General features: G+C 40.6%; 1 protein-coding gene and 1 non-coding gene across 4 annotated transcripts; one reads left to right on the top strand and one right to left on the bottom strand.

Annotated features, from left to right (window-relative positions):
- SFT2D2 (SFT2 domain containing 2) lies at positions 44685–65820 on the bottom strand. Of its 3 annotated transcripts, none has more exons than XM_018046467.1 (8): positions 65675–65820; positions 59615–59701; positions 59279–59364; positions 56498–56584; positions 54227–54262; positions 54081–54139; positions 52150–52179; positions 44685–50342 (listed from the first exon to the last, which is right to left on the bottom strand). In XM_018046467.1, the coding sequence occupies exons 1-6, from the start codon at positions 65735–65737 to the stop codon at positions 54085–54087; spliced, it is 414 nt and encodes a 137-aa protein (XP_017901956.1). In that variant the 5' UTR covers positions 65738–65820; the 3' UTR covers positions 44685–50342; positions 52150–52179; positions 54081–54084. The 3 variants fall into 3 exon arrangements, with proteins under 3 accessions (XP_017901956.1, XP_005677130.2, XP_017901955.1); XM_005677073.3 differs by having other exon boundaries at positions 56503–56584; positions 65675–65804; XM_018046466.1 differs by lacking the exon at positions 54227–54262 and having other exon boundaries at positions 56503–56584; positions 65675–65819.
- TRNAW-CCA lies at positions 54447–54518 on the top strand. The gene has a single exon. It is a non-coding gene; the product is annotated as a tRNA-Trp (tRNA).

The raw sequence follows: 66508 nt of genomic DNA, 5'->3' as shown, positions 1-66508 counted from the left end.
TGCCCATGCCCTAACCCCCAGGACCTGTGAATATGGTACCTCACATATGATAAAAAAGAACTTTGTTGCTCAACATTGTATGTCATCACAGAAAAGCAGGTTAAACCAATAACAAGTTACCATTATGTGCCCATTAGCATGAACAAAACACTGACAACATCAAAGGCTAATGAGGTGGCTGAGTAATAGGAGTTCTCATTCATTGCTAGTGGGCATGCGAAATGATACAGCCACTTCGGAAGACAGTTTGATGGTTGCTTACAAAACTGGACATACTCTTACCACATGATCTAAGAAGCCATGGTACTACTCAAATAAGTTGAAAACTTATGTCCACAAAAAAACTTGCACACAGATGTTAACAGCAGCTTTGTTTATAATTGACAAAACTTGGAAGTAACCAAGAAGTTGTTCTATAGTTGAAAGGGTTAATAAATGGTACACCCAACAGTGATTATTCAGTGCTAAAAAGAAATGAGCTATCAAGCCATGAAAATACATGGAGGAAATTTAAATGTATATTGTTAAGTAAAAAAAGCCAATCCCAAAAGGCTACATATTGTGTAATTTCAACTATATGACATTCTGAAAAACACAAAACTATGGAGACAATAAAAAGAACAGTTGTTGCCAGGGACTGGGAGAAAGAGGGATGAACAGGTAGAACATAGAGGATTTTTTTTAAAGTTCTTTTTTTTTTTAACTTTACAATATCGTATTGATTTTGCCATACATTGACATGAATCCTCCACGGGTGTACATGTGTTCCCCATCCTAAACCCCCCTCCCACCTCCCTCCCCATCCCATCCCTCTGGGTCATCCCAGTGCACCAGCCCTGAGCATCCTGTATCATGCATCAAATCTGAACTGGTGATTCATTTCACATATGATAATATACATGTTTCAATTCCATTCTTCCAAATCATCCCACCCTCACCCTCTCCCACAGAGTCCAAAAGACTGTTCTATACATCTGTGTCTCTTTTGCTGTCTCGCCTACAGGGTTATTGTTACCATCTCATAGAAGAATTTTAAAGCAGTGAAAACACTCTGTATGATTTCATAGTAATGAACACCTGTCATGATAAACTTGCTTTGGGTGATAACGATTTGTCAGCATAGGTTCATCAGTGTGACTCTGGCCCAGAATGTTGACATTTGGAAGGCTATGCATGTATAAAGTTAGGAAATATATGGGAAATCTCAGTATTTTCTGCTGAGTATTCCTATAAGCCTAAAACTCTTCTAAAAACTAAAACTAATTGGTGGGGGGAGGAGGCTTTGCAGATATGACTCAGTTAAAAATTTGAGATGGGGAGATTATCCTGGATTATCTAGGTAGGTTCAAGGTAATCACAAGGGTCTTCATAAGAAGGAGACAAAAGGATCATAGTCAGAGAAAAAAGATGTAGGCACAGAAGCAGAGGCCAGAGAGAAGGGTATCTTACTGCACAGCTGGCTTTGAAAATGGAGGAAGTGGTCACAAGCCAAGCAAGTTGTAAAAAGATAAGGAAATGGATTTTCCCCAACAGCCTCCAGAAAGAACTCTCACCAATACCTGGATTTTAGTCTAGTGAAGCTGATTTAAGACTCTTGACCTCCAGAACTGTAAGATAATAAATTTGTGTTGCTTTAAGTCATTAAGTATATGGTAACTGTTATAGCAGCAATAAGAAACTAGTTCAAAGACGACGAGACTTCTAAGCAAAGATTTCAAGAAGAAACTACTTAAAACTATGGCACAAGTGTGGCTCTCATCTTCCTAGCAGGCAGTACAAGCAGGGGGAAATACAATCTGACATACATTTACACTGTGTTCCTAAAATAAAAAACAGGTCATTTGCCCAAGGGAAACTTCTCCTATGAGTCTTTAGAGGAAAACACTGTGTGATAGGCTGAATAACGTTTCCTCAAATGGTCCATAAATACCAGTAGGATGAGGATCCCTACCGTTAAAGCATGTAACAATCTAAAAGAGAGAAAAAGGCATGTTGTTGCTCTGTCACCCCATCGTGTCCAGCTCTTTTTGACCCCAGGACTGCAGCATACGGTTTTCCCTGTCCTTCACCATCTCCTGGAGCTTGCCCAAACTCACGTGCACTGAGTCAGTGATGTCATCCAACCATCTCATCCTCTGTTGTCCCCTTCTCCTCCTGCCTTCAATCTTTTCCAACATCAGGGTCTTTTCAAATGAGTCAGCTCTTCGCATCGGGTGGCCAGCGTATTGGACTTTCAGCTTCAACATCAGTCCTTCCAATGAACACCCAGGACTGATCTCCTCTAGGATGGACTGGTTGGATCTCCTTGCCGTCCAAGGGACCCTCAAGAGTCTTCTCCAACACCACAGTTCGAAAGTATCAGTTCTTTGATGCTCGGTCTTCTTTATGATCCCACTCTCACATCCATACATGATTACTGGAAAAAACCATAGCTTTGACTATTACAGACCTTTGTTGGCAAAGTAATGTGTCTCTGCTTTTTAATATGCTGTCTAGGTTGGTCATAGCTTTTCTTCCAAGGAGCAAACGTCTTTTAATTTCAGGACTGCAGTCATATGCCCTGGGAATTACAATACAGAGATGTGTGAAGTGTACCCACAAAAAAGAAAAGAAATAAATAGTGTTATTTTTCTTATCCATTACATCCAAATCAGTGTGCTCCTAAAAACTAGGTTAACACACAAATATCTTCAACCAGTATGCCCAGTAAAGAATGATCCTTGGAAAACAGTACATGCAGTGGTTATGGGGTGAAACTAGCAATGAAAAATGGTTTACACTCTCTTGACTTTGAGTCTAGCCTACCTAGATAATGACTCCATTTTCCAGACTATCACCTCTAAGGTCGGTGTTATATTAGATAGTTTAGATTGAACCACATGAAAGTGCTGCTATTCAACCTTTGTTTTATTTGAAAAAAAAAAGCAATTTAATATAGTTCAACTAATTATTGGATTTGAAACTAATATAAAATGCTTTCACTGAAACAGCTATATATTGGGCTGTCCAAAAAGTTTGTCTGGGTTTTCCCATGCCATCTTATAGAAAAATCCAAATGAATTTTTTGGCCAACCCAATAATATCATTTTACTTGATTGATCTTTCTCTAGTTACTAAGTATCTTGCTATAGATAATTTTTAAAAATTAAGTAAAGAAAAACTATCTATAATTGCAGCTCCAAGAGATGACCTCTGCTAACAAGTTTGATGAAGACATTTTTATTTATAATACATGCATACTTCTTTTAAAATAGAATTTTTAAAGCCTCTTGATTAAGCATGGCAGATTAAACACATTCTTTTATATATGCTCCTCAAACAGCTCTAAAATGGCACTAAGGTAACATGAAATGTAAACCCACAAAGCTGAGGAGTGCAGCAGAGCAAACAACAGCAGAAAAGAGATGTCACCAAGATTTTGGGAACTGCCAAAACAAATGGCTGAGTTACTGATGAGGCAGATCAGAGAAAGTTGAAATATAAGCTTCAGGGGAAGAGACCAATAAGAAGCAAGCCAATTGTACCACAGAACCCTGAAATGCCTCAGGGATTTGATGCACTATACTCCTCTGAAAGGAAGTTGTTCAGTTGTTCGGTCATGTCCAAACTTTTGTGATCCCATGGACCACAGCAAGCCAGGCTTCCCTGTCCTTCACTATCTCCCAGAGTTTGCTCAAGCTCATGTCCATTGAGTCAGTGATGCCATCCAACCAACTCATCCTCTATCAATCTTTCCCAGCATCTTTTCCAGTGTGTCAGCTCTTCACATCAGGTGGCCAAGTATTAGAGCTTCAGCTTTAGCATCAGTCCTTCCAATGAATATTCAGGGTTGATTTCCTCTAGGATTGACTGATTTAATCTCCTTGCACTCCAAGGGACTCTCAAGAGTCTTCTCCAGCACCACAGTTCAAAAGCATCAAGGCACTCAGCCTTGTTTATGGCCCAACTCTGTTTCTGGCTAGGATCAAATAGGAAAATATCTTGAAATTTTATTTAGAAAAACCATTAACTTTTTTTTTAGCTTTCTCAAACTGAAGTTTTATTTCTAGATCGTTATTGTTTTTCAGCTGTTCTTTGAGTACACAATTTGCTCAACAATCCCAAGTTTGATGAAGAAATGACCAACACAAAAGGCAGCAAAGGGCCTGTGAGAAGTAAGTTGATGTGAAATCTGTGGTAAAAAAAAACCATTAACTTTTGAGATCTTCACTTCTCAGCCAGGCAATTGTACCTCCCCATTGCAGGAGAAAACAAGAGAATGACTTTCAGAAGAGAGGAGATTTGGGAAGATTTGTACTCAGAGACAACAATTGCTGGTAGAGGCAGGGGTGAGGAACATTCTGAAAACCGAGTGTTATGACACACTCCTTAGGTAATAGACCTGGTGATTCCTCAGTGAAATGACTCATCCTCAATTATCACTAACCTCAATCAAATGGGAAAGCCAAACTTTGTAAAACTGCCCATGAACATAGGAATTGCACCAACATTGACAGGCATACTTCAGTGGTTCCGTTCTAAACCCCCCAAACAAAATGAATATTGTGATAAAATGAGTCATGTAAATGTTTTTTGTTTCTCAGAGCATATGAAAATTATCGTTATGCTATAGTACAGCCTATTAAGTGTGCAACAGCATTGTGTCTAGAAACATAATGTACATACCTTAATTAACTTCTATGCAGAGTACATCATGAGAAAAGCTGGACTGGAGGAAGCACAAACTGGAATCAAGATTGCTGGGAGAAATATCAATAACTTGAGATATGCAGATGACACCACCCTTATGGCAGAAAGGGAAGAACTAAAGAGCCTCTTATGAAAGTGAAAGAAGAGATTGAAAAAGTTGACTTAAAGCTTAACATTCAGAAAACAAAGATCATGGCAGCTGGTCCCATCACTTCATGGCAAATTGATGGGGAAACAGTGGCTGACTTTATTTTTCTGGGCTCCAGAATCACTGCAGATGGTGACTGCAGCCATGAAATTAAAAGACGCTTACTCCTTGGAAAGAAAGTTATGACCAACCTAGATAGCATATTAAAACACAGAGACATTACTTTGCCAACAAAGGTCTGTCTAGTCAAGGCTATGGTTTTTCCAGTGGTCATGTATGGATGTGAGAGTTGGACTGTGAAGAAAGCTGAGTGCCGAAGAATTGATGCTTTTGAACTGTGGTGTTGGAGAAGACTCTTGAGAATCCCTTGAACTGCAAGGAGATCCAACCAGTCCATCCTATAGGAGATCAGTCCTGGATGTTCATTGGAAGGACTGATGTTGAAGCTGAAACTCCAATACTTTGCCCACCTGATATGAAGAGCTGACTCATTGGAAAAGACCCTGATGCTGGGAAAGATTGAGGACAGGAGGAGAAGGGGACGACAGAGGATGAGATGGTTGGATGGCATCACCGACTCGATGGACATGGGTTTGGGTGGACTCCGGGAGTTGGTGATGGACAGGGAGGCCTGGCATGCTGCAGTTCATGGGGTCACAAAGAGTCGGACATGACTGAGCGACTGAACTGAACTGAACTGAAAGACATTTTATTGCTGAAAATGCTAACCATCATCTGGACCTTCAGAAAGTTATAATTTTTTACAATAGTTACAGCATCAAAGATCACTGATCAGAGATCACCATAAAAATATAATAATTATGTAAAAGCTTGAAATATTGTGAGAATGACCAAAATGTAATTCAAAGACATGAAGTGAGCAAATGCTGTTGGAAAAATTGCACTGATAGTGTTCCTCAATGCTGATTTGCCACAAACCTTCAATTTGTAGAAAACACTATATCTGTGATGCACAATAAAATTAAGTGCCTGTATGTGCCTCAAAATAAGAGATTATCAGACATCAAACATGGAAGTCAGAGACCAAAACAAAAACTAAATTTAAAAAGGAATTCTGAGTAAACAGAGACCATGTAGGGAGCAAAATATAACAAAAGAAAACTATTTTCCACCTAAACATAAGAGAAAATATTGCATTCATAAAATAAGACAAGGAAATGGAAGGAAGGAAGGAAGGAAGAAAAGAAGGAGATAGGAAGCACAATAAGAGAGGAGGGGAGGAGGAAACAAAGGAATCAAGAGAAAGGGGATGCAGAAAGGAAGAGAAGGAAGAACTGGAGGACAAAATAGAGCTCTTGGAAATTAAAGACATCAAAATGTATATTTAAAATTCAATAAAAGCTTTGAAGTCAGAGTTTGTGAAATTTCTAAGAAAGTAAAAGAGTGACAACGAATTCCAAAAAGAAAGAACAGTGAAGATAAAAGTGCAGAAATTCTTCAAGAAATTATACAGGAGATGTTCTCAGAATTGAAGAACATAAGTTTCAGTATTGAAAAGTCCATGAAGGGCACAGAATAATGCATAAAAAAATATTTATCTGCTCCAAGACACATACATCATCATGAAATATTTTAGAGAAAGAGCAATTTGTTATAATAAATCATAAATTATAATGCTATCAACCTTCTCAATAACAACCTGAAAGCTACAAGAAAATTAAACAATGCTCTCAGAACTGTGATGGAAAATTACTATTCATTCAGAATTCTATACCCATTCAAAATAAATACATGGTTTGAGACTAAAGACATTTTCAGACCTACAAGGTATTTAAAAATTTACCTACCATGCATTTTTGCTCAGAAGTTGCTAGAGAATCTCCTTAAGTGAAATAGAAGAGTAAAATAAGAAAAGAAAGCAAAATACGAGACCTGGGAAACAGGAGACCCAACACAAGAAAAAAAAACAAAGGAAAGCCCCTGGAATGATAAGCATACAGACAAATGACACTGTAGAGACAAATGTCAGTGGTAGGCTAGGCTTTATGAAGAGATCAGAAACTGAGAACATTTGGGTAGATCAAAGTTTGTTTGCCTAACAGTTATGGAAGGCAGTGAGCACACAGAGCAGAGAGGTCAGCAACATTCCCCAGAGTATACAGAATGCAAATTTCTTATGTAGCAATTATTGTAGAAATTATATTGTCACCCTGCTACTTATGTTCTTATGTAATTCGGTATCAAATCTTCAATAGTTCAAAATAGAGTTTCATATCTACATTTTAGGATTAAATTACTAAATTGTTTTGCCTCCAGTATCATGTCCTTACCCCCTTTATCCATAAAGTTAGTAGCCAGCACATAGTAGATCCTCTATACTTACTGTTTGATTTATTGCTTAAGGTCAGGATGCAATAAGGTAAAAATTCATATTTATTAAGAAAAATCATTCTGTTTATTTAATAACAAACTTTAAGGGGAATCACAATATATTTTTATTAAAGTATCAGTTCAATTCAGTCACTCAGTCGTATCCGACTCTTTGCGACCCCATGGACTGCAGCACGCCAGGCCTCCCTGTCCATCACCAATTCCTGGAGTTTACCCAAACCCACGTCCACTGAGTCAGTGATGCCATCCAGCCATCTCATCCTCTATCATCCTCTTCTCTTCCCACCTTCAACTTTTCCCAGCCTCGGGATCTTTTCAAATGAGTCAGCTCTTCACATGAGGTAGCCAAATTATTGGAGTTTCAGCTTCAACATCAGTCCTTCCAATGAACACTCAGAACTGACTTGCTCTAGGATGGACTGGTTGGATCTCCTTGCAGTCCAAGGGACTCTCAAGAGTCTTCTCCAACACCACAGTTCAAAAGCATCAATTCTTTGGCACTCAGCTTTCTTTATAGTCCAACTCTCACATCCATACATGACCACTGGAAAAACCATAGCTTTGACTAGACGGACCTTTGTTGACAAAGAAATGTCTCTGCTTTTTAACATGCTGTCTAAGTTGGTCATAACTTTCTTTCCAAGGAGTAAGTGTCTTTTAATTTCATGGCTGCAATCGCCATCCGCAGTGATTCTGGAGCCCAAGAAAATAAAGTCTGACATTGTTTACACTGTTTCCCCATCTATTTGCCATGAATTGGTGGGACCGGATGCCATGATCTTTGTTTTCTGAATGTTGAGCTTTAAGCCAACTTTTTCACTCTCCTCTTTCACTTTCATCAAGAGGCTCTTTAGTTCGTCTTCCCTTTCTGCCATAAAAGTGGTGTCATCTGCATATCTGAGGTTATTGCTACTTTTCCCAGCAATCTTGATTCCAGCTTGTGCTTCATCCAGCCCAGCATTTCTCATGATGTACTCTGCATAGAAGTTAAATAAGCAGGGAGACAATATAAGCAAGATGACGTACTCCTTTTCCTATCTGGAACTAGTCTGTTGTTCCATGTCAAGTTCTAACTGTTGCTTCCTGACCTGCATACAGGTTTCTCAAGAGGCAGGTCAGGTGGTCTGGTATTCCCATTTCTTTCATAATTTTCCAGTTTATTGTGATCCACACAGTCAAAAGCTTTGGCATAGTCAATAAAGCAGAAATAGATGTTTTATTAAAATATAGTTGATTTTAAATATTTTATTAATTTCAAGTGAACAGCATAGTGATTCAGTACTGTACTCCATTAAGAGTTATTGAAAGATAATAGCTATACTTCCCAATTTTATGCAATATATCTTTGTGGTGCTAGTGGTAAATAATCTGCCTGCTAATTCAAGAGACATAAGAGATACAGGTTTGATCCCTGCATCAAGGAGATCTTCTGGAGGAGGACACGGCAACCCACTCCAGTATCCTTGCCTAGAGAATTCCATGGGCAGAAGAGCCTGGCGGGGTACAGTCCAAAGGGTCACAAAAAGCCGGACATGACTGAAGCAACTTAGCACAGCACACGCAGCACAGTCTGTATTTCTTAATCCCATCCCCATAACATGCCTCTCCCCCTCCCCCACCCCAATAGAAACCACCTGTTTGTTTTTTTAATTTATCTATTTTTAAATTGAAAGATAATTGCTTTACAGTATTGTGTTGGTTCCCACAAAACATCGACTTGAATCAGTCATATGTTTACCTATGTCTCCCCCTACTTAAACCTCCCTCCCATCACCTGCCCCATCCCACCCCTCTAAGTTGTTACAGAGCCACTTTGTGTTCCTGAGTCATACAGCAAATTCCCATCGGTTGGCAATTTTACATATGGTAATGTAAGTTTCCATGTTACTCTCTCCATGCATTTCACCCTCTCCTTCCTCCCGCCATCCCATGTCCATAAGTCTGTCTATGTCTCCACTGCTGCCCTGCAAATAATCTCATTAGTACCATCTTTCTAGGTTCCATATATGTGCATTAGCATATGATATTTATCTTTCTCTTTCTGGCTTACTTCACGTGATATAACAGGCTCTAGGTTCATCCACCTCATTAGAACTGACTCAAATGCATTCCTTTTTATGGCTGAGTAATATTTCATGTAAATATGTACCACAGCCTCTCATCTGTCAATGGACATCTAGATTTCTTCCATGTTCTAGCTATTGTAAATAATGCTGCAATGAACATTGGGGTACATGTGTCTCTTTCAGTTTTGGTTTCCTCAGGGTATATGTCTAGTGGGATTGCCGGGTCAAATGGAGTCTTTATTCCTAGTTTTTAAGGAAACTCCATACCATCTTCCATAGTGGCCATATAAATTTATCTTCCCACCAACAGTGCAAGAGTGTTCCCTTTTCTCCACACCCTCTCCAGCATTTGTTTGTAGACTTTTTTATGATGGCCATTCTGTCTGGTGTGAGGGGTTATCTCATAGTTTTGATTTGCATTTCTCTAGTAATAAACAATGTTGAGTTTCTTTTCATATGTTTGTTAGCCATCTGTATGTCTTCTTTGGAAAAACGGCTGTATAGGTCTTTTCCCCATTTTTTTATTGTATTGTTCATTTTTCTGGTATTGATTTGCAGGAGCTGCTTGAATATTTTGGAATTTAATCCTTTGTCAGTTGTTTCATTTGCTATTATGAGGGTTGTCTTTTCACCTTGTTTATAGTTTCCTTTGATGTGCGAAAGCTTTTAAGTTTAATTAGGTCCCACTTGTTTATTTTTGTTTTTATTTCCATAACCCTAGGAGGTGGGTCATAGAGGATCTTGATTTAATTTATCCCATCAAGTGTTCTGCCTATGTTTGCCTCTAAAGTTTTATAGTTCCGGGTCTTACATTTAGGTCTTTAATCAATTTTGAGTTTATCATTGTGTGTGGTTTTAGAAAGTGTTCCAATTTCATTCTTTTACGTGTAGCTGTCCAGTTTTCCTAGCAAAACTTATACTGAAGAGGCTATTTTTACCCCAATGTATATTCTTGCCTCCTTTGTCAAAAATAAGTTACCCATAGCTGTGTGGGTTTATCTCTGGGCTTCCTATCTTGTTCTAATGGTCTATATTTCTGTTTTTGTGCCAGTTCCATGCTGTCTTGATGACTGTAGCTCTGTAGTATAGTTTGAAGTCAAGAAGATTGATTCTTCCAGCTTCATTCTTTTTTTCTCAAGATTCCTTTGGTTACTTGGGGTCTTTTGTGTTTCCATATGAACTGCGAAATTTTCATTCTAGTCCTGTTGAAAAATGCCACTGGTAGTTTGATAGGGATCACATTGAACCTGTAGATTGCATTTGGTAGTATAGTCATTTTCACAATATTGATTCTTTCAACCCAGGAACATAGAATATTTCTCCATCTGTTTGTGTCATCTTTAATTTCTTTCATCAGTGTCATAATTTTCTGCATACGGTTCTTTTGTCTCCTTAGATAGGTTTATTCCTAGATATTTTATTCTCTTTGTTGCAATGGTGAATGGGATTGATTCCTTAATTTCTCTTTCTCATTTTTCATTGTTAGTATATAGGAATGCAGACTTCTGTGTATTGATTTTGTATTCTGCAACTTAGCTTAATTCAATGATTAGCTCTAGTAATTTTCTGATAGTATCTTTAGGGTTTTCTATGTATAGTATCCACAACTGGGTATTGTTTTTGCTTTGGCTCCATCCCTTCATTCTTTCTGGAATTATCTCTCCACTGATCTCCACTAGCATATTGGGCACCTACTGACCTGGGGAGTTCCTCTTTCAGTATCCTATCATTTTGCCTTTTCATACTGTCCATGGGGTTCTCAAGGCAAGAATACTGAAGTGGTTTGCCACTCCCTTCTCCAATGGACCACATTCTGTCAGACCTTTCCACCATGACCCACCCATCTTGGGTGGTCCCACGGGCATGGCTTAGATTCATTGAGTTAGACAAGGCTGTGGTCCTAGTGTGATTAGATTGACTAGTTTTCTGTGATTATGGTTTCAGTGTGTCTGCCCTCTGATGCCCTCTTGCAATACCTACTGTCTTTCTTGGGTTTCTCTTACCTTGGACATGGGGTATCTCTTCATGGCTGGAGAAAGTGGAGAGTGAAAAAGTTGGCTTTCTGAAGAAAACAAACATCGTGGCATCTGGTCCCATCACTTCGTGGGAAGTGGATGGGGAAACAGTGGAAAGTGTCAGACTTTGGTTTTTTTGGGGGGGGGCCCTCCAAAATTGCTGTGGATGGTGACTGCAGCCATGAAATTAAAAGACGCTTACTCCTTGGAAGAAAAGTTATGACCAACCTAGATAGTATATTGAAAAGCAGAGACATTACTTTGCCAACAAAGGCCCATCTAGTCAAGGCTATGGTTTTTCCAGTAGTCATGTATGGATGTGAGAGTTGGACTATGAAGAAAGCTGAGCACCGAAGAATTGATGCTTTTGAACTGTGGTGTTGGAGAGGACTCTTGAGAGTCCCTTGAACTGCAAGGAGATCCAACCAGTCCATTCTGAAGGAGATCAGTCCTGGGATTTCTTTGGAAGGAATGATGCTGAAGCTGAAACTCCAGTACTTTGGCCACCTCATGCGAAGAGTTGACTCATTGGAAAAGATTCTGATGCTGGGAGGGATTGGGGGCAGGAGGAGAAGGGACGACAGAGGATGAGATGACTGGATGGCATCACTGACTCGATGGATGTGAGTCTGAGTGAACTCCAGGAGTTGGTGATGGACAGGGAGGCCTGGCATGCTGCGATTCATGGGGTCGCAAAGAGTCGCACACGACTGAGCAACTGAACTGAACTGAACTGATATATAGTATCATGTCATCTGCAAACAGTGAGAGCTTTACTTCTTTTCCAAACTGGATTCCTTTTATTTCTTTTTCTTCTCTGACTACTATAGCTAGGGCTTCCAAAACTGTGCTGAATAACAGTGATAAGAGTAGGCACTCTTGTCTTGTTCCTGATCTTAGAGGTAATGCTTTCAGTTTTCCACCATTGAGACTAAGGTTTGCTGTGGGTTTATCTTACATGGCCTTTACTATGTTAAGGTAGATTCCTTCTATGTCCATTTTTTGAAGAGTTTTTGTCATAAATGGATGCTGAATTTTGTCAAAGGCTTTTTCTGCATGTGTAAAGATTACCATATGGTTTTTAGTTTTCAATTTGTTAATATGGTGTATCACACTGATTGATTTGCATATATTGAAGAATCCTTGCTTCTCTGGGATAAACCCAACTTAATCATGCTGTATGAGCTTTTTTTAATGTGTTGTTGAATTCTGTTTGTTAGAATTTTGTTGAGGATTTTTGCAACTGCCTTCATCAGTGATATTGGCCTGTAATTTTCCTTTTTGTGTGTGTTGTCTTTGCCTGGTTTTAGTATCAGGATGATGGTGGCCTCATAGAATGAGTTTGGAAGCATTCCTTCTTCTGCAATTTTTTGAAAGAATTTTAAAAGGATAGGCATTAGCTCTTCACTAACTGTTTAACAGAATTCCTCTGTGAACCCAGCTGGCCTTGGGCTTTTGTTTTTAGGGGAGATTTTTTTTTTTTTAATCACAGCTTCAATTTCATTGCTTGTAATTGGGTTATTCATAATTTCTATTTCTTCATGGTTCAATCTTGGGAGGTTGAACTTTTCTAAGAATCTGTTTATTTCTTCCAGGTTGTCCAGATTATTCCCATATAGTTGCTCAAAATATTCTCTTATAACCCTTGTGGCTTCTCTCATAGCTCACTCAGTAAAGAATCTGTCTACAATGCAGGAGACCTCGGTTTGACTCTTGGGTTTGGGAAGATCCCCTAGAGAAGGAAATGGCAACCCACTCCAGTATTCTTGCCTGGAGAATCCCATGGACAGAGAAGCCTGGCAGGCTACAGTCTATGGGGTCACAAGAGCCACACACGACTGAGCAATTAAGCATGCACACACACACGTACACAATCCCCTGTATTTCTGCATTGTCTGTTGTAACCTCTCCTTTTTTCATTTCTAATTTTTTTTTATTGTTGAAATATCTGACTATAATCATGAATTTGTCTACTTCTCTTTGTAGTTTTATCTGTTTTTGTTTGTGCATTTTTATTTTTTTATTTTTTTTTAAATTTTAAAATCTTTAGTTATTACATGCGTTCCCAAACATGAACCCCCCTCCCACCTCCCTCCCCATAACTGATTTGACTCTTTTCTCTTTTTTTCTAGATGAGTCTGGCTAAAAGTTTGCCAATTTTATCTTTTCAAAGAACTTGCTTTTCATTTTATTAACCTTTATTACTGTTTCTTTCGTTTCTTTTTCATTTATTTCTGCTTTTATTTTTATGATTCTTTCCTTCTGCTAACTTTGGGGGGTTTTTGTTCTTCTTTTTCCAGTCATAGTGGGTGTAAAGTTAGACTATTTATTCAATGTTTTTCTTGTTTCTTGAGGTAGGATTGTATTGCTATATAATTCCCTCTTAGAACAGCTTTTGCTGCATTCCATAGATTTTGAGTTATCATGTTTTCATGGTCATTTGTTTCTAGGATTTTTTTTTCCGCTTTTGATTTCTTCAGTAACCTGTTCATTATTTAGAAATGGATTGTTTAATATCCGTGTGTTTGTGTTTTTACAGTTTTCTTTTCCTTGTAATTGATATCTAGTCTCTTACTGTTTCAGTCAGAAAAGACGCTTGATACAATTTCAATTTTCTTAAATTTACTGAAATTTGATTTGTGACCCAAGATGTGGTCTATCCTGGAGAATGTTCCATATGCACTTGAGAAAAACGTGTATTCTTCTGCACTTGGGTGGAATGTCCTGAAAATATCAATGAGATTCATCTGGTCTGTGTCATTTAAGGCTTGTGTTTCCTTATTAATTTTCTGTTTTAATGACCTGTCCATTGGTGTAAGTGGGGTGTTAAAAGTCCTCTATTGTTATTGTGTTATTGTCAGTTTCTCCTTTAATGTCTGTTAGTGCTTGTCTTATGTGCTCAGGTGCTTCTATGTCGGATGCATAAATATTTACAATTGCTATGTCTTCCCCTTGGATTGATCCCCTTGATCATTATGTAGTGTCCTTCATTATCTCTTGTAATATTCTTTAAGGCCTATTTTGTCTGATTTGAGAATTGATAATCCAGCTTTCTTTTGCTTTCAATTTGCATGGAATATATTTTTCCATCCTCTCACTTTCAGCTTATACATGTCTTTAGGTCTGAAGCGGATTCCTTTTTTTTTTTTTTTTTTCTTTTTTTTTAACTTTTGTTGGAGGCTAATTAGTTTACAGTATTGTAGTGGTTTTGCCATACATTGACATGAATCAGCCATGGGTGTACATGTGTCTCCATCCTGAAACTGCTCCCACCTCCCTCCCCATCTCATCCATCTGGGTCATCCCAATGCACCAGTCCTGAGCACCCTGTCCCATGATCAGACCTGGACTGGTGATCTGTTTCATATATAATATACATGATTCAATGCTATTCTCTCAGATCATCCCACCCTCGCCTTCTCCGACAGAGTCCAAAAGACTGTTCTATACATCTGTGTCACTTTTGCTGTCTCGCATATAGGGTTATCATTACCATCTTTCCATATATATCCGTTAGCATATGGTATTGGTATTTTTCTTTCTGGCTTACTTCACTCTGTATAATAGGCTCCAGTTTCATCCACCTCATTAGAACCGATTCAAATGTGTTCTTTTTAATGACTGAGTAATATCCCATTGTGTATATGTACCATAGCTTTCTTATCCATTCATCTGCCAATGGACATCTAGGTTGCTTCCATTTCCTGGCTATTATAAACAGTTCTGCGATGAACATTGGGGTACATGTGTCTCTTTCAATTCTGGTTTCCTTGGTGTGCATGCCTAGCAGTGGGATTGCTGGATCATATGAAACTCCAGTACTTTGGCCACCTCATGTGACGAGTTGACCCATTGGAAAAGACTGATGCTGGAAGGGATTGGGGGCAGGAGGAGAAGGGGACGACAGAGGATGAGATGGCTGGATGGCATCACTGACTCGATGGACATGAGTCTGAGTGAACTCCAGGTGTTGGTGATGGACAGGGAGGCCTGGTGTGCTGCGATTCATGGGATCGCAAAGAGTCAGACACGACTGAGCGACTGAACTGAACTGAACTGAACTGATGGCAGTTCTATTTCCAGTTTTTTAAGGAATCTCCACACTGTTCTCCATAGTGGCTGTACTAGTTGGCATTGCCACCAACAGTATAAGAGGGTTCTCTTTTCTCCACACCCTCTCTAGCATTTATTTTTTGTAGATATTTGGATAGCAGCCATTTTTACTGTGTGAGATGGAACCTCATTGTGGTTTTGATTTTCATTTCTCTGATAATGAGTGATGTTGAGCAACTTTTCATGTTTGTTAGCCATCTGTATGTCTTCTTTGGAGAACTGTCTGTTTAGTTCTTTGGCCCATTTTTTGATTGGGTCATTTGTTTTTCTGGAATTGAGCTGCAGGAGTTGCTTGTATATTTTTGAGATTAATTCTTTGTCCATTGCTTCATTTGCTATTATTTTCTCCATTTCTAAAGGCTGTCTTCTCACCTTGCTCATAGTTTCCCTTGTTGTGCAAAAGCTTTTAACTTTAGGCCCCGTTTGTTTATTTTTGCTTTTGTTTCCAATACACTGGGAGGTGGGTCATAGAGGATCCTGCTTTGATTTGTGTTGGAGAGTGTTTTGCCTATGTATTCCTCTAGGAATTTTATAGTTTCCGGTCTTACATTTAGATCTTTAATCCATTTTGAGTTTACTTTTGTGTATGGTGTTAGAAAGTGTTCTAGTTTCATTCTTTTACAAGTGGTTGACCAGTTTTCCCAAGTACTGCATTTAGGACTCTGTTGTTGATCATGATGGCTACTCCATTTCTTCTAAGAGATTCCTGCCCACAGTAGTAGATATAATGGTCATCTGAGTTAAATTCACCCATTCCAGTCCATTTTAGTTCGCTGAACCTAGAATGCCAACGTTCACTCTTGCCATCTCCTGTTTGACCACTTCCAATTTCCCCTGATTCATGGACCTGACATTCCAGGTTCCTATGCAATATTGCTCTTTACAGCATCGGACCTTGCTTCTATCACCAGTCACATCCACAGCTGGGTATTGTTTTTGCTTTGGCTCCATCCCTTCATTCTTTCTGGAGCAATTTCTCTACTGATCTCCAGAAGCATATTGGGCACCTACTGACCTGGGGAGTTCCCCTTTCAGTATCCTATCATTTTGCCTTTTCATACTGTTCATGGGGTTCTCAAGGCAAGAATACTGAAGTGGTTTGCCATTCCCTTCTCCAGTGGACCACATTCTGTCAGACCTCTCCACCATGACTCTCCCATCTTGGGTGGCCCCACATGGCATGGCTTAGTTTCACTGAGTTAGACAAGGCTGTGGTCTTATGATCAGATTGGTTAGTTTCCTGTGATTATGGTTTCAGTGTGTCTGCCCTCTAATGCCCTCTTGCAACACCTACCATCTTACTTGGGTTTCTCTTACCTTGGACGTGGGGTATCTCTTCATGGCTGCTCCAGCAAAGCATAGATGCTGCTCCTTACCTTGGACGATGGGTATCTCCTCACAGCCACCCCTCCTGACCTTGAAGGTGGAGAGTTCCTCTTGGCCCTTCTGTGCCCACACAGCTGCCTCTCCTTGGACATGGGGTAACGCCTCTCAGCAGCCACCCTCACATGCTAGTAAAGTAATGCTCAAAATTCTCCAAGCCAGTCTTCAGCAGTACGTGAACCATGAATTCCAGATGTTCAAGCTGGTTTTAGAAAAAGTAGAGGAACCAGAAATCAAATTGCCAACATCTGCTGGATAATGGAAAAAGCAAGAGAGTTCCAGAAAAACATCTATTTCTGCTTTCTTGACTATGCCAAAGCCTTTGACTGTGTGGATCACAATAAACTGTGGAAAATTCTGAAAGAGATGGGAATACCAGACCACCTGACCTGCCTCTTGAGAAACCTATGTGCAGGTCAGGAGGCAACAGCTAGAACTGGACATGGAACAACAGACTGGTTCCAAACAAGAAAAGGAGTACACCAAGGTTGTATATTGTCACCCTGCTTATTTAACTTATATGCAGAGTACATCATGAGAAATGCTGGGCTGGAAGAAGCACAAGTGGGAATCAAGATTGCCGGGAGAAATATCAATAATCACAGATATGCAGATGACACCACTTTTATGACAGAAAGTGAAGAGGAACTAAAAATTTTCTTGATGAAAGTGAAAGAGAAGAGTAAAAAAGTTGGCTTAAAGCTCAACATTCAGAAAACGAAGATCATGGCATCTGGTCCCATCACTTCATGGCAAATCGATGGGGAAATAGTGGGAACAGTGTCAGATTTTATTTTGGGGGCTCCAAAATCACTGCAGATGGTGACTGAAGCCATGAAATTAAAAGCCGCTTACTCCTTGGAAGAAAAGTTATGAGCAACCAGATAGCATATTGAAAAGCAGAGATATTACTTTGCCAACAAAGGTCCATCTAGTCAAGGCTATAGTTTTTCCAGTGGTCATATATGAACGGGAGAATTGATCCGTGAAGAAAGCTGAGCGCCAAAGAATTGACGCTTTTGAAGTGTGGTGTTGGAGAAGACTCTTGAGAGTCCCTTGGACTGCAAGGAGATCCAACCAGTCCATCCTAAAGGAGATCAGTCCTGGATGTTCATTGGAAGGACTGATGCTGAAGCTGAAACTCCCAATACTTTGGCCACCTCATGCAAAGAGTTGACTCATTGGAAAAGACCCTGATGCTTGGAGGGATTGGGGGCAGGAGGAGAAGGGGACGACAGAGAATGAGATGACTGGATGGCATCACTGACTCGATGGACATGAGTTTGATTGAAATCCAGGAGTTGGTGATAGACAGGGAGGCCTGGTGCTCTGTGATTCATGGTGTCACAAAGAGTCAGACGCGACTGAGAGACTGAACTGAACTGAACTGACCAGTTTTCCCAGCACCACTTGTTAAAGAGATTGTCTTTTCTCCATTGTATATTCTTGCCTCATTGTCAAAGATAAGGTGTCCATAGGTGTGTGGATTTATATCTGGGCATTCTATTTTGTTCCATTGATCTATATTTCTGTCTTTGTGCCAGTACCGTACTTGATGACTGTGGCTTTGTAGTAGAGCCTGAAGTCAGGCAGGTTGATTCCTCCAGTTCCATTCTTCTTTCTCAAGATTGCTTTGGCTATTTGAGGTTTTTTGTATTTCCATACAAATTGTGAAATTATTTGTTCTAGCTCTGTGAAAAATACCATTGGTAGCTTGATAGGGACTACATCGAATCTATAGATTACTTTGGGTAGTATACTCATTTTCACTATATTGATTCTTCCAATCCATGAACATGGTATATTTCTCCATCTATTTGTGTCCTCTTCGATTTCTTTCATCAGTGTTTTATAGTTTTCTATGTATAGGTCTTTTGTTTCTTTAGGTAGATATATTCCCAAGTATTTTCTTCTTTTTGTTGCAATGATGAATGGAATTGTTTCCTTAATTTCTCTTTCTGTTTTCTCATTGTTAGTGTATAGGAATGCAAGGGATTTCTGTGTGTTAATTTTATGTCCTGCAACTTTACTATATTCATTGATTAGCCCTAGTGATTTTCTGGTGGAGTCTTTAGGGTTTTCTGTGTAGAAGATCATGTCATCTGCAGAGTGAGAGTTTTGCTTCTTCTCTTCCAATCTGGATTCCTTTTATTTCTTTTAATGCTCTGATTGCTGTGGCCAAACTTCCAAAACTATGTTGAATAGTAGTGGTGAGAGTGGACACCCTTGTCTTGTTCCTGACATTAGGGGAAATGCTTTCAGTTTTTCACCATTGAGGTTAATGTTTGCTGTGGGTTTGTCATATAGAGCTTTTATTATGTTAAGGTATGTTCCTTCTATTCCTGCTTTCTGGAGGGTTTTTATCATAAATGGATGTTGAATTTTGTCAAAGGCTTTCTCTGCATCTATTGAGATTATCATATGTTTTTTATCTTTCAATTTGTTAATATGGTGTATTACATTGATTGATTTGTGGATATTGAAGAATCCTTGCATCCTTGGGATAAAGCACACTTGGTCATGATGTATGATCTTTTTAATATGTTGTTGTATTCTGTTTGCTAGAATTTTGTTAAGGATTTTTGCATCTCTGTTCATCAGTGATATTGGCCTGTAGTTGTTTTGTTGTTTTTTTTTATGGCATCTTTGTCTGGTTTTGGTATGAGGGTGAGGGTGGCCTCATAGAATGAGTTTGGAAGTTTACCTTCCTCTGCAATTTTATGGAAGAGTTTGAATAGGATAGGTGTTAGCTCTTCTCGAAATTTTTGGTAGAATTCAGCTGTGAAGCCATCTGGTCCTTGACTTTTGTTTGCTGGAAGATTTCTGATTACGGTTTCAATTTCTGTGCTTGTGATGGGTCTGTTAAGATTTTCTGTTTCTTCCTGGTTCAGTTTTGGAAGGTTATACTGTTCTAAGAATTTGTCTGTTTCTTCCAAGTTGTCCATTTTACTGGCATATAGTTGCTGATAGTAGTCTCTTATGGTCCTTTGTATTTCTGTGTTATCTGTTGTGATTTCTCCATTTTCATTTTTAATTTTGTTGATTTGATTCTTCTCCTTTTGTTTTTTGATGAGTCTGGCCAATGGTTTGTCAATTTTATTTATTTTCTCAAAGAACCACCTTTTGGCTTTGTTGATTTTTGCTATGGTCTCTTTTGTTTCCTTTGTATTTATTTCTGCCCTGGTTTTTAAGATTTCTTTCCTTCTACTAACCCTGGGGTTCTTCGTTTCTTCCTTTTCCAGTTGCTTTAGGTGTAGAGTTAGTTTATTTATTTGACTTTTTTCTTGTTTCTTGGGGTAAGCCTGTATTGCTATGAACCTTCCTCTTAGCTCTGCTTTTACAGTGTCCCATAGGTTTTGGGTTGTTTTGTTTTCATTTTCATTCATTTCTATGCATATTTTGATTTCTTCTGTGATTTGTTGGTTATTCAGAAGCATGTTGTTTAGCCTCTATATGTTGGAATTTTAAATAGTTGTTTTTTCCTGTAACTGAGATGTAATCTTACTATATTATGGTCAGAAAAGACTATTGGAATAATTTCAGTATTTTTGAGTTTACCAAGGCTAGATTTATGGCCCAGGATGAGGTTTATCCTGGAGAAGGTTCCGTGTGTGCTTGAGAAAAAGGTGCAATTCATTGTTTTGGGATGAAATGTCCTATAGGTATCAATTAGGTCTAGCTGGTCCATTGTGTCATTTAAAGTTTGTGTTTCCTTGTTAATTTTCTGTTTAGTTGATCTACCCATAGGTGTGAGTGGAGTATTAAAGTCTCCCACTATTGTTGTGTTATTGTTAATTTCCCCTTTCATACTTGTTAGCATTTGCCTTACATATTGTGGTGCTCCTATGTTGGGTGCATATATATTTATAATTGTTATATCTTCTTCTTGGCTTGATCCTTTGATCGTTATGTAGTATCCGTCTTTGTCTCTTTTCACAGACTTTATTTTAAAGTTTATTTTATCTGATATGAGTACTGCTATTCCTGCTTTTTTTTGGTCTCCATTTGCATGAAATATCTTTTTCCAGCCCTTCATTTTCAGTCTGTATGTGTCCCTTGATTTGAGGTGAGTCTCTCATAGACAGCATATATAGGGGTCTTGTTTTTGTATCCATTCAGCCAGTCTTTGTCTTTTGGTTGGGGCATTCAACCTATTTACATTTAAAGTAATTATTGATAAGTACGGTCCCGTTGCCATCCACTTTGTTGTTTTGAGTTCGAGTTTATACACCCTTTCTGTGTTTCCTGTCTAGAGAAGATCCTTCAGTATTTGTTGAAGAGCTGGTTTAGTGGTGCTGAATTCTCTCAGCTTTTGCTTGTCTGTAAAGTTTTTGATTTCTTCTTCATATCTGAATGAGGTCCTTGCTTGGTACAGTAATCTGGGTTGTAGGTTTTTCTCTTTCATCACTTTAAGTATGTCCTGCCATTCCCTTCTGGCCTGAAGAATTTCTATTGAAAGATCACCTGTTATCCTTATGGGGATCACCTTGTGGGTTATTTGTTGTTTTTCCCTTGCTGCTTTTAATATTTGTTCTTTGTGTTTGATCTTTGTTAATTTGATTAATATGTGCCTTGGGGTGTTTCACCTTGGGTTTATCCTGTTTGGGACTCTGGATTTCTTGGACTTGTGTGACTATTTCCTTCCCCATTTTAGGGACGTTTTCAACCATTATCTCATCGAGTATTTTCTCATGGCCTTTCTTTTTGTCTTCTTCTTCTGGGACTCCTATGATTTGAACGTTGGAGCATTTCACATTGTCCCAGAGGTTCCTGAGGTTGTCCTCATTTCTTTTAATTCTTTTTTCTTTTTTTGCTGTCTGCTTCATTTATTTCTACCATTCTATCTTCTACCTCACTTATCCTATCTTCTGCCTCCGTTATTCTGCTCATGGTTCCCTCCAGAGTGTTTTTCACCTCATTTATTGCATTATTCATTATATATTGACTCTTTTTCATTTCTTCTAGGTCCTTGTTAAGCATTTCTTGCATCTTTTCAATCCTTGTCTCCAGGCTATTTGTCTGTAACTCCATTTGTTTTCAAGATTTTGGATCATTTTTATTATCATTATTCTAAATTATTTTTCAGGTAGATTCCCTATCTCCTCCTCTTTTGTTTGATTTGGTGGGCGTTTATCTTGTTCCTTTACCTGCTGAGTATTTCCCTCCCTTTTCATCTTGTTTAGATTGCTGTGTTTGGGGTGACCTTTCTGTATTCTGGAAGTTTGTGGTTCCTCTTTATTGCGGAGGTTCCTCCCTGTGGGTGGGGTTGGACGAGTGGCTTGTCAAGGTTTCCTGGTTAGGGAAGCTTGCATTGGTGTTCTGGTGGGTGGAGCTGGATTTCTTCTCTCTGGAGTGCAATGAAGTGTCCAGTAGTGAATTTTGAGATGTCTATATATAGACAGCCTGTATATTGAAGGGCAGCCTGTATATTGAAACTCAGGGCTATGTACCTGCGTTGCTGGAGAATTTGAGTGGTATGTCTTGTTCTGGAACTTATTGGCTCTTGGGTGGTGCTTGGTTTCAGTGTAGGTATGGAGGCTTTTGGATGATCTCTTATCAATTAATGTTCCCTGGAGTCAGGAGTTCTCTGGTGTTCTCAGGTTTGGGGCTTAAGCCTCCTGCCTCTGGTTTTCAGTCTCATTCTTACAGTAGCCTCAAGACTTCTCCGTCCATACAGCACCAATAATAAAACTTCTAGGTTAATGGTGAAAAGATTCTCCACAGTGAGGGACACCCTGAGAGGTTCACAGAGGAAAGGTTCTACATGGAGAAGAGAAGAGGGAGGAGGGAGATAGAGGTGACCAGGAGGAGAAGAGGGGGAATCAAAAGGGGAGAGATAGATCTAGGCAGTGCTCTGTTTCCCAAGTGCTCTCTGCAGCCCAGAACACCCACAGAGATTCACAGAGTTGGGTTGAAAAGAGAAGGGGGAGAGAGGAGATAGAGGTGACCTCCTTTCAAAGACAATGGGCTGCTTTTCTCGGTGCCTGATGTCCTCTGCCAGTGTTCAGAAGTTGTTTGGTGGAGTTTGTTCAGCGTTCAAATGTTCTTTCAATGAATTTGTGGGGGAGAAAGTGGTCTCCCTGTGCTAATTCTCTGCCATCTTCCCTTCCTCCTGAAGTGGGTTTCTTCAGTATATAGACAGCATATATATGGGTCTTTTTTTAAATCCATTTAACCAGTCTATTGGAGCATTTAATCCATTTACATTTAAAGTAATGATTGATATAAATGTTCCTATTGCCATTTTCTTAATTGTTTTGGGTTTGTTTCTGTAGGCTTTTTCTAATCTTGCATTTCCTGACTATATAAGTCTCTTTAACATTTGTTGTAAAGCTGGTTTCGTGGTACTAAATTCTCTTAACTTTTGCTTGTCTGTAAAGCTTTTGATTTCTCCACCAATTTTGAATGAGATCTTTGCTGGGTATAGTAATCTTGATTATAGATTGTTCCCTTTCAGTACTTTAAATATATCCTCTCATTTGCTTCTGGCCTGCAGAGTTTCTGCTGAAAGATCAGCTGTTAAACATATGGGGTTTTCCTTGTATATTACTTGTTGCTTTTCCCTTCCTGCTTTTAATATTCTTCCTTTGTGTTTAATCTTTGTTTAAGCTGGTTTTAGAAAAGGCAGAGGAACCAGAGATCAAATTGCCGACATCAGCTGGATCATGGAAAAAGCAAGAGAGTTCCAGAAAAACATCTATTTCTGCTTCACTGACTATGCCAAAGCCTTTGTGTGGATCACAATAAACTGTGGAAAATTCTGAAAGAGAGGGGAATACCAGACCACCTGACCTGCCTCTTGAGAAACCTAAATGCAGGTCAGGAGGCAACAGTTAGAACTGGACATGGAACAACAGACTGGTTCCAAATAGGAAAAGGAGTACGTCAAGGCTGTATATTGTCACCCCGCTTATTTAACTTATATGCAGAGTACATCATGAGAAACGTTGGGCTGGAAGAAGCCCAAGCTGGAATCAAGATTCCTGGGAGAAATATCAATAACCTCAGATATGCAGATGACACCACCCTTATGGCAGAAAGTGAAGAGAAACTAAAGAGCCTCTTGATGAAAGTGAAAGAGGAGAGTGAAAAAGTTGGCTTAGAGCTCAGCATTCAGAAAACAAAGATCATGGCATCTGGTCCCATCTTCATGGGAAATAGATGGGGAAATGGTGGAAACAGTGTCAGATTTTATTTTGGGGGGCTCCAAAATCACTGCAGATGGTGATTGCAGCCATGAAATTAAAATAAGCTTACTCCTTGGAGGGAAAGTTATGATCAACCTAGATGGACTATTCAAAAGCAGAGACATTACTTTGCCAACAAAGGTCCGTCTAGTTAAGGCTATGGTTTTTCCAGTGGTCATGTATGGATGGGAGAGTTGGACTGTGAAGAAAGCTGAACGCCAAACTGAAGAATTGATGCTTTTGAAGTGTGGTGTTGGAGAAGACTCTTGAGAGTCCCTTGGACCGCAAGGAGATCCAACCAGTCCATTCTGAAGGAGATCAGCCCTGGGATTTCTTTGGAAGGAATGATGCTGAAGCTGAAGCTCCAGTACTTTGGCCACCTCATGCAAAGAGCTGACTCATTGGAAAAGACTCTGATGCTGGGAGGGATTGGGAGGAGAAGGGGACGACAGAGGATGAGATGGCTGGATGGCATCACTGACTTGATGGACGTAAGTTGGAGTGAACTCCGGGCATTGGTGATGGACAGGGAGGCCTGGGGTGCTGCAGTTCATGAGGTTGCAAAGATCAGACACGACTGGGCAGCTGAACTTAACTGAATCTTTGTTAGTTTGCTTAGCATGCATCTTGGCATATTTCTCATTGGGTTGATCCTTTATAGGACTCTCTGTGCTTTTAGGGTTGATTGACTATTTCTTTTCCCAAGTAGGGGAAATTTTCAACAGTAATCTGTTCAAAAAATTTCTCACACCTTTTTTTTTCTTCTTCTTCTTCTTCTGGGATCCCTATAATTTGGATGTTGTTGTGTTTAATACTGCCCCAGAGGTCCTTGAGATTATCCTCAGTTCTTTTCATTCTTTTTCTTTTATTCTGCTCTTTAGAAGTTATTTCCACCATTCTAGCTTCCAGCTCACTTATCCATTCTTCTGCCTCAGATTCTGCTATTGATTCCTTCTAGAGTATTTTTAATTTCAGTAATTGCCTGGTCTCTGTTTGTTTATTCTTTATGTCTTGTAAGTCTTTGTTAATTGACACTTGCATTTTCTCCATTCTAGTTTTGAAGTTTTAGATCACCTTTATTATCATTATTCTGAATTCTCTTTCAGGTAGTTTGCTTATGTCATGTTCATTTATTTGGACTTGTCTGTTTCTAGATTGTTCCTTCACTTTCGCAGTATTTCCCTGACTTTTCATTTTCTTTTTTTAACTTATTATATTTGAGGTCTTCTATGCCAGGGCTTCCCTGATAGCTCAGTTGGTAAAGAATCCATCTGCAATGTGAGAGACCTAGGTTGAATCCCTGGTCTGGTTGGGGAGATCCCCTGGAGAAGGGAATGGCTAACAACTCCAGTATTCTGGCCTAGAGAATTCCATGGACTGTATAGTCCATTGGGTCACAAAGAGTCGGACATGACTGAGCAACTTTCACTTCACTTTTCACTTTATTCTAAGGCTTTGAGGTTGAATTATTTCTTCTTTTTGGCTTCTGCCCTCATAAGTTTGGTCCAGTGTATTGTGTAAGCTGTATAGGTGTGACTTGTGCTTGAGATCTGATGGGAAAAGGTGAGGTTGTTTTTGTTTTGTTTTTTTTTCTTTTTTCCTGTGATGGGCAGGGCTCTGTGGGGTGGTAATCCTGTCCTCTGATAATTGGGTTTGTTATTTTGTCTTGTTTGTTGTTTGGATGAGGTGTCCTGCACATGGTGCTGCTGGCAGTTGGGTGATTCCAGGTCTTGTGTACAAGTGGTTGCCTTTATGGGAATTCTCACTAATTGATTCTCCCTAGGGTTAGGAGTTCTCTGGTAGCCTAGGGTCTTGGAGTCAGGGCTCCCACACCAAAGCCTCAAGGATTGCTCTCTGGCCAGGGAATGGAGATTCCACAGGTGGTTTTTTATGGGATTAAAACAAATACACAAATATAAGAAACAAATGATGCACCCCAGACAAATGGCAATTATATAATCAGGCAAATAATAACTAAAATAATGGACTATACACATATACATATACACCCATAAACCAAACCAAAACAGACAAAAAAATAATAATAACATACAATAGATTGACCTGGTGAACAAAGGAAACCAAAAATTATGTCCACTACTTAAAAACAAAACTAACTAGAGCACAAATTGGAATACAAAACTAAAGCAAGATGCAATCTGGGGGATAAAGCAATGAAAACAAAACAAACTAACAAACATGGTGAGGAAAAGAGAAAAAAGAAAGAATAGAAACACAAAGTTAAATAGAGGTATATAAAGAAGATTTACATATATTAAAGATTAATTACAATGGAAAAAGAGCAGTAGGAAAAGCAAACAAAAAATAAATGTAGAAAAAGTAATAGATTTTTTAAATGCAAAAATTAAAATTTTTTAAAAAAGAAAAAGGAAAACCCCACAGAACCACAAAAGGCCCAACATAGACAGAAGTATATAAAAGAAACAGAAAGTGTGATTTAAAAAAATATATCTCAAAAACTTAAATAGATTTAATAGTACTAATAAAATCAACAACTGTGACAACATAGAGGAAAAAGAGGAAGGAGGGAAAGAAAAAGAAAAAATCCAGAGGCAACTATAGAACATGTCAAAATATAAGAATAATAAATGTTTTTCTTGAATCTCTGCTGTCAGCATCCTTCCTCTCGCTGGGAATTACAGTCTACCTCACTTCCCTAGGATACCCTCCAACACTGGGCTGGTCTCTGGACCTGCTGTGGGGGCAGCTCAGACTCTACTCTTGTCCTACTCTTGTGCGTTCTTGCCTCCAAGGTCCACACTGTCAGAACTAGTGCATTTTGTCTTGTGGGAACTCTCACTGTCCTTTAATATATTCCATAGACACAGAATCTGCCTAATTGATCGTGTGGATTTAATCTGTAGCTTGTACAGCTGGTCGGGAAGGTTTTGGGTCCTCTTCCTTAAGCACACTGCCCCTAGGTTTCAACTGTGGTTTTATCTCCTCTTCTGTGAGTCATCCACAGGGATTTGCTCCTGAGGATGCCCTGGAGGCCTTGGATGTGCCCCAGTGAGGGCCAGGTGTGGAGGTGTCACAGCTGCTTGGGTTGCAGGAGCCCTGGCAGCACCAGGTATTCAGGGGAGCTGGTGGCAAGGGCAGCAGGAAATATGGTGCTCTAGAAGGGCACAGCAACCCACTCCACTATTCTGGCCTCGAGAATCCCATGGACAGAGAAGCCTGGCAGGCCACAGGCCATAGGGTCACAAAGGGTCAGAAATGCCGAAGCAACACCACATGCACAAGTGCAGGACTTTTTCTAGCCTCTGGCAGCTCTGTCCCACTAGGGATCATGCATAGCGGTGGCGTGGTTGCTTGGATCAGACTCTGGCAACACCGGCTACACAGGAGTGCCAGCGACTATTGTCACAGGATATATGGTGCTATTAGGGCTTTTTCTAGTCTGTGGCAGCTCTGCCCCAGTGAGGATTAAACATGAAGGTGGTGCAGCTGCTTGGGTCATGGGGACCATGGCAGTGCCAAATGTGCAGGGACACCAACTACCTCAGCTGCAGGAGCTATAGCCCTAACAGAATATTTCTAGCCTCTGGCAGCTGGAGATCAGAAGCCCTCTTTGGCTGGTCCTTCTCTGTTGCTCAGTACATCAGGCACTTAAAGAGGCCCCTAGCTGGGGTCCTACTCTGTTGCTTGAAGGTCAGGTGCTGAAAGGGCCAGCCTCTCTATTGTTCAGCTGTCAGTGCTGGCATGTGGGGAGAGAGAGGCTACAGTGATGACTCCATCCCCTACACACGACTCAGCAGTATTGCATTGCTTCCGTGGCTGCCTGGTTTTCCTCCACAGGCATTGCCCACCACAGTCCTCTCTCTCATAGTCCCTTGGGCCATCCCCTCACAGTCAATAGCAGACCTCATCCTGGGATTGTTCCACAATCCCTACACTCCAGCTCCCAGCCACTGTGCCTTCTAGGGGACCCATGTCCCTGTCCATGATATGTCTGGTGGTGGCAAGGATTGTCTGTGTGATTCTCATTCCATTAGGATTGTTGCAGCTCACCTGCTTCACTCTCAGCCTCAAATGTTTCTCCTCTGTCCCAAACAATTGCCCCGATGGGAGGATCAGACCTCTGCATCAGTTCCCCTATCTGCCAAGGGCAGGTCCAGTCCTACTAACTCTCCTCTTTTTCCCGATACTTCCTTCATGCTATCAAGTGTTGTGTGGTTCCATATATTCTTTTCTGGTGATCAGGTACTCCTGCCTGCTCTGAGCAGGTATTTTGCAAACTCTTTTGTTTCTGAAGGTGTATTCCTGATTATCCATGGACATGTACTCCATGGATATCCATGGACATGTACTCCACGTCCACCTACACCTCCACCATCTTATTCTCATCACTAGTTTGTTTGTTTTTTTCTATTTGTTTTTCTATACATTCATTTCTATTATTTTTTAGGTTCCATATATAAATGATATCCTGCAATATGTGTCTTTCTCTGATTTATTTCACTAGTATAATATTCTCTGGGCTTCTCTGGTCGCTCAGCAGTAAAGGATCCACCTGCAATACAATAGACACAGCTTTGATCCCTGAGTCAGGAAAATCCCCCAGAAGGAATGACAACCCACTCCAGTACTCTTGTCTGGGAAATCCCATGGGAAGAGGAGCCAGCCCATGGGGTTGCAAACAGTTAGACACAACTTAGCGACTAAACAATAATAGCAACATAATATTCTCTGGCTCCATCCACAGTACTGCAAATGACAGGATTTCATTCTTTTTATGGATGAGTAATATTCCATTATGTGTACATATGTATGTATATATATGTGTGTGTGCATGTGTTATCTTTATATATTAATATCTCTATCCATTCATCTGTTGATGGACAGTTGGTTTGCTTCTATATCTTGGCTATAGTAAACAGAGATGCTATGAATATTGAGGTGCATATATCCTTTCAAATTAGTGTTTCCTTTTTTATGTATATATAACCAGTATGGAATTGCTGGATCATATGGTAATTCAATTTTCAGTTTTTTAGAAACTCTCATACTTTTTTCCATAATGCTGCACCAGTTTATAGTCTCACTAATAGTATACAATTGTCCCCTTTGGTCCACATCCTTGTCAACATTTATTTATAGACTTTTTATAACAGACATTCTGACAGGTGTGAGGTGGTATCTTGTTTTGATTTGCTTTTCTCTGATGATTCAGAATGTTGATGATCTTTTCATGTGCCTATTGGCCATGTCTTCTTTAGAAAAATGTCTGCTCAGGTCTTCTGCCATTTGGGGGGAGGGGGGCGGTATTCTTTTTGATGTGGAGTTATATGAGCTGTTTATATATTTTGCAAATATTTTTTCCCATTCTGTAGGTTGTCTTTTAACTTTGTTGATGGCTTCCTTTGCTGTGCAGAAGCTTTTACGTTTAATTAAGTCACATTTGTTTACCTTGCCTTGAAGACAGTTCCCCAAAAATATTGCTACAATTTATGTTGAAGAGTGTTCTTTGTTCTTTTCTACAAGTTTTATGGTTTAAGGTCTTACATTTAGGTCTTTAATCCACTTTGAGTTTATTTTTGTATATTATATAAGGAAATAATGGGCTTCCCTGGTACCTCAGCTGGTAAAGAATCCACCTGCAATGCAAGAGACCCCAGTTCAATCCCTGGGTTGGGAAGACCCCCTGGAGGAGGGCATGGCAACCCACTCCAGTATTCTTGCCTGGAGAATCCCCATGGAGAAAGGAGACTGGTGGGCTACAGTCCATGGGGTCACAGCACATAAGGAAACATTATAAACTCATTGTTTTAGATGTTGCTCCCTAATTTTTCCAGCACCACTTACTGAAGAGACTGTCTTTTTTCCATTGTATATTCTTGCTCCCTTAGGTACATGGGTTTGTTCCTGGGTTCTCTATTCTGTTCCATTGATATATGTGTCTGTTTTTGCTCCAGTACCATGGTGTTTTGATTTCCATAACTTTGTGGTATAATCTGAAGTCTGGGAGTCTTATACCTCCAGCTTTATTCTTTTTTTCTCAAGATTCCTTGGACAATTTAGAATCTTTTTCAGTTTAGGTTTCCACAGAATTTTAGGATTATTTGTTCTACTTCTGTGAAAAATGTCATGGGGTATTTTGATAGAGATTGATTGCTTTGGGTAAGTATGGCCATCTTTTTTAACATAAATTTATTTATTTTAATTGGAGGTTAATTACCTTACAATATTGTATTGGTTTTGCCATACATCAACATGAATCCACCACAGGTATTTAACAGTATTAATTCTTCCAATCCAAGAGCATGAGGTATTTTTTCATTAATTTGTATCATCTTCAATTTCTTTCATCAATTGTTTATGGGTTTTAGAATATAGGTCTTTACTTCTTTGGTTAAGTTTGTGTGTTAGTCGCTTAGTCGTGTTTGACTTTTTGTGATCCCATGGACTATAGCCCACCAGGCTCCTCTGTCCATGGGATTCTCCAGGCAAGAATACTGGAGTGAATTGCCATTTCCTTCTCCAGGGGATCTTCCTGACCCAGGGATCAAACCCAGGTCTCCTGCATTGCAGTCAAATTCTTTACCATCTGAGCTAAGGAAGTCTCTGGTTAAGTTTATTCCTGGGTATTTTAGTCTGTCTGATGTGATTTTAAATGAGATTTAAAAATCTATTCTCTGATGGTTCATCATCAGTGTATAGAAAAGCAATAGATTTCTGTATATAAATCCAGCATTCTGCAATTTCGCTGAATTACTTTATTAGTTCTAATAGTTTTGGGGTGTAGATTTTGGGGTTTTCTATATAAAGTATCAAGTCTACTGCAAAAGCAACAGTTTTACTTCTTCCTTTTCAATTTGGATGTCTTTTCTTTCTTTTTCTTATCTTTAGTACCATAACTAGGACTTCCAATACTATATTAAATAGAATTGGTGAGAGTAGGCATCCTTGCCTTGTTCCTGAATTTTCACCGTTGAACATGATTAGCTGTGGGTTTGTCAAAAATGGCTTTTATTATGTTGAGATATGGCAACCCACTCCAATATTTCTGCCTGGACAGATGAGCCTGGAGGTTTACAGTCCATGGGACTACAAAAAGTCAGACACAACTCAGTGACTAAACAACAACAACAACTTTCCTTTTATATTCACTTTCTGGAGAGTTTTTAACATGGATGTTGAATCTTGTCAAATGCTTACTGTGTCTATTGAAATGATCATGTGATTTTTATTCCTCCTTTGGTTAATGTGGTACATGTGTGTGAACTTAGTAGTTCAGTTGTATTCAACTCCTTGCAGCCCCATGGACTATAGTCCACCAGGTTCCTCTGTTCATGAAAATTTCTAGGTGAGAATACTGGAGTGGGTAGCCATTTCCTCCTCTACGGAATTTTCCCAACCCAGGGATCGAATCCACACCTCCTGTGCCTCCTGCACTGACAGGCAGATTCTTCACCACTGAGCCACCTGGGAAGCCCAATTAGTGCACAACATTGATTTGTGACTGTTGAATCATCCTTGTGTCCCTGAAATAGATCCAATTTGATCATTATGTATGACTCTTTTTATATATTGTTGAATTTGGTTTGTTAATATCTTTTTTTTGGTGGGGGGGGCATAGGGGAAGAGCTGTGCTGGGTCTTCATTTTGCAGAGGTTTACATCAGCTGTGACTAGCAGGGGTTACTCTTCATTGTGGTACATGGGCTTCTCACTGTGGTGGCTTCTTATTCTGGTAGTTGTAGCGTGGGTGCTTCAGTAGTTGTGGCTTGCAGGCTCTAGAGCACGGGCTCAGTAGTTGTGGTCCAGGGGCTTAGTCACTCCACAGCATGTGGAATCTTCCTGCACCAGGGATCAAACCCGTTGTCCCCTTCATTGGCAGCTGGATTCCTACCCCTGAGCCACCAGGGAAGTCCCTACTAATATCTTCTTGAGTATTTTTGCATCTATATTTATCAAAGATAATGACCTATAATTTTTTTTGTAGGGTGTCTGGTTTTGATATTATAGTAATGGTGTTCTCATAGAATGAATTTGGGAGTGTTCCCTTCTCTTCAAATTTTTGGAATAGTTTGAGAAGAATAGGTGTTAGTTCTTTATATGTTTGGTATTATTCCCCAATGAAACCATCCTGCCCTGGACTTTCGTTTCCTTAGAGTTTCTATTACAAATTCAATTCTACTAATAGTGATCAGTCTGTTCAAATTGTTTCTTCTTGGCTCCGTCTTGGCAGGTTGCATACTCAAGTAATATCAAGGAGTCAAGCCTGTGGAACATTAGACTAGAGAGGAAATGATAAAGGGCTTTGGATGTTAAGTATTTCCCACAAGGAAACAATTTTAGGTGGCAAATGGACTAACATCAATTATTATATTAGTTACAGCAAAGAACTTTAACTAGCATGTGAAACCCAGGCCATTCCCAGGACAAGTAAAACTAAAAGGAATGGTGTGGTTTAAACTAAAATACTAATAAAGAAATAGTGAAGGTAAAACTTGAACATTACAAAAGTGGTCAGAAGACTGAAGATTAGCAAAAGCTGCTACATGTGACTAGGAGCCACTCTGTAACTTTAAGCAGGTACACAACCTGAGATTGACACTTCAGGAAGAGTGCTTTAGTAGTCATGTGGAAGCTGGACAGGAAAGTGATGGGATTTCAGGCAGGCAGGGAGAACGCTGCAGAAATCTCAAGTGGGGTGGTGAAGGAGAACAGGGTAGGTGCCATGGAGGAGAGGACACAGTAGATGTCATAGCTATTTAGAAGGCACATGATACCAAGCATCTGGCTGGATGACTGGGCAGATGACAGGGCCATTCTCAATATACCAAATACAAAAGGAGAAAAGTTGGGAGGAATGGTGTTCCATGTTTACCACCAGCAGGGTGTTAATTTTCAGCAGTTCACAGACTGTCTGTGAATACACACTCAGACACCAACGTGAATATTCAAAACTCAGAACTTGGGAAAGCATATGCCCAGTTCAGTGACTTCCGGCCTTAAATGCTGCCGAAGGAATTAAGAGGGCTAAATGTTCCTCTTCTTCCTGATGACATAATGGAGTTCTATCTCACAGGCCCAGCAGATGGCTTGCTGGAGGTGAGGGGCTATTAATTAAGGTGTGTAGTCTAACTGACATCTGATAGCACTCCTGTGTCCTCTGGCACACAGAAGTTCATGTCTCGGACATAAAGGGCAGAAATCGAATGCCATGCAATCTGAGCACATGAGCATGAGCTCCTCTGAACACCGTCCGCATCCCTGGGCACAAACCAGGTAGCATCCATGTCTGCACATTCAGTCCCTGCAGCGTGCAGAAACCTAACACCTCTCTCCACCCACCTCCAGTGCCACCAGGAAATTAACACTCCCCCAGGTATTGGGTCATAATTAAACTGAACAAAAAGACAGCTGCTCCTACTTTTCTTTTTTAATCACCAACATGCAGCCCTAGGATTACTAGCTTTTGGGTGATTTAAGGAAGATTACTCTTTCATTAGTGTCTGGAGTCATTTCCAAATCAATCATAAGAGCCTTTTACAATACCTTTCCATAACAACAGCTCATCCTTTTCCATGTGCGAAAGGTTAGATTTTATAAAGTCACTAACAATCTATTTGTCAGACCCCTAAATATGATTTTTCACTGAAAACTTCACTCAAAAATTAATTGGGTCCTGAGTTTTTAGGTGTCCATGAGAATGTCATTCTGGATTCTCAATTGAGTTTTTAACAATAATGAGAAGGAACAGCACGGGGATAGGAATATGCCTGTTCTCCATGTGGACAAAGTAAAAAGACCCTTGACTTCCCCATAGATACCCACTGTGCATCTGCCATGCCCTCAATGCAGCCAAACCAAGGAACATAAACACCCCAACATGAGTGAAGGACAGGCACATCAGAGACTAGGGAAATGGAAAGGCACATGTCAATCCAGAGGCGTCAAAAGACATTTTAAACATTGTGTGGGAATAAACAAAATATGTCTGTAAGCCAAAGTGACCCACTTGTGACCTTATATGCCTACTTATACTTTCATTCCTTCAGCAAATGTTTCTTAAGTGTCTATTCTCTGTTAGGTGGTATGCTAAGTGCTACAGAAAGGGCAGCTAAAAGAAACACAGCCCATGCTCTTGTGGAACTGTTACAGCCTGCTAAAGACAATGGCACTGAGTCAAGGAGGCCAGGGCAGAGCACCCTTGGAAAGCAAAGCTTGCTCTGAAATACAGAAGGTAAGGAAGAAATAATTTGGCCAACAGGAGGAACACAGGCAGATGAAACAGCATGTGCAAAGACCACATGACAAGAGAGAACATACAAAAAGAGAAATAAATGGAGGCAAAATGAAGATGAAATGGTAGGTAGAAGCCAGACCATACAGAACAATATAGTCTTATAGGTCAAAATATGAAGTATTCAATAATCCTAAAAATAATTGGAAAACGCCCTTTTGAAAGATCATTCTGCACTACTGAAACTATGTATAAAATAAGAACATACTGTATAACACAGGAAATTCTTTAATGCACCATGGTGACCTGAATGAGAAGGAAGTCTAAATCAGAGGGAATATATGTATAGCTGATTTACTCTGTTGTACAGTAGAAACTAACACAACATTGTAAAACAACTGTATCCCAATAAAATTTTTTAATCACCCTGATTACAATAAAGAGACTATTAGAAGAATGCTAGAATAGATGTGAATAGACAAATTAGTAGACAGCTTCATTAGTCTTCATTAGTGAACAGCTCAGTCGGTAAAGAATCTGCCTGCAATGCAGGAGACTCGGGTTCAATTCCTGGGTTGGGAAGATCCCCTGGAGGAGAGCGTGGCAACCCACTCTGGCAGTCTTGCCTGGAGAATCCCATGGACAGAGGAGCCTGGCAGGCTACAGTCCATGAGTTGGTCACAAGAGTTGGATACAACTTAGCAACTAAACCACCGTTAACTTGGACTATGTGTATTATTTCTCAGAATCACACACATATCACATTTACTCCCCTGCCACAGTCGTTTCTGACTGTGACCCCATGGACTGCAACACGTCAGGCCTCCCTGTCCTTCACCAACTCCCAGACTTTGCTCAAACTCATGTCCATTGAGTCAGTGATGCCATTCAGCCATCTCACGCTCTGTCGTCCCCTTCTCCTGCTGCCTTCAAACTTTCCCAGAGTCACAGTCTTTTCCAATGAGTCAGCTCTTTGCATCAGGTGGCCAAAGTATTGGAGCTTCAGCTTCAGCATCAGTCTTTCCAATGAATATTCAGGGTTGATTTCCTTTAGGACTGACTGGTTTTATCTCCTTGCTGTCCAAGGGACTCTGAAGAGTCTTCTCCAGCACTACAGTTAAAAGACATCACTTCTTCAGTGCTCAGCCATTTTTATCATCCAGCTCTCACTCCCCTGCTATATAGTGGTGATTTGAATCTAAAATGGTCTCTAATTTTCAAGGAGTACCTCCAGTTCTGGGACTCAAGGATTTGTGACACCAACCTGTGTTTTTTTCAATGACTACCATTCTTTCTGTAATTATAGAATCTCCATTTATAGCCAGTTAGCTGGCTTCATTTTTCTATCCTAAGGACCTCACATGTTTTTATTCTCACCTTATTCAGAAACCCAGGATTTTGTGAAACATTTCCAGCTGTGTCAGAGCTTTTGTGACGTGTGTGCTTACAGAACTGTATCCAGTGTTTTGGTACAAAAAAAAAAAAATCCATGGAAAGATTTTCTGTTTCGTTTATAATACCTTCCCACCAATACCTATAAGGACTCCAAAGTTCCTCTCAAGGTTGCAATAGGCAAGCTGAAGCCCATGATCATAAACACAATTTGGGTTGCTTTATACTCTGTGCTTGGTTTTCTACCACTTTTCTGACCATTTTTAAGATCTGGTTGAATTTTCCTGCACTTTTACATCAGCTCAGAATTTTTACTTTTTAGGTGAACTTTACCTCATCTATAAGTTCCTTAATTTTATATGTAATCACTCTTGAGGAATATTTAAGAGAATACTAAAATAGAAGCAACCTCAACTTTGATCCTCAATGGACCTCATTATATGGCATATTCCCTTATTTCTTACTTTAATTCCCAAAATACAATGATAATTTATAACAGAAGAATTTAAAAAAAAAAAGAAGAGTTTTACTTGCTTGTTTGGAAAATAAAAATTTCTATATAGAAACTTATAAGTGGTTTTTGGAAGTATCCCCCATCAGTTGGTTACCTTATCTACCCCCTAAATCAAGTTCTTTGATGTTCTATCTAGAGGCCAACATTCTCTCCCTTTTTCCTAAATTAGGTTTAGGATAAGTGTAAGTCCGAAAAACAGAAGTATGACTTCCATGAAATAGTTCAGAAGAAAATAAATTAAAAGTAGGTTTTTATTAATAACTCACTTATGTGTATATATATATGTCTAATGAGAAATATCAATAACCTCAGATATACAGATGACACCACCTTTATGGCAGAAAGTGAAGAGGAACGAAAAAGCCTCTTGATGAAAGTGAAAGAAGAGAGTAAAAAAGTTGGCTTAAAGCTCAACTTTCAGAAAACGAAGATCATGGCATCCAGTCCCATCACTCCATGGGAAATAGATGGAGAACAGTGGAAACAGTGTCAGACTTTATTTTGGGGGGCTCCAAAATCACTGCAGATGGTGATTGCAGCCAGGAAATTAAAAGATGCTTACTCCTTGGAAGAAAAGTTATGACCAACCTTGATAGCATATTCAAAAGCAGAGACATTACTTTGCCGACTAAGGTCCATCTAGTCAAGGCTATGGCTTTTCCTGTGGTCATGTATGAATGTGAGAGTTGGACTGTGAAGAAGGCTGAGTGCCGAAGAATTGATGCTTTTGAACTGTGGTGTTGGAGAAGACTTGAGAGTCCCTTGGACTGCAAGGCGATCCAACCAGTCCATTCTGAAGGAGATCAACCCTGGGATTTCTTTGGAAGGACTGATGCTAAAGCTGAAACTCCAGTACTTTGGCCACCTCATGAGAAGAGTTGACTCATTGGAAAAGACTCTGATGCTGGGAGGGATTGGGGGCAGGAGGAGAAGGGGACGACAGAGGATGAGATGGCTGGATGGCATCACTGACTCGATGGATACGACTCTGAGTGAACTCCGTGAATTGGTGATGGACAGGGGGGCCTGGCGTGCTGTGATTCATGGGGTCACAAAGAGTCGGACACGGCTGAGCGACTGAACTGAACTGAACTGAATGAGAATTTTAAAATTATATATATATATATATATAACTAAAAGATGTTTTTAAAATGTACAGCTCAAGCATTTTATCTAAGTTACTAAATATTATGGTATCTTCTAATACTAAATTCCCAAGCAAAAGAATTCTAAGGCCCAACAACTACTCTTTTTATGAGGAAGAATGAAAACAAATTTTACCTTGCATATATAGATATATTCACAACACACAAGTTTTTTTTCTGTTGCATGCAGCTTTGATATAACTGGAGAAAAGACGTGAAATAAAAAGTAAACGTTGAAGGTGAGCAAAAAAGTCAACAACAACAAAAAAACACAGGGAAGGAGGCTAAATAAGGTCATTATTCTTATTAGTCAAAAGCTTAAGCACAATAAAAAGCATAAAAAGGTCATTTGTGACTATGATAGAATCACATAGTTAATAGGAAGGGATTTTTGCTTCCATTCATAGCAAACCAAATGATCTGAACTAGCCTTCATCCTGAGACAAACAGAAAATCTGAACAAAATGTAATTATCTACTTTGAAAGCATTAGAGAGCCAACCAAATGGTAAGGATTTATAAAGTCAAGATAGGAAAGAAGACAGAGACTGGAAAAGTGATATAACTGTTTGGAGTGCTTTTTCTAGAAAGGTTTTGCTGATTCCAAAAGGGTCTAGCAAACACTTCTGAAGGCTTCCTGAATCTAGTTCAGGGCAGGGAGACTAGGACACAGGGAGGAGATTCTCCTTTTCTTGGGTTTGGCCTTGAAGATCTGTGCACTGGGAAACAGAGTAAACCAAGAGTAACTTATCTATCAATCACCTTGAAATTACGCTGAGTGATAGTATTCCCAGCTACTCGACAGAAGCTAATATAAATTATCTCTGGAAAATATAGGCTTCAAATTATGTCCACAGAGCTTTCTGTAAAGCTCTTCCTAGCATGCAATAGTCAGGCAAATAAGGGAAACGTGACAACACAAACAAAACCCATAAAACCCAGGACACTAGAAAGGGAATTATCGGGGCCTTCAGATAATAGGTGCATAGATTCAACAGATGCATGCTGACCATTTTCAGGGAGATAAAAGATAGTGTGGGGATTTTTCAGCAGAAACCTGGGAACTATTTAAATACTAAAGGGAAATTTTAAAACTAAAAATACAACTGAAATTAAGAATTCAGTGTGGATAAGTTCAACATAGAAGAGACAGCTAAAGAGCAAATGAACTGGAAGAAGTCATAAGATAATATCTAGAATTAAATATGAAGAAACAAAAGAACTAAAAGCACACAGAAAACAGGGTAAGAGACATAAAGTGAAAGTATCACACTGATTACAGTCCCAGAAGGAAAGGAAAAAAATAATGGAAGAGATAAAAGCTAATATTTTTCCAAAACTAATGAAAGACATTGAGCTAACAGTTCATGAAGCCCTAAAAATTCTAAAAACATAAAAAGAAATGAACATCTAAGAATGTCACAGTAAAATACTGAGTACAGAGGGAAGGTGGAAAAAATAGATTGCCTTCAAAGATGTACTGATTATCACAAAACTGACTTCTAAATGGACACAATGAAAGTAACAGACAATGAAAATTCTAAGAAGGTTGGCAGAGTAGAAAGCACCAGGAATCTGCCTCCCACCTAGACAACTACATTGGCAGAATGTGTCTGATATAACTATTTCGGAATTCTGGGGTCTGTTGAAGGCTTGCAACTTTGAGGAGAAGGCTTGAACAATAAATTGTGGTCAATTTCAGCTCTAAGCACAGTAGCACCTACCCATGACCCATCCTCACCCAACTGGAAGGCAGCCGTGCAGTGTTCCTGAAACAGTTTGCACACAGCTTATGGGAGCTAGGGTAGTAAAAGGGACTTACATGTGGATTTGAGCAGACAGAAGAATCAGTGAATTGAATGTAGGACAATGGAAATTATCAAGGCTGGGACAGGAAGAAAAAAGATTGAAGAAAAGTGACCAGAGTCTAAGGAACATTTGGGATACCAGCAAGTGGGCCAACGTATGCATTGTAGGTTTCTCAGAAGGAAAAAAGACAGAGAAAAGGAAAGAGAAAATATTTGAAAAAATAATGACTGAACACTTCCCAAATTTCATGAAATACATGAAACATCCAAGCCCAAAAACTCCAAGTAAAGTGAATTCAAAGAAACCCACACCAAGACACAGGATAATCAAACTTTTAAAAGCCAACAAAGAGCAAATATTGACAGCAGCAAGAGAGAAGCTAATCATCACAAAAGATTCTCAATAAGATCCTCAATGAGATTTCTCATCTGAAACTTGGAAGGCCAGAAGACAGTAGGCCAAGATAGTTAAAGTACTAAAAAAACTGCCATCTAAGAATCATGTTCAGCAAAATTATCCTTCAAAAGTGAGGAAGAAATCTAAACACCCACAGACAAACAAAACCCGAGAGAGTTCATAACTATTAGACCTGCCTACAAAAAGTTCTCAAAGATGTCCTGCAAGGAGGCCTGAAAAGATACCAGACAACACCTCAAAGCCATACGGCAAAATAAAGAACTCAATAAATGCAAAGACCTAGGCAACCATAAAAGATAGTTTTATTGTAACAATAGTCTGTAATTGTACTTATTTTCTACATGACTTTAGAGACTAATTCATTTAAAGTAGAAAAGCAATTATCAAGAAAGTATAAAAGATTACATTATTATGACTTTGGTTTGTAACTCCAAATTTTGTTTTCTACAAAATTTAGGGTAGTAATACATTTTTTAAAATTATTAGTTTATGTTTTCAGGCACACAATAATAAAGGTGTAATTTTATGACGCTGACAACCAAAAGAAGTGTGGATAAGAACTATAAAGAAATATAGTTTTTATTTGTTATTGAAGGTAAACTGCTACACAATCAAATTAGAATATATTCAAATTTATACCTTTAGGATGTTAAACATAATTTCCATGGGTAACCACAAATAAAACTGTCCATAAGTACCAAAGGAAATTAAGAAGATATTTAATATTTCACTCCAAAAAATATCAGGTAAACACAAAAGAAGAAAATGAGGGACAATAAAGCTATAGAGCATATAGAAAAGAAATGGTACAATGACAGATGTAAGTCTTCCCTGATAAACAATTATGAATACTTTACATGTAAATCTACTAAACTTTCCAATCAAAAGACAAAATCTGGTAGAATGGATTAAAAAAAAGTGTGATTCAGCTACATGCTATCTACAAGAGACTCGCCTGAAAGCCAAAGTCACAAATAAGTCAAAAGTAAAAAGATGAAAAATGATATTTCATGCAAATGGTAATAAGAAAGCAGGAATGGTTATACTCATAGCAGCCAAAACAGACTTTAAAGCAGAAAGACAAAGAATTACATTATATATTAATGAAAGACTTAATACAGCAAGAGATATAACAACCATAAACATTTATGCACATAATGGCAGAATGAATATCTATGAAGTAAAAACTGACCAAATTGAAAAAAAGAATAAACAGTTCTACTATAATAGTTGGGGATTTTAATATCTCACTCAGTAATAAACAGAACCACCAGCCAGAAGATAAGGAAATAGAGGACTTAACACAATAAACTAATGAGGTCTAACAGATATATACAGAACACCAACCAACAACAGCATAAACATTCTTCTCATATGCACAAGACATTTTCCAACATAGTCCATATATTAGGCCATGAATTAAGTCTTGATAGATTTTAAAAGACAGATATCATACACAAGATCTTCTCTGACCAGAACAGGATTAAGTTAGAAATCAATAGCATAAAGAAAACTGGAAAATTCACAGATTATGGAAATTAAACCAAAAAAATCACTAGGTAAGAGGCTTGTGGACACAGTGGAAGGAGAGGGTGAGACGAATTCAGAGAGTAGCACTGAAACAAATACATTACCATATGTAAAACAGTCAGTGGGAATTTGCTGTATGATGCAGGGAGCTCAAATCTGGTACTCTGTGACAACCTAAAGGGGTGGGGTGGGGAGGGAGGTAGGAGGAAGGTTCAGGAGGGAGGGGACATATGTATACCTATGGCTGACTCATGTTGTTATATGGCAGAAACCAACACAGTATTGTAAAGCAATTATTCTCTGATTAAAAACATATTTTAAAAAAGAACGAAAAATAGTTGAACAAAAATGAAAACAAAACATACCAAAACTTATGGGACGCAGCAAATGCAATCCTGGAGGAAATATACAGCTATAAAAACGCTTACATTAAAAAACGAAAAAGATCTAAAACCAACAGCCTAACTTTACAACTTAAGGAACTAGGAAAAAAAGAACTAAACTCAAAGCTAGCTAGTAGTAAAGTAATAAAGTAAACTTAATATAATAAAGGTTAGAGCAGAGATAAATAGAGAATAGAAAAACAATAGAAAAAAATCAATGAAACAAAAACAACAGGTCAAAAGAGTGACAAAAAGATCAACAACAAATAAAGATCAATAAGATCAACAAATCTTTAGGTAGATGAACTGTGAAAAAAAGAGAGACAACTCAAAATATTAAAATGAGATATGAAAGTAGGAGCATTACTACCAATTCTACAGAAATAAAAAGGATTAAGAGAGTACTATGAACAATTATTGGATGATCTAGTTTAAATGAACACATTTCTGGAAACGTAACACTTGGTATTCCTCTACCAAGACTGAGTCACAAACCAATATAAAATCTGAATAGACCTATAACTAGTAAGGATGTTGAATCAGTAATCAAAAATATTCCCACAAAGAAAAACCCTGGACATGATAGATTCACTATAATTCTACCAAACATTTAAAGAAAAACTAATCCTTCACAGACTTTTCCCAGAATTTGAAGAGGAAGGAAGACTTCCTAAACCATTCTATGATGCCAAACATACTATTTAAAAAACTAGAGACCAATATTCCTTATGAACATTGATGTAGAACTGCTCAAAACAAGCAAACAAAAAAAGCCCCAGGAAACCAAATTCAGCATCATATTGAAACACAAACACAGGAATACTGTGCAGCCATAAAAAAGGAAATCCTGCCATTTATGACACCATGGGTGGATAAATGAAGTCAGATAGAGAAAGACAAATACCATGTGATCTCACTTACATGTGGAATCTTAAAAATAAAACTCACAGAAAAAGATTCAGATTTATAGTTACTATTTATAGATTTATAGACAGGGATTGGGAAATGGGAAAACTAAATGGGTAAAAATTACAAACTTCCAATTAGAAGATAAATAAGTGTTGGGGATATAATGTACAACATGATAACTATTGTTAAAACTCTGTATATCTGAAAGCTAAGAAAGTAAATCCTAAAAGTTCTCATCACAAAGAAAAAAATATATTTTTTCTTTTTTTGTATATATATGAGACTATAGATGTTAACTTATTGTGGCAATCAATTCAAGATGTATATAAGTCATTATGCTATATGCCTTAAACTTATATAGTGCTGTTATGTCAATTATATCTCAATAAAATTGAAAGAAGAAACTCTGAAGAAAACCAAAGAAGTGACACTATAAAATCAGAATACTGGTCCCCTTTTTGAAGAAGAGATATAGGAAATAATACCTGGAAAGGAGCATTTGGGAACTTTGGGGTGATGGCAATGTTCTATTTCTTGACCTGGGTGGTGGTTAGATAATCATTCTATAATAATTCACTGAGCTATACATTTTTGTCTCATATTTTGTTTCTCCACACATATTTTATTTTTTAACGCTTTAAATAAGCTATTTCTAAAAAGCTAATTGAATGGATAATTAAATTCAATTATAATTTACACCATCTCACTCAATTTATAGAAGTAAACAAAATTAGTAAGGTTAAATTTAAATAATACTATTTTGTTTGTTTAATAATATTTAAATAATACTATTAACCAATTTGATCAGGTATCTATAAAGTACTCCACACAACCAGTGCTAAATGCAATTCTTTTCAAATATACATGGAACATCCATCAAGACAGACTATATGCTGGGCCATAAAACAAGTCCCAATATACTTAAACACATTAAGATAATGTAGACTATGTTCTCTGACTACAACAGAATTAAATTATAAATCATGAGCAGACATCCAGAAAATCCCCAAATATCTGAATATTAAACAGACTTGTATATAATCAATGGACCAAAGAAAAAAATCAGAGAAATAAAAAATATATTGGCCTGAAAATGAAAACACAATATATCAAAATTTGTGAGATGTAGCTAAAATAGTCTTTAGAGAGAAATTTACAGTATTAAATTATATTACAAAAGAAAGATCTAAAGTCAACTATTTAAATGTCTAACTTTTAAAAAGCTAGAAAAGTAATATAAATCCAAAGTAAGTATAAGAAAGGAAAGAAGAAATGTAAGAAATCAATTAAACAGAAAACAGACAACCAATGAAACTGAAGCTGGTTCTTTTATTATAAAATACAACACATCACAAAAGTACACATGCAGGGACTTCCCTGGTGGTCCAGTGGTTAAGAATCCACTTTCCAATGCAGGGGACACAGGTTCAGTCCCTGCCTGGGAAACTAAGATCCCACATTCCACGAAGCCCATGTGCCTCAACTACTAAGCCAGCACAGTGCGCCTAGAGAGAAGCCTGTGCACTCCCATGGAAGATCGCACCCACATGCTGCAACGATGAACCTGTGTGCCGCAACTAAGACCCAGTGAGGCCGAAAAATATGAATATTCTTCTAAAAGAGCACATACACAAAAAATACAAAGTGCAATGATTACTCATGAACACCCTGTAAGGACCACTTGGTCAAGAAATAGAATACAATCAGCACCCAGGGTCTCCCTACACATTCTGTTTCTTCTCAAGCATTAACCTCTCCATCCTTCTCAAAGCAATCACTATCCAAACTTTTATGCAAATAACTTCCTTGCTTTCATTATAATTTTACCACTTAAGAATACATCTTCAAAATCTAGGATTTTTTACCTGTTTTTATTAACTTCATATAATGATGATATATTACTATTAGATGTGTTTGCTTGCTAGTCACATATTTTCTTAAGTTAAATGTCTGTTCAAATCTTTTTAACTGAGCTGTCTTTCGAAACAATCAATACAATTGATAAACTTCAAGCTAGACTGATCAATATAGACACAAATAATCAGTATCAGCAATGAAAGAACTGACATAACTACAAGTGCTACAGACATTAAAAGAAAAAGGAAATATTATTATTAAAAACCTTACAGTAATTAATTTGACAACCTGGTTTACACAAAGCAACTAATCCAGAATAACCACTTGAAATTTCTTACATTTCAAAACCTTTAAAACTGTCCTTAGATCTGTATGTATCCTAAGTCATTTGAAAAAAGGATAAACATATCAGTTTATCTCAAAACACATCTTTAAGTACCTATGATATGTGCTACCATTAAAGGTTATCTTAAAGACATGGTCTTTTCTCATAGTCATGCAGTCTTCATCTGGCTTAGTGACTCCTGGAAAAACAAACATGAATAAGAGACAGCACAAGATTTATTAAAGATCATAATGCTCTCATTTATTAGCGAAAAAAAAGTTTTGTGATATTTGGGGGGAAAACAGCTTGCTTAACAGTAAAATTCTTTCTCTTTGAAAGGAGTTAGTAAAAAGAAAACAATATTCATTGTATGAAATAGGATCTCAAGGTAGGAAAAACAACACACAATATATTTTTGATATAAAAATTTAGGTATGCCATCAGCAGCATTCAAAATTAGCTGAGTATTTATACAAGTATAAAAATTGAATTTTTAACAAAGTGTCTTAAAAGCTTATCATATTAGAACAGGCACAATGTTCTGTAGGCATATAAATTCCCCAAAGGCTTTTAAAAATCTGTCATCTCAACTGCACAATCAGAATGTACAAAGCAGCAAAAGATCATAGTTCAGAGGTTTCAATTGTGTTTCCTTGTTCAAAGTGGCTAAGTCAAGCAAACATATTGAAAAAGGCAAAGAAAGCACTTTTCATAGCATTAAGACCACAAAATTGCATGTAAACTATGGTTCTCCTTTAAGACACTAAAGTAGTATAAGGTTCATCTGTACTTAAGGTGCATTAACCTCTTCTTACAGTTTGGAAGTTCAACAGGCAGAAAGCAACATTCTACCCAGTTTGAGTCTCCATTTGGTCTCAAAGGATGGCTCCCACGGATCCACAATGATATTATATCCAGGCAGCCATTTATATCAGGGAATTTTTGCCTATGCTATGTCTATTTTTTGGTGCTATTTATTAAGTGTAATGACCACCCTAGCAATTATACTCCAATAAAAAAATGTAGTGACATTGTTCTGAATATACACATCAGTAGTAGTTGTTTAATGCTATGGATTGACCTTTCACTTCAAATAGCCATGCTCCTCCTGCCTAGTGAACATATTCTTCCCTGCTTTCAGTTCATTCCATCTATAGAAAATGCTTTGTATATTTTCAGGCTCATCATCAGTTTATCAGCTCCAGCTAAAAAAGAACATAATTTTATTCAGTCAGTTTACATCAACAAAGGCACTGATGGTTCCTGGGCTCTGCTCCCAAGCTCTGTAGCAAAATCTCTGCTTTGTGAAGTGCTTTGTGAAGCCAAGGGGCAGAAATCTGAGCCATCAACCTCAAAGCATAAGCGTACCAGGGCCTTAGGAGTGTTATCAAGGCATTTAGGGTAGAACTAGATAACTGAAAAGTGGGACTAAATACCCCAAGGAAACTGGGCAACTACACTGCATAGCACTCTTCACTTGACCAAAAACCCTCAACATCTCAGAGTTTCATAAAATTATAAAGAGAAGGTACTTTAAAGTCACATGATTTAACTTTCCAACTTCTTAAATAAAAATTGGTTAAAAAAAAAATGTAGACTTTTAAATGTAAATTCTTTTGTTAATCTTTTCAAGAGCTACACACATATAAATCTGTATTTAACATCAGGTGAAAGTCTATTCACTTTTTTAAAAATGCTAACTGCAAGGAAACTACTGCATATCTAAAAACTTAAGTCTTGGATTTTAAAATCAAAAGAATGATGCCTACTATCTAGCAAAATGACTTTATAAACCTTAAACACTGATTTTGTTGTTTTTATTTGCTTAAAATGAAGTTTAAGGATGGGTTGTGAACTCTGAAGTATCTGTAATTCTGCAGCTGACTCTAGTCAGAAGTTATCTGAGGAAAGAGATGAGAAAACAAGCCTTGTATAGGCAACCCCATACAAAAAGAATACCGAAGTCACAGGGCTGCAGCTTCATTTTCTAATTCATTCCGCCAAGTCTCATCACGTGTGTTGTAACACATGTCACTCTCATGGAGATACCAAAAGCAGAAGCAGCCAAACCAGTGCCCCCACACCATTTTTTTTTTAAGGTATGACCCTCTTCTTAATTATCTTTCCTAATGGAAGTATCCAAAAATAATTTTAGATCCATCATGATTATACTTCTTGCTTCTGAGCATATACTGATTAGGGTAGCACTCAGGTGGATAATCCACAATCACCACACAGGAGTGATTCACAGAAGCTCCAAGCACTGATAATGAGGCCAATGAGAATGCTCAGCCAGATAGAGTGTTTTGCTCCTTCCCAGAGACAAGACAGTCTGTGAAAGGGAAAGAGGAAACCTTAGGCCAGGTCTCAGCAGCCCATAGCCATGGGCACAGGCACGCAGAGAGGCTGGAGAGCCAGAGGCCACCCTGAACACATCAGGCAAAAGTAAAGAACTCTGAGACAGGAGGTGGGGGGCAATGAGTTAGTAAACAAGCTAGCCCAGCATCAGACAAGCAGTTTCTAAGGGGCAGGGACACCTAAGAAGCCAGGCCTCCAGGACTGGAGAGCAGTGCTGCTCCCAGCACAGGGGTCACAGGCCAACATAGCCAAGGAAGAGGGTTCAGGCCAGCCTCCCACCCAGCTGCCGGAAGCACCGCCTTGAACAAACACATTTCTTGTCTACAAAAGAGCCACCTCAATGGCTCCCTTCATTCCAAAATGCAAAGATCTAACCCAGCAATGAACAGGTAAGGTGGAAGGCAGAGGGGCAGGGAAACAGAACATTAACAGCCACAGGATCTAAAACCCTAACTCTCCACTCCTTGTCTCATCCATGGGTTGCTTTTAACCGGCACTGTGGCTTGGTAACAGATTTCAGTACATTTGAATTGGGCACCTACAATCTGGCAGACAAAAACAAGTAGGGAAGCAACCAAAAGGTAAGGCAGCAGAAAGAAAAATGTAGGAGTCTGGGAAGATCCTGGAAGGCAAGATCACCCACGAGCTGCTAAGGTGTTGGAATGGACCTGTCTGAGCAAACTGGCCACAGGACTCAAGAGTAGACAAAGTAGGAGCTTGTAGCTAAGAACTGGCGTCCTCTGCTGGTGAGATCTGGTACAGACCCTTTACCCTTTCTGAGGCTGTTTCTTGTCTAATAATAGAGACAAGACTGCCAGTCTATGGTAACTCTAGTATCCTTGCCTGGAATATCCTGTGGACAGAGAGGCCTGGTGAGCTACAGTACGTAGGGTCGCAAAGAGCCAGACACAACCCAGCGCCGAGCATACACTGCTAGTCTAGCAAAGTTATTGTGAATATTCAGTGAGATGTTGCACGGTGATGTCTATAGTGCCAGACACAATCTACAAAATACATTTGTTTAGATGAGTTAATGACCAGAGACATTCACCCTGTCACCTTCAATGGTCATCCATTATTGTCAGGCTTAAATATAATACCCACCTTTTACTGAGATATTTACCTATGCTGGGCCCCCTGCTAAGCACTTGACATATTTCTCATTGACATCCTGCAATGATCCAGCAGCAATTATCCCCATTATTTTTAAACAGATGAGCAACATGAGGACCAGAGGTTAAGGAGCTTGTTCAACTTGACACTAGCATGTGATTGAGCCACAACTCACCCAGACCTGTTTAACTTCATAGCCCACATTAACCACCACTACATCATACAGGCCAGGTGACCTCGTAACCTCATGTCTCACAAAGTCCAAGTTTAGCCTCCGAAAAAGGTACAGAGGGGTCAGCCACAGAGATCCTGTGGCTGTTTGTGGCCCTCAGGCTAATTGAAGCTTACAGTGAGAGCAGGTTAGTTTCACACTAGCTTTAAAGAGAAGAAACAATGAAGACTCCTGACTTCCTTCTGGCCCCATTCAGGGCCCTTCTGAGACCTGAGCAGTCTCCTGGAAGCACCTGGCATGTGAAGGTAACCAGATGGTAGTATATACTTTCCACTTCTAACTGAAGGTGTATTAGGGATCTCAGCAAAAGACAGGATGCCCTTAACAGCCTAGAAAGGACCCAGTAACATTGGTTCCTCACTCTGGCACCATCAGGCCTGTTCATACCTTCCCCAGATCAGAAGAAAAGCCTTGCCAGTCTGAGGTCTCAGCTACCTCAGAAAAAAGAATTCAGCAATTAGCAAGCAAGGAGACAAAAGGTGGAACTCTGCGTTTGGTTTGGAGGCTCCCAGAGCAAGAGCCTGAGTGGACAGGCCAGACCTGGAAGAGGAAAAGAAAGGCAAACCCAAATAGACTGGCTTTGAAGGAGACTTTGGGGGCCCTGCAACGCCAAGAGCTCCGACGGTCAAGACAGGACATTCTGATGGCCGTGCAGCAAGGAGGGGCAAACGGACACAAAAGAACTGATGGGGAGGCCACAGGTCCAGGAGCAAGCTTCCCACAGGGAGACTAAGCAGGAGAAGACACAGTGATGTAGAGGACTGGGGCCAGAAAAGGAACAAGCTTGCTGAGGAAAACGGGGAAAACGGTTACAGGAGATATCACCAGAGCCACATCCAGAAATGCGGGTTACAAAGGGGACTGAAGCGGGGGCACCCAGGCTCAGGACTCAGTTCTGCCATCAACTCTGATTTTGGGTAGATCTAGTAACTTCTCTGAGCCTTGATTTTTTCAGACTGCCAAGTAGGTTAACAATCTCTGCTTCATCACAAGGCTCTTACCAGGACTAGACAAGATCAGGGACACGAAAGCAGTCTGTCTGTGATCAGGCTTCAGGCTGTGATGCGGCCATTTTGCAGCCCCCGGTGTCTTCTCCCACTGTTTCCAGCACAGGCTCCAGTGCAAAACACTGGGACTGTTTAAAGGTCACTGGGTAGGCATGCCTACTTTCTGCTGGCGCCATGGTTGGGCTTTTCTTCCCACCTACTCTCCCCTGGCCCCATTCCAGGGCAGAATGGAAAATAAAATCGGTTTAAAAGCAAACATTTACAAATAATGGTGGTGGGGGCAGAACACAGCAGAGAGCAGCATGGTTTTCCACCTCCTACTGGCTCCTGTCCAAAAGGAAACACTAGTATTTACTGCTGCAGCTTTGTTCTCTTTCAATCTGGTTCCAGGAGGTCAAGAGTAAAGATACATTGGGGTGGGAGAAAGAAAGAAATGAAAACCCAAGAAGAGTTATGAGCATTAGAAAATACATTCCCACCCAACACTGTAAAGCAACTATACTCCAATTTAAAAAAAAAAGGAAAGAAAATACATTCCATAGTCAGGTGTGGAATCAGAAGAGAGCTGTTCAGGTTTAAAAACAACACACATCATCAGAAAGTGCTTTTCTACTTCATTCCACAGCCAGGTTCTTCACAGGCTCATGTTCAAATGTCAGGATGGCAGCTTGTTCCTGGACACCAGAGCAGAAGTATATCCATGTTGTATGGGGCAGGCATGACACACTGAGGGACAAATCTACAAAGCCCCGTTGATTCCCAAACTCTATCCCTTCCTGTTGCACCTGAGTATCCAATAGTGCCATCTGTCACCAACTGGGAATCACTGGCTCCCAAGGCTTATCTGCTGCTGTTAACAAGGTTTTTACCCATAAAAACTTAGTGGAACACCATCCAAAGGTATATGAGGAAGATTCCACTCTGTCATATATAGAACCCATTTCTTGTATCATGTGGCAGACATTTGGGTTTGGGAACACAAAGTTGCCTCCAAAAGCAATCCTCAAAGGTTCAAAATGCAAGCCACGTGTTACTTGCAAGATCAAAGGCACATGTCTGTGAGATAGAGGTTTAGAAGATATTTACAACACGGTCCACCCATATCCATCCACGGTGTTTTCCAGAGCTTTGCAAACGTGGCTGTGTGTTATGCAAGACACACAGTAAAACACTTCTTTACAGCGTCCCTGGGAGAAAAAAAAAAAACACAAAGAAAAACAGGAGAGCATCACCTCAAAGCTTCCTGGAAACGGTAAAGGCCCTCCTTGAGATTTCCTGGGCACTCAGAGTAGCATGCTGGAGAGCAGGATGCACCTAGACTATCAGGTCAGACCTACATGGCATCAACTTCAGCTTCAACGTCTATTAGCAAAGTTACTGGGCAAGTTACTTGCCTTATTTGAATTTCAAATTCCTCATCTGTAAAAGGGCATGTTCCCACCAATCCTACTGACCAGTTTGGGGATTAATGCACTGAACAGAGGAGGTATTTAATAAACAATAGCTATCTTGACAATCGGAGGAAAAAATAGCAAGAAAGCAGAAATTTACTGAAACCAAAAAATTAGTCAGGACTGTGTACTTTAATATCAACCAGAAGCACAGAATGCACTAAAACCATTAAATGAAATAGGCACTAGGGCCTTTCTTCCTTCTAAGTAGATGGCAGAAACTTGTTAAGAGACAGCATGCAGTTCCCTAGTACATGGAGCTCTCCATGAGGACTGAGCACTTGTGACCCCGCTGTATGAGCCCTAACTCAGGCACTGACTCCTTGGAATTCAGTGCAGAGCATGCCAGAAAAGAGTGGGGGCTCAGCAAATCACTATGATCTCCAAGCAGGCATGGCCACCCCACCTCCACATCTAAGACTTCCGACCCAAGCTCTGTTCTCTGGGTCCTCAGCTGCACTTGTGCTAAGGACGCTAGAGTTACCTGAAGGAGGGAGCATGAGAGAACGCATTCACATGAACAGACACTGTACTTTACTATCAAGATAATTCCAGGACTGCATTTCTTAAGATATGCTTCACACTGAAGTCCCAGCAGATCCACAAAAAACTGTTTCATGACCAAGTAAGATCCCTCATGGCAGCTCACAATATACACAACATATTAAAGGCCCTGGAAAGTCTGTTCACACAGCCTTTAACACAGTGAGCTGGTTACCTTCCTGTCTAATCAGTTACTCCCCAGCATCTTCTGGTCACTGTCAGACAGAGGCTTGGAAGGCGATGAAACTTCAGCCTGTTCTTCCTCATTCCCAGCTCTCCCACACTTCTCATCTCATAACACAGTTAAGGAAAAGCCCCTTTTTAGTTAACAGGTTATAAAAGAATGGACATTAAAGAGTGACATGAGAACAGGGTCAGAGATAGAGATCACTGACAGTGCTAATTTAAGGAGGTCTTGAGGTCAGAAGCTCAGAGTGAGAAGGGGTGAAACTATTCTTATTTATCATGAGTCCTTTCAGGCCAAGGTGGGGTCAAGTGAGTTGCCCAAGGTCACACTGCCAATTAGGAAACTGCAGTCCTCCAGGGTTCTGGCCCTGCTTACTTCCCTTTATGAATTCTTTTCTGAAATGTTCCATCAGTGGGATAGAGCAAGAAAACAAGCATGAACCTTCCATGCTTTGCTCAGTGATCATTAAGGTGATAATCACCTTTAAGAAAATATCCACAAAGCTACAGGTTAAAAAAGTGATAAGGAATCTATCTATCTATCTATCTCAGCAGAATGTTCCCAGCATCAGGAATTGGTAGACCTGGGTCAATGACCATCACTAGTTGTATTATAGGTGGGGCTGGGGATGAGCTTACAAATGTATAAAATCATAAAACAGATGTATAACATCTGCCTATTTGCCTCAAGGATTTTTGGTAAACATATAATAGCATGAGCTCTATAAAACCACCCTAAACTAAAAGGACCTACGCAAACATATCCTCATCCCCAAATAATTGATGTTACAGTCCTAAGGAGAGTCAGTCTTACCTTGCAAATGGTATGTAGGAAAGACTGTACCTACAATGAAAAACAAACAAAAGATCTGGTCAGATGAAGTGAGTGGAAGGTTACACAGTGAACTGGGCTTCTGAGCATCTGCATTATGTGAAGGGTGCATGAACACACACACCCCTATATACACACATACACACACACAAGCACACACACACACACACTGTGTCATGTGTATAACAGGGAAGCAAGTATCATCTGTAATCAAAGTTGGAGGGCAAAAGGCCCATGTGGTGATAACTGTCACCTCAGCCTCACAGGGTTAATCTTTAACCAAATGAGCCAGCAACATCACCTACAACACACAGATTCCAGATATCCTAGAAGCCCTATTCTTAAAGAACACTAAATAAGATCCAGATCAGCTGTCCCCTAATATTTTACAAATCCTCAACAGAATGTACCTTCTACCCAACTGGGATAAATTTTCTGTTCTGTGCCTATTAATTGCAAAAGAAGTGAAAAGAGACTAGGTAAAGGTGGGGAAACACACTACCAACTGCTCTATGGATGAAAGTATAAGCAAGCTATGATTCTTTTTTTTTTTTTAACTATGATTCTTTAAGAACCCAAGCCCACAGATTTCCTGGTGGTCTCAGTTAACTCAGCCCCTTCCTCAGGAGGGAACCACACAGGGAAGAAGCTGGCCACACCCTAAAAGACCAGGCCTGGGTGTCAGGCAGGCTGGAAGTCAATCAGCCCTAAGAAGGCATATATAGTTGGAACACATCAGCTTGTAACAGGGCCATTTGCTTCTGCCCATATGAATGCCAAACTTTTCAAAACTGGCTTCATAATCAGTCGATAAGTAAAGAAAGGCATGTGCATGTGAGGACTGGTTTCTGCCTCCAGAAGAAAACCGAAATATAAACATAAGCCATTATCCCAGGCCCTTTCAATACATAACACACTGTGCGTGTCCTATTGAAACCAGGCCATCCTTCTCTGATTCTGACACTCACTATGTACAGAAGCTCACCTACTTGGAACAGAATAAATTCCAAAGGGACTTCTGAAAGTACATTTATTCAAAAGTCCAAATTACTAAAAGGAAGAATGGATGTTAAGCATGCAGTCTCAAGATTGAGTTCTACCAAATAAGATGACACTTGATCCCCGGAAGTTTTAAAACTTTCAGTCCTCCTTTCTTTGCATTAGAGCCAACATTTTTTTCCCACAGTAGATCTAGTCATGTTTTTATGAAACTGTCCTGGCCGCTATCATCCTTTGATAAACTGTGGACATATTACGGAAATATCTCAGGAGCTGTTGTCTCCATTCGTCCCTGGGCAGGTGTGAAATGGCCATGAACCTACAGAACCATCCTTGGTTTTGAGTGATAGTGTCTCCCATGGTCCTTTCTCTATGCTTGGGCTCTGGGCCACCATTCTCTGGTCGTGCTACAGCCCACAGCCACAAGGTTTTCCATTTCATCAGTCACTGTTCCTGGACAGTGACACTTTCTGTCCTTCTGTTAAATGATTCATCCAACCATAAATATACCACTCATGGTTTTTTTTGCCAGTTTCCCTTCTCTTTAATGTCTATTTGACTCACAGCCTCTTTTGACCAGCCCCTACAATACTTCATTGTCCTTGTCCTTACTGGACATGAATGGTTGAATAATGTTAGCAACATCTCAAAACCAACCCTGAGCCCAGCAAAAATGCCGCAGTGGGCAAATCGCCTCCCATGACCGCTCAAAACCACTAGTGCCACCTATTGGCAGTGGGCGGAGTTGACAGGTTTTGGCTCTACAGTGTACTTGACTTGCATCATTAAGGATTTTTAAATTGAAAAGCTTCTGTTTTCCTAATCCTCCTACCCAAATCATGTGGGATTTTATCTCCTTCAGCTGCATTAGTCAGAAACTGATGTGGGAGGGGACGGCTGAAAAGGTTACTTACCACGTCAGGGCCAGAGACTGCAAAATGCAGAAGATGAGAGCAAGCCCTTTGTTGTGCCACTAGAAGAAACATGATACGGTTACAAGAATGCACATGACAAGAGGCGCACACCAAAAAGGTTAGGGGAAATTAAAAGCAACACTTACCCAAAAGGCAGAGCACAGGGTAAGTGCAAAACATAACTAAAGAGAGAATGGGAACGTTAATTAATATGGTGACAATGACAGCAACGGGGAAAGAGCTGGAAAGACATCATTCTTGACAAACTTACAACAGCACATCAAACTGCAGTAATCAGATTCTGTGATTATCACAGCAACCAAACGCATCCACTATTTCAAAGCATCTAAGCTACCTCACAGGACTTCCCTGGTGGCTCAGAGGTTAAAGCGTCTGCCTCCAACGCGGGAGACCCAGGTTCGATCCCTGGGTTGGGAAGATCCCTTGGAGAAGGAAATGGTAACCCACTCCAGTATTCTTGCCTGGAGAATCCCATGGATGGAGAAGCCTGGTAGGCTACAGTCCATGGGATCGCAAAGAGCTGGACACGACTGAGCGACTTCACTTCACTTCACTTCAAGCTACCTCAGAACCCATGTTTTGGCAGAAGAGTTCAAATGAAACTGTCAATAACGATTCATGTAGATTAAAAAGAAAAGGAGGATCCTCTTCTACTTTCAAACTTTCTCAAAATCTCTGCCCAGCAAATACAAGCACATTTCTGGTCTACCCATCCATCCATCTTTCCATTCAAATGTGCCAAAGTAGGTTTAACGCACACTTCTTTATAGTCTCTGGAGTAGAAAGGGCATGCAAGGACAAAGGTTAACATGAGATGTCACTCTCAGAGCCCATGAGTCAGTTATCTGTTTGTACCTATTTACACCGAACACTTTCCCCGAGTCCTTTCTATTCTTTTTTCCTGGCTGCGCCACACAGCTTGTGGGATCTTAGTTCCCTGACCAGGGACTGCACTCAAGCCACGAGAGTGAAAGCACAAAGCCTTAACCCCTGGACACCCCTGCATCCTTTCTTAGAAAGTTCTTTCTGCAAGAGACTTCTTCAGCTCATCTACTTCCAGGGCTGGCCAAGAACAATTCATCCAGCTGTCAGTCACACTTGTCCTCTCTATCCTGCTATATCAGTAATTGCTCAATAAATATGATGGAAATAAACTGGTGTCCAGCATTGTACCCGATGCTCTGAAAGAACACAAGATAGTTGCAATGGACTTTTACCTATCTGAACAAATGAGATGTACACAAAACTAAAAACAGAAGTATATGTATCAAGTTACAATACTGTAATATGATAATTATAACAGAAGTCCAGAGAATATGGTCTGGAATGATGGGATGGCCCAAGGGAACGAAATGGCCAAGGAAGAGAGAGGCATTCCCCATTAGGGACAGAAAGACAGGACAAGACTTAAGGCACTGTGGTGACCAGTAGGAACAGGGGTGCTGAGCCAGAGGGAGACCAGACCCACCGCAGGAAAACTGATAAAAACAAACAGGATTCCAAAGTCAGATAATGACGAGGAGAAAAAGAGACCATGTTAAACTGGATACCCACTCTAGAGAATGAACCCTGTGTGCCTGAAGAATGCCCTCCAAGCTCTGCTTGCATGTGGCATCACCTGTTACCAGAAGGATGCCACAGCTCTCATTACCACATGCCTGCACGCATGCTATGTCGCTTCAGTCACGTCCAGCTCTTTGTGACTCTATGGGCTGTTGCCCACCAGGCTCCTCTGTCCATGGGATTCTCCAGGTAAGAATACTGGAGTGGGTTGCCATGCCCTACTCCAGGGGATCTTCCCAACCCAGGGATCAAACTCACATCTCACGTCTCCTGCATTGGCAGGCAGGTTCTTTACTCCAAGCGCTGCCTGGGAAGCCCATTACCACATGAGTTTTGCTAAACTGACAAGCAACACCTTCTGGGAGGTCTTTATAGAACTGGCAATACCTTAACACCAACTAAAACACAAGTCAGAGGGAAGAGAAAAATTATTAGATTAAGAATGCTCCAGTTGGCAATATCTTAATACCAACTAAAACACAAGTCAGAGGGAAGAGAAAAATATTAGATAAAGAATGCTCCTGGGACTTCCCTGGTAGTCCTGTGGTTAAGACTCCTCACCCTCATTGCAAGGGGCCCAGGTTCAATCCCTGATGGGGGAACTAGATCCTGCATGCCACAACTAAGACCCAGCACAGCCAAATAAATAAATAAAAATAAATTTTAAAAAAGGGATCCCCTCTTCTGCCACAGTGGGTGCAGACAGTGAGTTGTAAGTGAAGATGAAAGAGAAAAGGGTAGAAGTCTATAGATTTAAGAGGAAAAAACCTCCAAACAGCAGAAACAAAAACTCCTATTTTAAACAGGTAACTTCCGTTACCTGACAGGCAGACCTTACCAGCACCATGATAGTTGCAATCAAACGCGTAGGCTCAAACATTCGCTTCAGCTGTGTCATTGGTCCCATGAGGAAGACAGTGCTAAGAAGCAAACACAGACAAGCCATTCAGACCAGAACAAAACCACACTGGGAACACCAAGGTGCCTCCTCATCGCCTGCTCCAGCTCACCTGTGGCAATGCGAGCAGGAACAGTGACCAACACTTGGAAAGCTCTGTGCCAGGCACTGTGCTCAGGGCCTTTGTGCCTTATTCTTACTCAGTCCATTAACAATTTATGAAGTGATCACAGAACAGTTACCATACTTATTTTGCAGATGAAGAAACTTAAATCCAGAAGTACCTGTTACTTATCCAAGGCCATCCAACTGGAAAATGGTAGAGGGAGGCTGCAGATGCATGTAGGCCTGACTCCAGAACTACCCCCAAAACCACTAGGCTAGAGGACCCCTCTCTTACAGGTGCTGCCTTGGCCTGCTTACCAACCTACCCAAAAAGACTCAGGTAATTGAAAAAAGAAAAAACATATCTTACAGCCTTAGGTAGTTTATAAGTAGAGAATTCCATTTTCTTTCATAATCTCCAGAGAGTAATTCTAATGATGATAGTAGTAGCATCCATGATGTGTGGACTATTTGCTAAATGCTAGATATCACATACATGATTCCATTCCATCCTCTCAACTACTCTGGCAGTTAGGTATTATTACACTTATTTTGGAGTTGAGAAAATCAAGTTCAGAAAGGTTAATTTACTTATCTAAGATCACACAGCTAGGCACTTAAACAAGCGGCATCCCAGCCCACATGGAGTGGGGTGCCATGGCCTTCTCCGATCTATTGGATTACCAAGCTCCAAAGGATAGGTTCAGCATGTCTTCTGCAGGGATGAAATTTGAGAGGTGGCTAATAAGAAAGAGTAAACACAAATGAATCAGACATGCCTAACAAAGCAAGAGCCAGGGCCAGCTGTAAGTCATGCTTCCCGACTCCTCTGACAGAAATGCCACAAGAAGCATCGCTCTAGGAGTAGCTGGTTATAGTCAGTGTTTAACACAAGCCAACCGGCAGATAACATGAGCTACTAAGTGTTCTATAAAAAAAAAAAAAAAAAAAAGCTAAATAAATCTACTTCTCTTTGAAGTGCCATTAAGTTTCCACTTGAATTCAAGGCTGCCAGATTGAGTGCTTGAGCTGAGTGCACTCTTAAGCCTACACTGAACAAGAAGCAAGAGCCAAAGGTAGCTTTCAAAATTAAATGCAGTACATATACAAAAATATAAAAGATTACAGGTAAAGTTACAAACTCCTAGACACATGCTGAAATAATTCACTCCCTTTATTATCTCCCCAAGCAATGCCATGAAGGGTCAGTTCCATTAGGATCTATTAAACAGTTCTTTTGGACTCACACATCTGTTCAATCTAGACTCTACATTATAACCTACAGTGCCTACCCAAAGCAAAACTCCCCGAAAGTTAGTCTTTGAGAGAGCTTTAGAGCAAGATTAGACATCTCCAAGGTCCAGCATTATACTTTCATAAGAATTAATAAATGAAGCTTCACGAAGGTGTCCAGTGCATTATACTTAATCATTTGGCTAACATTTCCAGCCAGAAAAAGACCTAAATTGGGGGACATGTAGAGACAAATAAGACAGAAGTGCAGCCCTTGTCAAGTGGTTTACACACCTGCAACAAGTCAGTGTAATAAAATGCTATCTGTGTTGTCACATAAATATATATGGGATAGACAAAGCCCATTTTAAAGGAGGAGGTCAGTGATTCTGAAGGGGAAAATGGAATTAAGAGAAGTTTCATAGAAGAGGTGACTTTTGAGTCGGGTACTGACAAATAAGCATGTACCCATCAAATAGGGGGTGCACATGGGCCAGGACCCCAGGCAGAGAAACAGTTCCAGCAAAGAACAAAAACATTTGGGGGAAATGCAAGTTGAGCCTGGTTGAGGAGGAGGGCTGGCTCTGTCCCACATGCATGCTGAGGGGTTTGGACTTCACCTGTTGAAAGGGAATGGGGGCCCACTAAGGGGGTAAGTTGGGCTACAAAATGAGTGACTCCACAGTTCTGAGGGAAATGGCCTGGCGAGGGGTCCAGGAAAGAGGCAGGGAAGCCCAACAGGAAACTCACACAGTCTTCAGAGGAGCAGTGATAGATGCCAGCGCTCCGAGCAGCTCAAAGAGCACCTTCTCCACAGAAAGTCCTCTTGGCTCCCAAAATCGAGTCAGATCAGCTCAGCCCGCCTGCCCCTCTCCCAGGCATCACTCTCTCCATATCCTGTACGTCTGTCTGCCTGGCCAACCAGTGAGGATCCAAACCCTGTTTGTCTGTGAATCCTCTGAGCCCAGCACAAGGTGGGAGCACGTAAATCACTCAGCGAGGGGCAGAGCAGTAAGACTAGAGCAAGACGGAGAAGGTGGTGTTGGAGACGGTGGAGTTGTAAATCTCGAAGAAGTCATTCAACTGCTCCGCGCCATGTAAAATTACAGTGGCAATTTTTACAACTGGTTCTTGCCTCCTCCCTGGGGTACTTCAAAGATGAACTAAGATGTAAATACATGCTGAAGTTCAAAATACACGTGTGTATCTATAGAAGTGGTAGGATATAAAAGTGATGTGTTTTAACAACTTCGTTACTCTCCAAATCCTTATAATTACTGAAGCATCCTCCTTCACCTCCCTCTAAACACAATCGACATCCATTTCCCCATCTAATAATTGGCTAAGGTTAGATTTTAAAAAAAAACAAAACTGTTACCTCCCAAGAGATGCGATGTTACCAAAGGTATAAAACACTGCGAAGAGATATAGTCCCTTCCTGGGCACCCAGAGCAAGAGAGTTCCCTGTAAGACAAGGCACAGAGCATTTGCACAGGAGGAACCCCTTCTCCACAGCCACAGAACCAGGAGTTCACAGAGGAACCTGTTCCCTCCCCGCACCCCTCAGCTCCCTCTCCACCTCTGTTACCTACCTCCCCCTCCTCTTATCCATGCATTTCAGTGAAAAACAAAAGAGAAAAGGAGGTTGATGAAAGTAGAAAGAGGAGAGAAGAAAGGCAGGGGGAAAGACTGGAGGAGGGGAGAGAGGTCTTACCAGAAGTGAGCAGAGAATTCCTACAGCAAAACAGGCAATGAAGCCTTTTATTCTGGTGCCCGAGCTTAATGAAGTTGCCTCAACAACCTAAAATAGTTTAAAAAAAATTAAAAAAACTAATTACATACATGTGTATGCATAGTTAATCACCAAAACAAAGGATACACATAATTAAATTTACACTTTGTACTGAGGAAGGCAGGAACACGGACTCCTAATTGGTTATGTCTACAACAGCCCTCATGAGTCACTGAATCCAGCTCCTTATCCATCCCATGAAACTCGTCTCCTGTAGCTAATTAGAGGCTACCAACTTCTGGCTGAATATCTGCAGAGGTGAAAACTCTCTGCCTTAAGCACAATGCCCTTCACAAACAGAAAGGCAAGGCTGCAGAAGATCCTAGAGTAGCCTGAGCCCTTACGGCAGCCCAAGCAAGATGAGGACACCCGGAAAGGCATGAGCTCTGCCTGCAGAGGCCCAGAAAAGGGGAAGAGACGGGGGGGGCACTCAGGCAGCGGGGTCCATGGGGCACCATCTCCTAATTCAACCAGTCAAGTTTTGCCACTCCCTGCTTTTGCTGGCCCTTCCAGGACCCAGGAGGAGTCTGACTCTCATCCTAATCAGGATTCTTATCCAAGTCTATTCACTCTTAGTAGAAACTGTTCTTCAAGGTGCTGGCATCAGCCAAGCCACCCTCATGTGAGACGGATCCTAGTTAATTAATGACTGTCTTACTCATCCCTCTCTGCCACCATGATTGATCCTTCCCAACAGCAAAGTTCAGAAGGGGCCAAGATTTACAGAAAAACTCTGCTAAAACAAGGGAGCCTATGAGTAGCTCTTGAGGCTATTTTCCCCCATGTCAAAGATGACAGTCAGGCGTCTGCACCAGAGACATGAGGCCTGTTCACCTCATGCACTGGCCACAGCTGTTCCAAGCTGCACAGATAGCTGCCAGGGAGACCAAAGGCCTTTCCTCCAGCCCAGCTGAGGCAGGGCAGCCAGGCCCCACATATATTCATTCACTCAGGCCTCACCTCAAGTGGACAGCACAGTCTCCAGCAGGCCATGTGGTAAGAGCTTACAGACTCCACATCCCCTCAGCTAATGGAAGAAGGTAGTGTGGTAGAGGCTGCGAAAGTCACTAGATGGGCACCGCCTTGACTGCTCCCAGCTTAGGAGCCTGTTCTCAACCCTGTCTCCAAACTTCCTGTCAAACCAGAAGCCAGAAGAACAGGACCAGAGGCTCCACCAGGCATGGCTAGCTTTGCTACAGCACAGCTTCCTCTCCACTCACAAGAAAAGTTATTTAGGGCAGCTTATCAAAAGAGGCTCTCCTGTCCCATCTATTCACACATATTGAAAGTGGGCTCATGACACTGAAAACCCCTCACACACACACACGCGTGTATACAAACACATAAAGAGCACCTGCAGACACACATGGCCACAGAATGTACAAATGGCACCATCAGAGATGGTGACATGCAAGGGGAGCAGGGAGTCCAGAGCTGACAGCGGAGCCACCTGATTCCACACCCTCCCCCGAAATGAGCCTTGTGATGGTCTGTTACCAGGCTTTACTGGCATCCCAGAAAATCGGGTTAGACCCTTTGTCAACCTCCTACCAGGACAGAGGGAAAAAATCAAAAGCTACCACTCTTGCTACTCATGCAAGCACCAACAAAGGTGCTTGTCAAGGTGGAAAAAGGAACAGAGCTACATGAGAGAAAAAAAAAAGTGTGGTAGCGAGATTGGAGGAGAAGGCGATGGCACCCCGCTCCAGAACCCTTGCCTGGAAAATCCCATGGGTGGAGGCACCTGGTGGGCTGCAGTCCACGGGGCCACAAAGAGTCGGACACGACTGAGCGACTTCACTTTCACTTTTCACTTTCATGCATTGAAGGAAATGGCAACCCATGCCAGTGTTCTTGCCTGGAGAATCCCAGGGATGGGGGAGCCTGGGGGGCTGCTGTCTCTGGGGTCACACAGAGTCGGACACGACTGAAGCGACTTAGCAGCAGCAGCAGCGAGACTGGACAGGATTGCTTGGCATCTACAGAGACATTTTAAGAGTCATCTGTTTTTTAAAGAAGATAAGCCACAAAATATCAATCTAATATGGCCTTGGCATTTTAAGTACAAAATAGTCTCAAAAGGATGATGAGATGCCAGCTCTTGTAAAAATTAAAATCATTTGTTATAGGAAGTAGTTCTGGTTTCTGCCTTCGGAAAGGAAAGCAATACGTTTGTTCTACACGTCTCTCAAGCTGACTACCATCCGAACGTCACCCTATTTGCCAAAACAGGGGAGAGGGCCATAATTTTTCATCCATGTAATGACAAGTTCTTTCACACCCATGCTTGGTCACAGGCCAGAGGAAGCTGTTGCTGTTGCTCCACTTCCAACTAGACCCAGCGAAAATGAAACACTTCTTTTTGTCAGTTTGTGAAGATCAACCGTGTGGATACAAAATAACTCCCTCAATTCACGGTTTCTAGAAACTGCTAGTGCACTTTTTGGAAATTAGAGTAGTTGGAATAGCACCTGGATAGAAGCTGTAGGCCAACAGCTCCCAGGCTTCTGACGTAGGTCAGAAGCACAAAGGTCCCTTTGACTCTAGGATGTGGAGACAAGAGGAGCTCTTGCCAAAATAAGAAAAACTGAGAATCATTCAGGAAAACAGGATTGGTAACCAGAAGAAAGTGAGAAAGGAACACTGCTTCATTCCTGTGCTTTCAAACCAGGTGCCATTCAGACCTTCCTTGTCCCTACAATCCTGTAAAGAAAACACAAAACCTCTATTTTCAGAAAGCCCACAGAAAATAAAGGGTGAAGTTGGATTTATGAAGACCAGGTTATCAGTTAGAAAACTCATCAAGAAGCCATCTGTGACCAGACATTACCAGGCAAGGTTTTTAATTCTGCAGTTTCATGCGTAGGAGAAACAGAACTAATCATACTTCTATTGTTTGCACTAAAAATATGACATTTTTTTAAAGCACTCATCTCTGGTGACATCTCACAGCTTTTATGATTGAATGTAAACTCTTGAGAAACCTGTATGCAGGTCAGGAAGCAACAGTTAGAACTGGACATTGAACAACAGAGTAGTTCCAAATAGGAAAAGGAGTACGTCAAGGCTTTATATTGTCACCCTGCTTATTTAACTTATATGCAGAGTACATCATGAGAAATGCTGGGCTAGAGGAAGCACAAGCTGGAATCAAGATTGCCGGGAGAAATATCAATAACCTCAGATACATAGATGACATCACCCTTATGGCAGAAAGTGAAGAAATGAAGAGCCTCTTGATGAAAGTGAAAGAGGAGAGTGAAAAAGTTGGCTTAAAGCTCAACATTCAAAAAACGAAGATCATGGCATCTGGTCCCATCACTTCATGGGAAATAGATGGGGAGACAGTGGACACAGTGGCTGACTTTATTATTCTGGGCTCCAAAATCACTGCAGATGGTGACTGCAGCCATGAAATTAAAAGACGCTTACTCCTTGGAAAGAAAGTTATGACCAAACTAGATAGCATATTCAAAAGCAGAGACATTACTTTGCCAAAAAAGGTCCATCTAGTCAAGGCTATGGTGTTTCCAGTAGTCTTGTATGGATGGTAGAGCTGGACTATAAAGAAAGCTGAGTGCCGAAGAACTGGTGCTTCTGAACTGTGGTGTTGGAGAAGACTCTTGAGAGTCCCTTGGACTGCAAGGAGATCCAACCAGTCCATTCTAAAGGAGATCAGTCCTGGGTGTTCATTGGAAGGACTGATGCTGAAACTGAAACTCCAATACTTTGGCCACCTGATGCAAAGAGCTGACTCATTGGAAAAGACTCTGATGCTGGGAGGGATTGGGGGCAGGAGGAGAAGGGGACAACAGAGGATGAGATGGCTGGATGGCATCACTGACTCGATGGCCATGCGTTTGGGTAGACTCCGTGAGTTGGTGATGGACAGGGAGGCCTGGCGTGCTGCGATTCATGGGGTTGCAAAGAGTCGGACACGACCGAGTGACTGAACTGAACTGAAAGAGACTTTAAGGTCACGAGTCTAACTTCACACACACACACAAACACACACACACACACACACAAACACAGAAATTTCACCAGCATCTTCAAGCCTTAAAAGCATAGGAAATGTGAGACAAGTCAGGACCAACATTTTCAAGGTGGTCTGGACCTAATAAGTAAAAACTAAGCCAAAAACAACCCTGAGAGTGATTCAGCTAGATGCAAAATGCTTCCTGGGAGTCGGGACTCTTTGGGACTCAGGAAGTGCCACACAGTGATGCACGTAATAAGAAATCTCACATTCAACAGAGAGGAAACTGACAGCAGTGTTTCCGAACAAGAGAGAAGCACCTCATCTTCCTAAAACAGACTTTACATGCCTGAGCTTACAACTCTTTAAAGCCCTTCATAGTATCCAACATAGGCGTTCACTATTTTAGGTAAAAACAAACTCAGCATTTATATTTTCAATCTATACTACCATCATTCACTCTTGAAGGTCTGTCTACCGCTTCATGATGGTTTTCTAAATCAAAATAACTTCATAATTCCCACTCTCCCCCCAAGAATTCTCAGGAAAAGAAAACATCTCCCTCTTGAACTCCAGCTGCTTTAAAACCTTATTGACAGTCTGTGCAGCATAAAACTTAAGATAAGCATGACTGTCAACCATCTAAATTTTCTTAGGCCTAGTCTGAGGTTGGGTGTAAGGGTTCATTTTAGAAGACAGAAATCAAGAACAGGAGCTAACGAAATTACTTCTGAGCCCTGACCAATTAATAAAGGCAATAGATTTAAAAGAAGCCAGAGACAGCTTTGAACTGTCCAAAAAATCTTAAACCCCAATTCCTATAACACTCAACATCTATAGTGTTACTTCTTCAAGGTGAAGATTCAGACAGCAAATTTCAGGGTTCTGAGATTTCAAGGAGGGGTGGAGGTATCAGGGTCACTCAACATACAATCAGCAACTGCAAAACCAAGTGAAAGCAGCATGCTGAGATAACAACTAAAGACACTGATGAAAATCAGAGGAAAACCTTAGGTACTTCTTTTTACAAATGAGGAAACCAAGGCCCATGGAAAACAAAAAAGAATAAAGAGAAATGTTATTTTGTCATCTACAAAGGGAAAAAAAATAATAAAAACTCAAAGCATTAGAAATAGGCAACAAACATACTGTGTAGCTCTAGAACATGGCGGGTGATACTGCCCACGTTTCAGCTCGACCAAACCTTTCTAACAAACTAAACATACAAGCGGGCGGCCTCAAGAGGCTTTGGGCGTCTATGAAGTCTAAGACGTCTACGTGCAAGCAGAGAAACAAGATGTGGTCCCAAAGCTTCAGGAATTCACGGGTTTCCTGGAGACAATTTACAAGCAACCGTGTACACAAACGTCGGGTGGGCATGTCACACCCCACAACTTAAACCGAGCAATAACGCAGCCGAGGGCACCAGGGCGCGGCCACAAGCCCCGTCGCGCAGTGGGCATCCAGCAGGGACCCTCACCACGGCCTAGCCCAGGCAATCTATACAAGGACTCCCTCCGCCAGGTTCTCAGAGGCCTCTGCCTAGTTCGGCGCTAAAGTCTCTTCCCTGGCCAGCAGGAACGGGGCCGCCGACGGCCACCCTTCCTTTCGCAGATGTTTCTAAGCTTTGCTCCAGCGTGGCCCTCCTTCTGTCGGGGGAGGGCTTGCGGAAGGTTGAAAGGGTGAAGGACAAAAAAGTAAACAAGTGCCAACTGCCCTATGCAGAGTGCCTGGGCCCTGGCACTTGGGGTGGGAAGTGAAGGGAACGCGAAGGTCTTGAGCCTGCGGGGGAGGAGAAAAGGGCAGAGCCAGAGTTGCCTTCCAAGAAACCCTAGAAGTCCAGCATGCTTTTCTCGCCAGCCAGCAAGAAGAGCCGGCGGAGCTGGGGGGCGGGCTTGGTGCTCTCCGAGGCCCCCGACGGAACTTCCACCGCTGCAGGGGCGCAGCAGCCGCGGGGCAGAGGAGAGTGCTACCAGGAGGGTGGGGCGCCAAGATGCACTCACCTCGGACAGGCCGCCCCGATCCTCAGTGTCCTGGCCGCTCAGCACCTTCTTCAGCTTGTCCATGGCGAGACGGGTCCACCCGGCTGCCCCTCCAGACGCCTGTTGCGCTGCCTAAGTCTCAGGTTCTTCCGGGTGCCGCCCCTGCCGCCGCCAACCACAGCGCGCCCCGCCCAGGTACCTGCCCACCTGGCTCCGGCCCACGCATGCGCCCAGCGAGGCCACCGCCCACAGCCCGCCTATGCCCCGCCCTCTTTCTCCGGCTGATTTTTATCAGGGAAGGAGAGGTGGGCAGGAAGAGCTGGATTTAAGCTCTGCCGAGCTAGGAGAAGTTGCGGTTCTGCGTCCAGCGCTGCATTACACACTCCAAGAGGCAGCCCTCCGTTCCGGGGGCCCTCCATAGGTTCAGTTGACAAACGCGGAGTCCCTAGCACATGAAAGGCACTGCAGAAACAAGACTGACGCCTGGAACCCATCTTCCTGTGTCCCACACTCCCTCTGGTGTGGGTGCAAACTTTTAAACAAATGCTGTGAGGAATCTGCATTCTTGTCCTAGTTACAGTGTAAACAAACGTTTAAAAATCACTTGAGGCCAACTGGAGTAAATTTAATAAGCTTTATGGAAAAGTTAACAAAAACACTACTGTAATTCCAACTGGAAGTGCATCCAGGAGACTGCTTTTGGCAGAAAAAAGTAGAACTTGCTTGAGGGAGTGCACTCTATATTAGATGGTGACTGCAGCCATGAAATTAAAAGACGCTTACTCCTTGGAAAGAAAGTTATGACCAACCTAGATAGCATATTCAAAAGCAGAGACATTACTTTGCCAACAAAGG

This window comes from Capra hircus, chromosome 3 (genome assembly GCF_001704415.2).
Source record: "Capra hircus breed San Clemente chromosome 3, ASM170441v1, whole genome shotgun sequence".
In the NCBI taxonomy this organism is placed as follows: domain Eukaryota; kingdom Metazoa; phylum Chordata; class Mammalia; order Artiodactyla; family Bovidae; genus Capra; species Capra hircus.
Note: the sequence above shows the minus strand (reverse complement) of the source record. Positions and strands in the feature narration are given on the sequence as shown.

What these genes read in the sequence shown, in the direction of transcription:
- SFT2D2 (XM_005677073.3), bottom strand. Translation starts at nt 65,737, where the DNA reads ATGGACAAGCTGAAGAAGGTGCTGAGCGGCCAGGACACTGAGGATCGG. An exon ending in CAGTCTCTGGCCCTGACGTG is followed by an intron (nt 52,180 to 54,080) that starts GTAAGTAACCTT and finishes TTTTCATTGTAG; the next exon opens with GTACAGTCTTTCCTACATAC. An exon ending in TCCTACATACCATTTGCAAG is followed by an intron (nt 50,343 to 52,149) that starts GTAAGACTGACT and finishes TTTTTCTCCCAG; the next exon opens with GGACGCTGTAAAGAAGTGTT.